Raw genomic sequence first — 56,970 nt, forward strand, 5'->3', positions numbered from 1 at the left:
ATGGTCTTCCAGAGCAAGGAGTTGACCCCGACCGGGTGTTGCAGGCTGGCACATGCCAAGGTCCAGGACTATGTGCTGAGGGGCACACTAAAGCTTGGGGCAGCTGCTGCCAAGGGGCAGTGGGGAAAGACCACTGTCTGGGGTCTTCCTCCTGAAGGTAAATGGGGGTCAATTCAGTTATCAGACCCTGTAGGTGCCTCAAATGTATTTAATATTTTTTCCTGCAGCAGTCGGAGGGTCTGTGTGGACTTGTTGGGCCAAATGGCCTGTTTCCATACTGTCGGGAATCTAATCTAATCTAATCAGTGAGAAATAACTTTGTTGTTGCAACTGCATCATTTGGGGTGTCAAATTCCAATCTGTCAGCTGTGTCTCTTCCCCCCCACCCCCCCCCCCTCTGCAAGAACTATACAAATGGACTGTGGACCCTTTGTAGGTATTCACAGATTTGTGAATACATTTTATTTTTCCAATCAAAAAGTGATTATAACAAAATGGAGCTTACTTAATTTATCAACTTGTATTCAATGTCATACAGTCATAGAGATGTACAGCACGGAAACAGACCCTTCGGTCCAACCCGTCCATGCCGACCAGATATCCCAACCCAATCCAGTCCCACCTGCCAGCACCCGGCCCATATCCCTCCAAACCCTTCCTATTCATATACCCATCCAGATGTCTTTTAAATGTTGCAATTGTACCAGCCTCCACCACTTCCTCTGGCAGCTCATTCCATACACATACTACCCTCTGCGTGAAAACCCTTAGGTCTCTTTTATATCTTTCCCCTCTCACCCTAAACCTATGCCCACTAGTTCTGGACTCCCTGACCCCAGAGAAAAGACTTTATCTATTTACCCTATCCATGCCCCTCATGATTTTTTAAACCTCTATAAGGTCATCCCTCAGCCTCCGTCGCTCCAGGGAAAACAGCCCCAGCCTGTTCAGCCTCTCCCTGAAGCTCAAATCCTCCAACCCTGGCAACATCCTTGTAAATCTTTTCTGAATCCTTTCAAGTTTCACAACATCTTTCCGAAAGGAAGGAGACCAGAATTGCACGCAGTATTCCAGCAGAGGCCTAACCAATGTCCTGGACAGCCACAACATGACCTGCTTTTAAAAAAATCTGAAGAGCTGTGGATGCTGCAAGTCAGAGACAAAAACAGACGTTGCTGGAAAAGCTCAGCAGGTCTGGCAGCATCTGTGGAGAGAAATCGGAGTTAACGTTTTGGGTCCGGCGACCTTTCCTCAGAACCTCACTAGACCCCAAAACGTTAGCTCTGATTTCCCTCCACAGAGGCTGCCAGACCTGCTGAGCTTTTCCTGCAACTTCTGTTTTTTTTGTGTGTGTGCGCTCACTGCTGGCCTGATTTCGTAGAAACCGCGTGTAACTTTCACAAAATACTGTACTGTCATATTTGGGGAGGCGTAATTCGAATTATTACTCACCGGAAAAGGCTTTAAAAGCTGTTCTGAACGTGCCCAGCTCACCCTGCAAGGCGATGTGTTAACGTTCAGGACTCGGGTAAGCTTTACACTTCCATGGGACCAATCTTCCTAATATACTTTTGGGTGGCTCGGTGTCAAAAAAAAAACCCTGAACTTTGCTGAAGTTCCTGTGGGATTATTTTCTGTGGGATTTAGCTGTCGAACTTTGATTCAGTGGTTAGCACTGCTGTCTCACGGCGCTAGGGACTCAGATTCGAGTCTAGCCTCGGGTGACAGTCTGTGTGGAGTTTGCACATTCTTCCGTGTGTCTGCGTGGGTTTCCTCCCACAGTCCAAAAAAACTGCCCATGTTCAATGAAGAGGCTGGGTGTCTTAGTCAGCGGTAAAAATAGGGTAGGGGTGTGGGCCTGGGTCTGTTTCCACTCACTGTCGGGATTCTGTGTATCACTGCTTTTTAGTTACGTGTGTGGCTATGTTTACAAGTTAGGATAATAACCGGCACCTTTCTTTTTTATATAAATGTTTGTTTTTTTTATTTTAATGCTAACAAAGACGTATTGAAGTGGTTAAGTAACCTCGCTGATGTGGAGCTTGAGTGAGTAATTGCTCAATATCTGTCAGTAAGCAGTCATTTAGCGGGAAGGTGGTTAACTTGTCACTTGTCACTTCTCACTTGCTCAATCGTTTGTTATAAAAGCCGCCGACAGCAAAAGGGTTCTTACGATTCACTGGCAATGTCCCTTGCTCTGTGCCAGGAGGCTCTTGGTTCAAGTTTCCACTTACTCCAGAGATGTAGCAGAGCATAAAGGATATTAAAGAACGGGACACTCAAACAGCTCTGCTACTCACCGTGGATTATTCATTGTGAAATTGAATGTTGAAATTTAACACTAAAACTTCACCAGCCTTTTGGAATCAGACTCGCACCGAGGCTTGAGGCTGACGGACCCCTTTTCACGACATGCCTGCTACTGCGGACTGGTAGCTGCCTCTCTCAGCAGTTCGGAGGTATCGCGAACCTGGCCTGCCTGACAGGATCAGAGTGTTTCCCTCACCAATCGGTGACATCCATCAGGCTGTGCTCTTTCCACTGCCCTCGATTTGCCCTTCTCCATGAGGCAGAAGTGGGTACTGCAGATGCTGGAGATTAATGTGGTGCTGGGAAAAGCACAGCAGGGTCAGGCAGCATCCGAGGAGCAGGAGAGTCGGCAAAATCAAGAGTTCCTGAAAGGTAGTCTTTCCTGCTCCTCGGATGCTGCCTGGCCCTGCTGTGCTTTTCCAGCACCACTCTAATCTTACCTCTTCCCGAAGAGGTTTCTATGTAGCATTTAAGCTCGGTTTGGGCTGGTCACATTTTGAGAAGTTACCAAGGAAAGAAAATAATTGTCACTTTTTCTCATGCCTCAAATTAAAGATTATTTCCTTTCATCGCTGACACTAAAATGAGCTCCCAAGCCAGTGGTTTCTGCTTAAGGACCCTGCCTTTACCAATCCTGGCATATCCTGTCAATTTCACTTCGACGCCCAATGAGGAATCTGACCCTGACTGACACCTTTCCCGTGATGGTATTCGCATCTGTCAGCTATTCGTTCGGAATTCTGTCTACAATGTTTGTTTTAAAATTCAATCGTGGAAGTTTCCATGTCTCCGGAATCGCTGCTTTGTGTTTCTCTGCAGTTATGTATTTTTATAATCAGGACATCTACCACCTCTCGGATGTTTCGACCACGTTGTAGCGGTTCACTACAACCGAAATGTCTCGACATTAGTCAGTTAGTTCTCAGTGGGTTGCTTTGCGATCACAAAATATTGAGTTTCTGTTCAGAAAACCTTGTTTTTTAATCGGATGGCTCAGACAGCAGGGATGAAATGTCAGTAACTTCTGTACCGATTTCTTCACCTCTTGCAACTGATGTAATTCAACTTTTCAAGCTAAATTGTTTCTTGGAGACAATGGCCTTTCCTTGCAGATCTTGGTCTTTGCTAATTAATTCTCAATATGCTCCGGGACTCTCCTGAAAGAATTTGGTCAGGAGAATTGTTGTAATTTATATAAATGATTTCGATGGGAGCATAAGAGGTATGGGTAGTAAGTTTGCAGATGACACCAGAATTGGAGGTGGAGTGAACAGCAAATAAGGTTACCTCAGATTACAACAGGATCTGGACCAGATGGGCCAATGGGCTGAGAAGTGGCAGATGGAGTTTAATTTAGATAAATGCGAGGTGCTGCATTTTGGGAAAGCAAATCTTAGCAAGACTTGTACACTTAATGGTAAAGTCCTAGGGAGTGTTGCTGAACAAAGAGACCTTGGAGTGCAGGTTCATAGCTCCTTGAAAGTGGAGTTGCAGGTAGATAGGATAGTGGAGAAGGCGTTTGGTATGCTTTCCTTTATTGGTCAGAGTATTGAGTCCAGGAGTTGGGAGGTCATATTGCAGCTGTACAGGCCATTGGTTAGGCCACTGTTGGAATATTGCATACAATTCTGGTCTCCTTCCTATCGGAAAGATGTTGTGAAACTTGAAAGGGTTCAGAAGATATTTACAAGGATGTTGCCAGGGTTGGAGGATTTGAGCTATAAGGAGAGGCTGAACAGTCTGAAACTGTTTTCCCTGGAGCGTCAGAGGCTGAGGGGTGACCTGATAGAGATTTACAAAATTATGAGGGGCATGGATAGGATAAGTAGACAAAGTCTTTTCCCTGGGGTGGGGAATCCAAAACTAGAGGGCATAGGTTTAAGGTGAGAGGGGAAAGATATAAAAGAGACCTAAGGGACAACTTTTTCACACAGAGGGTGGTACGTGTACGGAATGAACTGCCAGAGGAAGTGGTGGAGGCTGGTACAATTGCAACATTTAAGAGGCATTTGGATGGGTATATGAATAGGAAGGGTTTGGAGGGATATGGGCCGGGTGCTGGCAGGTGGGACTAGATTGGGTTGGGATATCTGGTTGGCATGGACGGGATGGACCGAAGGATCTGTTTCCATGCCTCTATGACTCTATAATTCAAACAAGAACTTATTTAATGCTGTCTAGAGTGACACAGAACCGGACAGCTTCTTCAGAGGGTACTTTGTAATCGGGCCTTGAGTTCTGAAATTTTACATTCAAAAGTATTGAGAAAGGATCTCTAATCAAAACACTTACAGCAAATTACCCAGAAAGCCGCAAGCTTCATTGAGAGGTTGAATAGAATTGAATTGAATTTATTGTCACGTGTACCGAGGCAGTGAAAAGCTTTGTCTTGTGAGCAATACAGGCAGATCACAGAGTTAGGTAGCATAGATAAATAAATAATAGGTAAACAGCGGCAAAAACAAAAACACAGGTACAGGCAGTGTTTGTGAATGCATTCAGTATTCTAACAACAATCACCCTCACTTTTTCTGTGACATTTATTGCAAAGCCTCTTCCAAGGATGCCTACCTTGAAGAAGTTCTCCTCTCTCTACAAGGATCACAGTGAGTCTTTCTCTCACTGCACCCCACAGGTATGGCGGTACACTTTGATTTCCCCTCCCACTCCGCTAAGGACATGCAGGTCCTGGGCATCCTCCATTGCCAAGCCCAAACCACCCAGCGCCTGGAGGAAAAATGCTCCATCTTCTGCCTTGGGACCCTGCAACCCTATGGGATCAATGTGGATTTCACCAGTTTCCTCATTTCCTCTCCCCCCATCTTATTCCAGTCCTAAGCCTCCAACTCAGCACCGCCCTCCTGACCTGTCCATTACCTTTCCCACTCCACCCTCCTCTCCAACCTATCGCTTTCACCCCCACCTTCCTCTACCTATTTCATTCTCAGCTATCTTCCCTCCCAGCCACACCCCCTCCCATTTGTCTCTCAACCCCTTGGGCCACCCCCTCATTCCTGATGAACAGCTTATGCCCAAAGCGTCGACTCTCCTTCTCCTCGGATGCTGCCTGACCTGTTGTGCTTTTCCAGCACCATATACTCAACCCTGCTTCCCCACCTTGTCATCTTTGGACTAAGGATTTAGAGATTGTATAAATAGTCTTTTACAGGTGTTTTAATTTCCTTCACAATCGGTACTTCCTTCCTGGTATTGTCAAAGCCTTGATCTACATAATGAGCCACACAGTGTTATTGCAACAAGTAATTGAGGGCATTCCTTTGAAATAGCAGAAGCTCCATCCGTAGAGAACATCTCCTATTTCCACACGTTCAGATTATTCCACATTCAAAAATCTTTGTCATCACCTGTGTAGCTGCTCATACATTTAAAACAATGTCTTGTGCACCATCTACGCTGCTTCTGAATTTAATGCAAATTCTAAGCCTCTTGCTCGCAGCAATACCAATTCTTTCACCATTACTAAGTGTCAGATAGAAAGGTAGGCAAACGTCCAATGCAAGTTCTGCATTCTCAAGTGTATTCAGTATATTACCAGGACCTGCAGATGCTGCATGTAGTCACGTCAGTTTCGCACAGTATTAGTGGAGATAATCACTTGTATTGCAAGTAGAGTATTGAAGGTTTCTTCTAGGTTTGAATACTAGCGAGTTTCGACAAGATTTGTAGCTCAGTTTGAGGTTCTGGATGTAGGTTTGCTCGCTGAGCTGGAAGGTACATTTTCAGATGTTTCGTCACAATACTAGGTAACATCTTCAGTGAGCCTACAGATGAAGCACTGCTGATAATTCCTGCTTCCTATTGATATGTTTGGGTCTCCTTGGGTCGGTGATGTCATTTCCTACGGTGATGTCATTTCCTGTTCCTTTTCTCAAGGGTTGGTAAATGGGGTCCAAGTCAATGTGGTTGTTGATAGAGTTCTGGTTGGAATACCATGCTCCTAGGAATTCTTGTGCATGCCTCTGAGTATTGCCTTTTCATATGTGGTAGTTTATATAAAATACTCCATGAATTAAACCACAGTGGGTAAGGATTTGTTCCGAAGAACATATGCAGCAGATTCTTGGCTTCATTGAGAAATGCCTGTTCATACAGTCCATTCCTCTTTTCATTGCTTGCCAGTTAGAGAGATTGCTGGAGCATCTAATTGAACACAAATTCTGCTGATTATGTCAACATACGAATTAGAAGCAGAGGTACTCAGGTCGGCTCTACTATTTAAGATGATTGCTGATCTAACTGATTTGATTCATTATTATTGCACAGTGAAAAGTTTTGTTTTGCATGCAGTACAGGCAGATCATACCATACGTTTGAAAAGTGAAATAACAATGTTTCCACTTGTGGGGCGACAAAATTGGAAGTCATAAATCAAATATAATCAACAAATCTTGTCAGAGCTTGGGGGACAATTCATTACCCAATAGTGTCAATACAGTTAAGACATCTAAAGGAGAATAGGAGATTGTGATTGGATAAGGTAAAGACCTTATGCAACTTAAGGGTTGGAGTCCAGAGTGAATTTTATTAGTGGTCCTGCAATCACTGAGACAGACACGCTGGTCTCCACCTCCATTAGAACCAGGTGACTATTTAATCAGATACTCACTTTGACTGCTTCTGATTTGATGCTGCTGAGCAGTTTCACTGTTCCAAGCTCGTGGGCTTTCAAGGATGGGCACTCTTCTGGATACCAACGTATGTGTTCTGACTCAATTCAGGACTCGTAGGACTTGCTTGCTGTCTCAAGTCCACATAGTGGCAGCAACTATAATGGCTTGCCAGCCCCGATCCTGAAGATGTTAATCACTTGGCTTTGCTTTGGGCTGACCTAGAATCCCTCTGTTCAGGATATGTCCTGAGTGAGACTGTGCAACTGTCTTTACTTTAGTGGTGTCACCCAAGCTCAGTCTTCCATTGACATAGCCTGCAACTCATCTATGCTCCACTCGCTGCATTTTCTAATGATAAAGCCAGTTGTGGCGCCTGAATCCAGTTGGGATTCAGCTCGTCTGTGCTTTTGCATAGTCACATCACTAATCCACCATGTTCTCTCAACATCTCATTCAGGCTTAATACAAAATCACATGTCTGTCAGTCATGTTAACCTCATCAAAAATACTGCCACAGATTTCTCATGTTCTTGGAAAGCTGATTAGAACCGATAGTGTCTCTGAATTAGAGGAGGCTTGGGGTCACAATATTCCTTAAAAATAGGTTAGCTGTCAAAAGGTTTGCGTCTGGTGCCTCAGGCAATGTTAAGCTCCGAATAACCGATAAAACTGTGGATCCACAAGTTGTCAGTTGACAAGTTGTTGCTTTTCATCTGCCCCAGTGTAATTTGCCCAGGAAAACATGGTGCAATCATTCCACATACTGGGCCTAGTCTTCAATGGCAGGATAAAACAAATCAAGCTTCCCAATTAATGACACTGCCAGAAATGCTTGTCCCAACATAAAGATGTCTGAGCGAATTTCTTCAGGTCTGTATTTTCTTTTCACTCATTGTTACTGAAATAACTGCACAGGGGCCGGTATCCCATCACTCTTTGTTTACAGAACCTCTGCCACTCTTGTTTACATCTGTCAGCCAGGGCTCCCTCATGGGACCAGGTTAACAGCCCCAATCAGGGAACTCGTATTCTATGGGGTCCAGTTGGCTGACCTCATTACAGGACAGGGGGGAGGTAGTCGCATCATTTTGGTGTGAGGGCTTCTGGGAAACAAATCAACATAAAAATACAGATGGGAACAAAGATGTCAGGTGGAGTCATCTTTCTTTCAATCTAATTGTGGTATTAGGTGTGGAAGTGGCAGTTCTAGTCATAAAGGAGTTGGGATACATTGCTGTCACCCCTCCGCCTCCCAATTAAATCCTTCTGAACTCGTTTCATAAGCATGCTCCAGAAGATGCAGGACAAAGGGGCAGCAGGTTCTCATCCCCACTGGGATCTCCCTGGAGTCGAGGTTCCTGTAGTTAAAAGGCAGGAGAGGTGGCCTTCACTTTGTGCAAACCTGCAGCATCAGCCAGCCAGCTCTGCTCAGCCGCATAGCTTGGGTTCACTGCATTTTGTTGGGGGAGCTGCTCTCCACAGTTCTCAAACTGTGCCCAGGACACCCCTAATCCCTGCCCTCTGGAAAGCTGTGCCAGCCCGGGGCATATATCACTCTCCTGTAGTCGAGTCTAAAGGCGGGTCTGAGCAGTGTTAAACCCCCTCCCTCCCCACAAACCTGGGGCAAACTGCAGTGTCTGCTCCCTCAGTGACCACCATGATTGGAGACACACTGGAATTCACTAATAAACAGGGGGACAGCGCAGGAGGATTGGGTGAACACGTGAACTGTTTGTGGACTGATCCTTTGGGTGAGTTCGAATTTGATGAAGCCCATTTTGTGAAGTTAGGGACCCTCCACAGGCTCAAGTTGTTGTTGTTGACACTCACTGGAGAATCACTGACATGACAGCGTGTGGAACCAGTATATCATCTGGAAAAACATATGTTTCAATCTTTAAACAGAACAAGTGTTTCTTGAGAATGACATTCATTCACTCTGGTCCTTTAATCACTACAGATTATTGTTTATTGAAATGTTTGAGTGATTGATGAATAATGATTTAATTCTTTATCAGTTCTCTGCTGACTGCACAATGAAATAACACATTCAATGATTCAGAGATAAAAATAAAATCCAGTTTAGAACATCAAAGTGGAAGTATCATTTCATGAAAGCCTTTCGAAAGCTTCTATCACTCTCTTAATGTTAGATCTCTGTTTTTGATTGACATGATTTGGTGTTGGACTGGGATGGACAAAGTTAAAAATCACACAACACCAGTTATAGTCCAACAGATTTAATTGGAAGCACACTAGCTTTCAGAGCGCTGCTCCTTCATCAGGTGTTTGTGGAGAATAAGATTGTAAGACACAGAATTTATAGCAAAAGTGTGATGTAACTGAAATTATATATTGAAAAAGACCCGGATTGTTTGTTAAGTCTCTCATCTTTTAGAATGACCGTGTTGTTTTCAGTTCTTTCGTATGTAAATCGTAAAACATTTTTTAAAAAGTTACAATGAAATCACATTGCACCACCTGCCATGATCCAAATCCCCAAGTTACTCGTGAGTTCCTGCAGTGTTTCCTGTGGGCAGTGGAATTATTGAGGGCTGGTGATGGGTGAGAACACGTTGAATTCATTTTTTAATTCTGTTCAAACCAAATTCTGTTGGTAAAGAAAACCTTTGAAGCAGTTTAATTTACTTTGAGAATGATAACTGGGAAATCCCCGAGATAACCCCAGCAAACTCAGCCGCACTTTTACAGAACCTTGGTGATTTTTCTTTTGTTTGAACAATATATGGGGAACAAACAAACCCAAGACACTTCATACTTAAACCACATACTGAGGCACCAGGAGGGTCCGATAACTCAACGGACCCCATTTACCTTCAGCAGCAAGACCCCAGACTGTGGTCTTTCCCCACTGCCCTTTGGCAGCAGCTGCCCCAGGCTTTAGTGCATCCCTCAGCATGTAGTCCTGGACCTTGGAATGTGCCAGTCTGCAACACTTGGTCTGGGTCAATTCCTTGCTCTAGAAGACCAACACGTTTTGGGCAGACCAAAGAGTGACTTTCACTGAGTTGATGGTCCTCCAGGTGCAGCTGTAGTTTGTCTCAGTGTGCGTCCCAGGTAGAGCACAGACTCATGGAGCTGCTCAGGATGACACAAACCACTACATCTCTCCGCCCCCACCCCCTCTCCGGCCTATCACCCTCACCTTAACCACCTTCCACCTATCGCATTCCCAACGTCCCTCCCCCAAGTCCCACCTCCCCACCTTTTATCTTAGCCTGCTTGGCACACCTTCCTCATTCCTGAAGAAGGGCTTATGCCCAAAACGTCGATTCTCCTGCTCCTTGGATGCTGCCTGACCTGCTTCATTTTTCCAGCAACACATTTTTAAGCTGCGTTTCCCTCCAGACTTTCTTTTACAAAGGAACCTTCCAGAGGGAGATGTGTGACAGTCTGTATCCCCATGCTGCCACTTCGAGAGCAGCGTGCGGTAGTGCAGGACGAATGGGCATACATGAAGGATCTGACGGGCAGTGCCCTTCTCACCACCAGCCGAGCGATGTCTTGGTGCTTGTTGGAAAGTTCTGGCGATGGGACATTCTGCTGAATGACTTTGACAGTCTGCTCAGGGAACCACGCAGCTGCATCCACACTCTCTTTATCCCTCAGGGTCTCGGGGACACTACGTGCAGACCACTCCCTGATGGACCGGTGGGTAAGGGTCATTTTCTTTGTAAATTTCTCCACGAGGGACAGGAGATACGGAACGGTCCAACTACTCGGAGAGTTCTGCAGCAGCGAGGCCAGTCCCATCCTTCCCGAACCCGGGACAGGTCGAACCTCAGTACGTACTGACACTTGGTGTTTATGTATCGAGGGTTTACACACAGCTTGATGCAGCCACACACAGAGATGGCCATCAGGGTGAGGGTAGCATTCTGCTCATGCTCCCCCCCCCCACCCCAACTTTATCCAGAGCCTTGTACATTGTGTCCCTGTGGATAGGGTTCAGGTGAGGTGTGGCTGAGACAGCGCAGTTTAGGGGAATGGGCCAGACATGTCCCAGGTACAACAATAGAAGTGCCTCAGACCTGATGACCAGGATTTTACCCATAATGCAGAGGGAGTGGTGCTCCCAACAAACCAGTTTCTTCCTCACGTTGGTATTATGCATGTCCCAGCTCCTCTGAACTGTATTCCCAACACTTTCAGGTAATCTGTCCAGATAGTAAAGGATATAAAGGATTTGGTTGGCCCAGTCCCCAAAGAACAAGGCCTCGCTCTTGCCTCGGATTACCTTGGCTCCTGAGGCCAGTTCGAACTGGTCATAGATGCTCAGGAGTCCGTGCACTGACAGCCAATCTGAGCAGAAAACGACAACATCATCCATGTACAGGGAGGCTTTGACCTGCTGGCTCCCACTGCCTGGAATAATCTCCCCTCTCAGGCTCACATCCTTCCTGATGGACTCAGCAAAAGACTCTATACAACACACACACACACACACCAGGAGAGAGTGGGCAGCCCTGCCTGACTCCGGATCTGATCGGGAAGCTTTCATTGATTGAGACTGCACTAACGATCTTGGTGTAGAGCAGTCAGATCCAATTGCAGATTCCCTCGCCAGTGCCCATTCAGGAGAGCATGTAGGTGTGCGAGATCCTGCCAAAGGTCTTCTCCTGGTACAGGCTGATGAGGCAGGTGTCCCCCTGTCCTGCACATAGGCTCTCAGATCATCCTACCCAGTACAGCACAGACTCAAAGACTGTGGTGCTGGAAAAGCACAGCCAGTCAGGCAGCATCCCAGGAGCAGAAGAATCACATTTTGAGCAAGAGCCCTTCGTCAGGAATGAGGCTTGTGGGCCAAGGGGGCTGAAAGATAAATGGTAGGGGCTGTTGCTGGGAGAAGGCAGCTGGGAATGCAATAGGCAGATGAAGGTGGGGGAGAAGATGATAGGTCAGAAGAGGGTGGAGTAGATAGGTGGGAAGGAAGATAGACAGGTGGGACTGTTCAAGAGGGTGGGTGCTGAGTAGGAATGTTGGGACTGGGATAAGGTCAGGGGAGAGGAAATGGTGGAACTGGTGAAATCCACATTCATCTCGTGTGGTTGGAGGGTCCCAAGGCAGAAGATGAGGCATTCTTCCTCCAGGCATCAGGTGGTTAGGGTTTGGAGATGGAGGAAGCCCAGGACCTTCATGTCCTTGGCGGAGTGGAAGGGGGAAGCACAGGATTGGTTGGGGTGAATCACCAATCCCAGAGCAGACCAGACCTGGTTAGCGATGACCTTTAGATAGGATTGTGTAATCTGCTTTTAGCAAAGAAATAGCCGTGCATTCAGCACCAGTTTTCAGTGTGCCCAGGATACCACAAACCCCACCTCCTCCCAACCTCTCCAAACCCCCCTTGCCCTCTGGAAACTTGGGCCAGTCTAGAGCAACTGTCACTTCTCTTCCACTTCAGTCTCAAGGTGGATCTGAGCAATGTTAAATCCCTGTCCACACACATTGGGGGCAAACTCCAGGAGAGACACTGGAAATAAATAAGAACAAGCCGGGAGACACTGCAGGCTCTGGGAGACAGACGCAGGGGGATCAGACAAGTTCAGGAACTAATTGGTGCACTTAATTGTGTCCATTTCTTTTCTGGAGCAGTGTAAGTCTTTTTGAGGAGGTGTCCAGTGACATCTCATTGTGCTAAATGAGCCACAGGCAGTCAGGGATGTTGTGAAACTTAAAAGGGTTCAGAAAAGATTCGCAAGGATGTTGCCAGGGTTGGAGGATTGGAGCTACAGGGAGAGGCTGAACAGGCTGGGGCTGTTTTCCCTGGAGCGTCAGAGGCTGAGGGGTGACCTTATAGAAGTTTATAAAATCATGAGGGGCATGGATAGAGTAAATAGACAAGGTGTTTTCCCTTGGGTAGGGGGATCCAGAACTAGAGGGCATAGGTTTAAGGTGAGTGGGGAAAGATATAAAAGGGATCTAAGGGTCAACTTTTTCACGCAGAGTGTAGTGTATGCATGGAATGAGCTGCCAGAGGGTGGTACAATTGCAGCATTTTAAAGGCATCTGGATGGGTCTAACAATAGGAAGGGTTTGGAGGGATATGGGCCAAGTGCTGGCAAATTGGGCTAGATTAGGTTGGGATAATTGGTCAGCATGGATGAATTGGACCGAAGGGTCTGTTTATGTGCTCTACATCTCTAAGACTCTACTGTTTGAAAGCTGCTGGGCAAGTTCTTGATAGCACAGGAAGAAGTGGGTGTGACTCCTTTACACATCTTGAAATGTTACAGTACACCTGTTTATTCAAGTTTCTAATACTGGCTGTGGTTAATTTGTTTGTGTGGGTGCTTTTTAAGAAGTTTATCGATGAAGAAATGGAATAAGTAATTTACAAGAAAATCAGTTCTGATTTCAACTTTACAGTGAAACACCAACCACAAAATCGAATTGAAAGTCTTGTGTGACTTTCAATTTCAGCTGTGTTTGGGGTTCTCCTCTGAACCAGTAATTCTAGCACCCTTGGCAAATATGGGAGCATTAGTTCAGACCATAAGACATGGGAACAAAAGTAGTCCTAACGAAGGGCTCATGCCCAAAATATCAACTCTCCTGCACCTCTGATGCTGCCTGAGCTGCTGTGCTTTTCACACATGTGGGAAGGGACACTGCAACGATGGAAGAAGGAGGCCATCTGGGACTTTCTGGGGTGGAATTTGTCATCGTGGGAACAGGTGCGGCGGAGGCAGAGGAATTGGGAATAACGGATGGAGTTTTTACAGGAGGTAGAGTGGCAGGAGGCGTAGTTTGGGTAGCTGTGGGAGTCGGTGGGTTTGTAGTATATGTCTATGGTTACTCGGATGGTGATGGAGAGGTCCCGGAAGGGGAGGAAGGTTTCCGAGATGGTCCAGGTGAACTTGAGGTCGGAATAGAAGGTGCTGGCCTCCTTCTTCCATGACTGTAACTTCCCTTCCCACCTGACTGACGGTGCCCTCCAGCACATCTCCTCCACTTCACGCCCTTGAACACCACCCCTCCCAACGCAGTAAGGACAGAATCCCCTGGCCCTCACCTTCCACCCCACCAACCTTCGCATATAGTGCATCATCCTCCGCCACCTCCAAACGGACCCCACCATCAGAGATATAGTTCCCTCCCCACCCCATCAGCGTTCCAAAGAGACCATTCCCTCTGCCACTCCCTCGTCAGGTCCACACCCTCCGCCATCGGCCCACACCCCACTCCCGGCACCTTTTCCTGCCCCTGCAGGAAGTGCAAAACCTGCACTCACACCATGTCCCTCACCTCCAAGGCCCCAAGGGATCCTGCCACATCTCTCAGAAATTCATCTATACATTGGTTAGGCCACTTTTGGAATATTGCGTGCAATTCTGGTCTCCTTCCTATTGGAAAGATGTTGTGAAAGCTGAAAGGGTTCAGAAAAGATTTGCAAGGGTTTGGGCTATAGGCTAGGGCTGTTTTCCCTGGAGCGTCGGAGGCTGAGGGGTGACCTTATAGAGGTTTATAAAATCATGAAGGGCATGTTAAGGATAAAAGTCTTTTCCCTGGGGTGGGGGAGTCCAGAACTAGAGGGCATTGATTTAGGGTGAGAGGGGAAAGATATAAAAGAGACTTAAGGGACAACTATTTCACGCAGAGGGTGGTACATGTACGGAATGAGCTGCCTGAGGATGTGGTGGAGGCTGGTACAATTGCAATATTTAAAAGGCATCTGGATGGGTATATGAATAGGAATATGGGCCAGGTGTTGGCGGGTGGGACTAGATTAGTCTGGGATATCTGGTAGGCATGGATGGGTTGGACTGAAGGGTCTGTTTCTGTGCTGTACATCTCTATGACTCTATGACTCTGTGACCTCTACCAATGTCATCTATTGCATCCGTTGCACCCAGTATGCTCTCCGCTACATCGGGGAGACAGGATGCCTTCTTGCGGATTATTTCAGAGAACATCTCTGGGACACCCACACCCACCAACCCCAACCCCCGTGGCTGAACACTTCAACTCCCCCTCCCACTCCATCAAGGACATGCAGATCCTGGGCCTCCTCCACCACCAAACCCTTACCACCCGACACCTGGAGGAAGAATGCCTCATATTCCACCTCAGGACCCTATGACCACACAGGATCAATGTGGATTTCACCAGCTTCCTCATTTCCCCTCCCCCCCACCTTATGCCAGTCCCAAGCCTCCAACTTGGCACCGCCCTCCAGACCTGTCCATCACCCCTCCCTCTGACCTATCACCATCTCCTTCACCTTCATTCACCTATCACATACCCAGCTACCTTCCCCCAAATCCCACCCTCCTCCCATTTATGTCTCAGCATGGACCCACAGGCCTCATTCCTGACAGAGGGCTGATTATCCTGCTCCTTGGATGCTGCGGTTTTCCAGTGCCACACTCTAGTCGGGGATGTTATGACACGCGTCTGGAGCAAGTTGCCCTTGAACCCGGCTCTCCACAAAATGCCCTTAACTCAAAACCAGCTGTAAATAGAGCTGGGAGAAAGTGAGGACTGCAGATGCTGGAGGTCAGAGCTGAAAAATGTGTTGCTGGAAAAGCGCAGCAGGTCAGGCAGCATCAAAGGAGCAGGAGAATCGATGTTTCGGGCATAAGCCCTTCTTCAGGAATGAGGAGGGTCTGCCAAGCAGGCTAAGATAAAAGGTAGGGAGGAGGGACTTGGGGGAGGGGCGTTGGGAATGCGATTGGTGGAAGGAGATTAAGGTGAGGGTGATAAGCCGGAGAGGGGGTGGGGGGCGGAGAGGTCGGGAAAAAGATTGCAGGTTAGGAAGGCGGTGCTGAGCCGAGGGTTGGGACTGAGATAAGGTGGGGGGAAGGGAAATGAGGAAGCTGGAGAAATCTACATTCATCCCGTGTGGTTGGAGGGTTCCGAGGCGGAAGATGAGCCGCTCTTCCTCCAGGCGTCGTGTTGCCATGGTCTGGCGTTGAAGGAGGCCAAGGACCTGCATGTCCTTGGCAGAGTGGTAGGGGGAGCTAAAGTGTTCAGCCACGGGGTGGTTGGGTTTGTTGGTACGGGTGTCCCAGAGGTGTTCTCTGAAACATTCCGCAAGTAGGCGGCCTGTCTCCCCAATATAGAGGAGGCCACATCGGGTGCAGCGGATGCAGTAAATGATGTGTGTGGAGGTGCAGGTGAATTTCTGACCGATATGGAAGGATCCTTTGGGGCCTTGGGGGAAGGTCGGGGGGGGGGGGGGGGGGTGAGGCGTGGGCACAAGTTTTGCATTTCTTGAAGGGGAAGGTACCAGGAGTGGAGGTTGGGTTGGTTGGGGGCGGGGTGTGGACCTGACGAGGGAGGGAGTGGTCTTTCCGGAACGCTGATAGGGGAGGGGAGGGAAATAGAGCTGGGCAGGTTTAAAAGTTTCTCTCGTTCGTCAGCGCTGAGGGAACGGTAAAGCTGAAGCTAAATGTGGTTCCTTTTTAATTTAGAAAAGAGTACACCCGTTGTTCTGCGATCTCTGAAAACTTTATATTAAGTTGCTTGAACCAGTCTCCTGTGTAGTTTCATCTCACGGTTTCTTGGGGCGAGGTGATACGGGCAGAGGGTTGTTCGGGGTTCCTGTCACTGATCTCTCTCTCTCTCTCACACACACACACACACTGGAGAAGCGCCTCTGCAGTTTATTTCAGGCAGGAGGCTGCAAGAACACAGCAGCCAGGCTGCACCAGGAGGCGCAGAAGTCAACATTTAATGGGTTAACGTTACGGCTAACCCTTCTGTACAGACTTTTAGCTTCCGATCTGAGCCAGCCCCCCAGCGATAGCGGGCTTTTTGTGAATTACAAAACAAAAAGACATTGTAACTCAAGTCCCCAGAACTGCAGAGGAGCTCAGGGAGAGGCGGCTGGATAGACCGGCGGGTCACCGCACCTTCAAGTGAGCGGAGAGACTGAGAAGCTGAGGTCTGGTACTGCCGTTCTGCGTTGTGAAGGCTGAGAAATGATCACATTGGAGATGGACAACTGAAAAACTGAGAGCACCGCTCATGTGTGGAGTGAAATGGGGGAACGGCCAGGATACGTTGACTGGGGCTGTGTCAGGAGAATCTGCTTCGGGCAGTGAGTGAGTGACAATCGTTTCCTGGGCTATTTTGGGATTTTTCACGGTACCGGGAGGCTAACTGATCAGCAAGGCAACTCTAGTTACTTGGGGGGGGGGGGGGAAGGAGGGAGAAAAAAAACCCCAATCTGACTTCACGAAGGAAAACAGATTTTGGGGGGAAAAAGGAGTGATCTCGTTAGTTTGCTGAAAAGCACAGAAAGGTCATTACTGACATGGATTTCCAACAAGTGTTTTAACAAGAGTCTCAAAAGTTTGGCGAACAACATTTGTGGGTCGGAGCGAAGATGAAATGGGGTTCACGGAGAGAGAGACAGAGAGAGAGGTGTTAGATTCATTCGCAAAAGGAAATAGACGCGTCCGCGACAAGAAATTGCTCGAGAAACGCAGCAGGTCCGGCAGCTCCCGCGGGAAGAAAGCAGAGCCCATCTTTCCAGTCGGGTGACTCATCAGAACAGGGTAAAAAAAACAATGACTGCAGATGCTGGAAACCAGATTCTGGATTAGTGATGCTGGAAGAGCACAGCAATTAGAAACCAGAGAAGCTCAACTGGGGGAGGTGGAGACCCATCCCAGAGAGAGCTATGTGAAGGGCTAGGTAAAAGAGATGTGGATGGAGAGGCAGGCCGAGAGGGAGGAGAAGGAAAAATGTAGACAGTTTAAGAGCTGATGGCTCAGTGCTGCCTCACAGCACCAGGGTCCCAGGTTCGAGTCCAGCCTCGGGCGACTGTCTGGGTGGAGTTTGCACATTCTCCCCGTGTCTGTTCCGTGCTCTGGGTTCCTCCCACAGTCCGTGCTAAATTGCCCATAGTGTTAGCTGCATTAGTCAGAGAGAAATGGGTGTGGGTGGGTTACTCTTCAGAGGGCGGGTGTGGGCTGGTTGGGCCGAAGGGCCTGCCTCCACACTGTAGGGAATCTAATCTAATCTAACCAAGTGAGAAAATGGGAGAGCTGTGCTGTGGACACTCCATGCTGTAAGGGGAGCGAGTGTGGGAGATGGGTTTAAAACCAAGCATGGAGAGATGGAATCATTCTAGATTAGTGTGGTGCTGGAAAAGCACAGCAGGTCAGGCAGCATCCGAGGAGCAGGATGTTTTGGGCGAGAGCCCCACAGGCTGGGCACTGAGTCCTGGAGGCTGCAGGGTCCCCTGAGTGGAAGATAAGGTGTTGTTTCAGCTTGCTTTTACCCTGGCTGGAGCTCTGCAGCAGGCCTGACATGGGAATGTTGGTGTTCTGTCAAGCAGTCAGCCAGCCTGCTTCCCCAATGCAAAGGAGACCATATTGTGAGCGGTCAATACAAATAGACTGGAAGGTATATCTGGGATGGTCAAGTGTGGTGCTGGAAAAGCACAGTAGGTCAGGCAGCATCCAAGGAGCAGGAAAACCGACGTTTCGGGCATCAGGAGTGAGGCCTTGCATTGCATTGACTTTGTGCACTTTGACCCTTCAGGCAGAGCTTAAAGACCCTCTGTGCTCCTGTCCTGCCTACCTTTCAGTGTGGACAGAAAGCTGAATGGCCACGTCTCAGCCTGTGGAGAGTAGTCCTCAGTCAAGGGCTCCCAGTGCAGTAAGTTCAACGGTAGGGTTGACTTTCCATCCAGGGCCTGGATGGGGGTGGTCAGGGGAAACTGCATCACTACAGTCAGGGTTGTAGGCCATGACCAGTCCTGCTGGTCCAGTGCGACCAGATTGGGAAGTCGTAATGAGTCGGGTCAAGGGTCACTCAGGGCTGTCTGTCCAAGTCAGCCAGACGCATGGGTCATGAGGGTCAGCTCAGTGAAAGTCCGGGGTCATCGCTGTGGTGGGGAAGTCACCCTTTGGACACAGTGTGCTGACAGGTAGATGGAACAGTAACTAAGAACAATGGAAGCCCAACATGTCAATGAGGGAGGCAATAACACCTGGGATTACCACCAGAGTGAGGGGGGAGGGAGCAGTGCAACATGATGGTCGGCATGACTCAGCTTTAGGGCTGTAGCTCAGGGGGTGATGTTGGACGATGAAAGCACAGTTCAGAGGTGTGTTGAAGCTCAGTATTGCTGAGCTTGATTAGGAGCGCAGGAGGAAAGGAATGTGGAGCTGGGGGATGATCTTTTAAGAACAGCAGGCTGAGCCTGTGATGCTATGTGCTTGGTAAGTCATCAGACAGCTGTGACCCAGTTTCCATTTCCAAAGTGCTTGTCTCTTGATCATCTCTGAAGTGGATGGATTAATATTATTTTACTTATGAGCATAATGGACCCCTTCAAGAAGAAGTTGTAGCAATTAACCAGGCACATTCACATTGAAGTCATTTATAAAAATAGCACCCGACTGTGAAATGTGTGCAGATTTCAACTGTGTGGGATCCAAGTGCTGACCACACACAATCTTCACCATGTCGTTGGTCATTGCTATTCAATATAGTCATCTCTATGAAATAGAGATGTACAGCATGGACACAGACCCTTCGGCCCAACCCGTCCATGCCGACTAGATATCCCAACCCAATCTAGTCCCACCTGCCAGCCCCAGCCCATATCCCTCCAAACTCTTCCTATACATATACCCAGCCAGAAGCCTTTTAAATGTTGCAATTGTACCAGCCTCCACCACTTCCTCTGGCAGCTCATTCCATACATGTACCACCCTCTATGAAAAAGGTACCCCTTAGGTCTCTTTTATATTTTTCCCCTCTCACCCTAAACCTATACCCTCTAGTTCTGGACTATCCATGCCCCTCATGGTTTTATAAGCCCCTATAAGGTCACCCCTCAGCCTCTGATGCTTCAGGGAAAACAGCCCCAGCCTGTTCAGCCTCCTTATAGCTCAAATCCTCCAACCCTGGCATAATCTTTGTAAATCTTTTCTGAACCCTTTCAACTTTCACAACATCCTTCCGATTGGAAGGAAACCAGAATTGATAATGCAGGAAACATTTTAAAAATGACACTTTCAGGCAATTCACAGGCAATCAAGACCTCACTAGGCTGCACAAGAGAACGGAACTGTTACCCTCTGTCAGAGAAATTAGCCCAATAAGGCAGAGACCACACAAACCAAAAATTGACAAGCTGTTTATTACAAGCGATATCACTGGAAGAGAAATTGACTAGGCTGACACAGAACTGACAGTCTGTACAGGGAGATCAAGGGTTCTCTTCCTCGAGCTGAGGGTGAAGCCAGGTTTTATTAGAATCTTGTACAATAAAGTTAGTTTAAAACTGGGGAAAGATACAACTATGTGGAAATGGAATAACCTAGCTACAGTGATGATAATTGGAAAACAGTTATCGGGTTCGCAATACAGTGCAGCATCCTGACAGTACCATTGGGTCAGGAGATTCCAGCTCTCTTCGCAGGTAGGTGAGAATGTCTCTTGATTCCATTTCAAGATGCTTCCATTGTTCCTGTCCTGGGAGCAGGGTCATTTGGTGCCCCTCTGTCTGACCTTTCTTTTATGTAACTTTGGTATTGTTGAGTTATGAGACTGCCCTGGGGGCTTTGGGACAGCTGTGTTGATCTGGTATTGTTAGTGGGTGTTGGGAAGTGTATTTCCTTGTCTGAGAGCCTGTCTGGGAACTTGTCAGCCTGCTTGGTCCTTGCTGAGGCATTCTGGGTGTTTTTGGGATAATTTGGTCAACTTTGCTTTCCTATCTGGGCCTGTTATGGGTAGGCGGGGGTGGCAGATCTTTTTCCACACCCTCTCAGCTTGAATTTGCTTTTGTATGCAATGCTGCCTTTCTTGAGGGATGTTTGAGATCGAGCAACAACGTTTCAGTAATCATACACGCAGAATTGGAAAAGGCTCTTGTGGCAAAGCATTAGTGTCCATATCTCTGGCACAAGAGGCCCTGGTTCAAGTCCTACCTGCTCCAATGGTGCACCATCATCTGTCTGAACAGGTTGTGTCAGGAAAAATTCACACCCAGAGATGGGGTTCAAAGAGTTTGGGATATTTGCTCTTAAGGTGTGATTTAGTCAATGTGGCTGTTGTCAGATTGTGTCTTGACTCATTGTTTGCAAAACTCTCCCAACTCGTTGTTGGTGCAAGCCCTTGGATAATGAATAGAATGCCACAGGGTCAACTAGGAAAGAGTGGACTTCTGTCTACACTGCTGTCTAGCTCAACGCCCGACGGTCCACCTGATTTTATTCAACTTTTGTAAACCGTTCTATTCAACCACTGGCTTGCTTAGCTTTTTTAAAGAGGAATCCACGTTGTCATGGGTCTGGAGTCACCTCAGGCCCGATCAGGTCATGACAGTGGATTTCCTTCCCCGAAGGCAGGGGGTCTCAGTGGTTAGCACTGCTGTCTCCCAGCACAAGGGACCCGGATTCGATTTCAGCCTCTGGTTACTGTGTCAGCATGGAGTTTGCTCGTTCTCTTCGTGTCTGCGTGGGTTTCCTCCGGGTGCTCCAGCTTCCTCCCACAGTCCAAAGATGTGCAGGCTGGGTGGATTAGCTGTGGGAGATGCAGAGTTACCGGGATGAGGTGGATCTGGGTGAGATGCTTATCAAAGGGTCAGTGTGGACTTGATGGATCAATTGGCTTGCTTCCACACTGGGATTCTTTGAAGAGCGTTAATGAATAAAATGGCAATTCTTGAAGTAATTTCATGAAAATCATGTCCTGATGCTTTTTGTTATTTCAGATTTACGAACTAATTGAACATAAATTTCCTATCTATCATGGTGAAGTTTGAATTTGTATCTCTGGAGGATTAGTTCAGGCCTCTGCATTACTAATCTGGGTAACATCCCTAATGTTAATTGCAATCCTAGAGTAGAGAGACAGAGTAGAGTAACTTTTATTTGTCATTTCTGCCATCTACAAATGATACAGTAAAAATGAGACAGTGTTCCTTCAGGACCGAGGGTGCTACATAGACAGCACAACCTACACCCTCATACATGGCATAAAGTGCATAAGACATGCAAAACATGCAAGTTACAGTGTAACAGAAGAATGATGAACAATAGACATTTTTCTAGCAGCAATATGAAAGAATTCCAGATGGGAAACAGGCCGATTATACCGTGTTAAGGAGCCTGATGGCCTGGGGGAGGAAACTGTCGCAGAGTCTGGCTGTGAGAGACTGTATGCACCATTATCTTCTGCCAGATAGCAGGAGGAAGAAGGGTTTGAGTGAGGGGTGTGTGGGCTCTTAGCCTTTTGGAAGCAGCATGTGCTGTAAATCTCTGTAATGGAGGGGAGAGAGACCCCGATGATCTTCTCAGCTGTCCTCACTGTCTGTTGTAAGGTCTGAAGATCCAAGACGGTGCAATTCCTGAACCAGGCAGTGATGCAGCAGCTCAGGGTACTCTCAATGAACTCTCTGTAGAATGTGGTGAGGTTGGGAGGTGGGCTTTCCTCAACCTACACAGAAGGTAGAGATACTGCTGGGCTTTCTTGGATATGGAGCTGGTGTTGAGGGTCCAGGTGAGATTCTCTGCCAGGTGTATGCTGAGAAATTTGGTGCTCTTCACTATCTCCACTGGGGAGTCATTAATGTCCAGTGGAGAGGAGTCACTCTGTGCCCTCCTGAAGTCAACAACCATCTCTTTCATCCTAAGGGCGGGATGGTGGGTCAGTGGTTAGCTACTGCTGCCTCACAGCACCAGGGTCCCAGGTTCGATTCCAGCCTCGGGCAACTATCTGTGTGGAGTTTGCATGTTCTCCCTGTGTCTACATGGGTTTCCTCCGGGTGCTCCGGTTTCCTCCCACAGTCTAAAGATGTGCAGGTCAGGTGAATTGGCCATGCTAAATTGCCCGTAGTGTTAGGTGCATTAGTCAGAGGGAAATGGGTCTGGGTGGGTTACTCTTCGGAGGGGTCGGTGTGGACTGGTTGGGCCGAAAGGAATAATTATTTCTCCTCAGTCTTCATGATGGAAGACATGAATAATATCCCAAGAGTGAGTGGGCAGAGCTGAGGATGGTAGCTATCACTGTAAGGAATCTCGTCATCTTGTCCATGTTGAGACAAGTAGTGGTTCTGTGGTACCAAGGGCCCTGAATCTATGAATGTTCTCTGCTTCTGTGCAAAAATTATTAAGCAAATGACTGACTGATTAAACATAGCACATGTTAAAACTCAATGTAAAAACATCAGTGTTTAATGCTCTTTGGAACATTGATTACTTGTTGTGACTGCTTAATATGAAATTGCAAGATTGTGCTGAATCCTGTGAGCATTTGTACAATCATTTGATTGTACTTTAGATCAGTGAACATAATATGATTAAATTTACTCCGCAATTTGAGAAGGAGAAGATAGAGAGTCAGAGGTAACAGTATTACAACTGAATAAAGACAATTACAGAGGCATGAGGAAGGAGCTGGGTAGAACTGACTGGGGTGGGTGGGGGAAGCGGGGAGATGGTAAGAGCCTGGCAGGGAACACAGTGGAACATCAATGGCAGGAGTTTCTGGGAGTAATTCAGGAGACACAGCAGAGATTCATCCCGAGGGAAAAGAAGCATGGTAAAGGGAAGATTAACCAACCATGGCTGACGAGGGAAGTCAGGGATAGGATAACACGAAAAGAGAAAACACATAATGTGGCATAGGACAGTGGGAACCAGAGGATTGGGAAGCTTACAAAGACCAACAGAGGGCCAAAAAATATATATAATGAGGGAGAAGAGTAAATATGAGGGTAGGCTAGCCAGTAATATAAAAGGAAACTAAGTTTCTTTTTAGATATATAAAGGGCAAAATTAGACATTGGGCTGCAGACTTGGTAGTGGGGAACAAGGAAATGACTGATGAATGATGGAAGACATGAATAATATCCCAAAACTTTTAAGAGTGAGTGGGCAGAGCTAAGGATGGTAGCTATCACTAAGGAGAAGGTGCTCAAAGGACTGAATGACCTGAAAGTGGACAAGTCATCTGGACCAGATAGACTACACCCTTGAGTTCCAAAGGAGATAGTGGATGTGTTAGTGGTGATCTTTCAGGAATTGCTAGAATCAGGGAGGGCCCCAGAGGGCTGGAAAACTGCGAATGTGACACCCCTGTTTAAAAAAGGAGTAAGGCAAAAGATGGAAAATTACAGACTGATTAGCCTAACCTCAGTCGTGAGCAAGATTCTGGAACCATTGTGAAGGATGAGATTTCTGAATACTTGGAAGGGTATCGTAAAATAGGGCAAAGTCAGCATGGTTTCATCAAGGAGAGGTCATGCCTGACAAATCTTCCTAGAGTTCTTTGAGGAAGTAATGAGCAGGTTAGACCAATGAGAGCCCATGGATGTGCTCTACATGGACTTTAAGAAGGCTTTTGACAAAGTGCTGTACAGGAGACTACTGAGTAAGACAAGGGCTCATGGTATCAAAGCCAAGATGCTAACATGGATAGAAGCTTAACTGTCTGGCAGAAAGCAGAGAGTGGGATAAAAGGGTCTTTTTCAGGATGGCAGCTGGTGACTAGTGCTGTATGGTGTTGTGACCATAACTTTTCACTTTATACATTAACGATCTAGATGAAAGTACTGATGGTGCTCTGGCTAGGTTTGTAAGACCATACAAAGATAAGTAGAGGGATAGGTTGCAGAGATGGGGAGGCTGCAGAAGAATTTTGACAGGTAAGGAGATTGGGCAAAGAAGTGGCAGATGGATTACAAGGTGGGAAAGTGTGAGGTCATGCACTTTGGTCGGGAGAATAGAGGCTTGGACTATTTTCTAAATGGGGAGAAAATTCCAAAATCTGAAATGCAAAGAGACTTGGGAGTTCTAGCCCAGGGTTCTCGCAAGGTAAACTTGCAGTTAGGAAAGCAAATGCAATGATGGCATTTTAGATTAGATTAGATTACTTACAGTGTGGAAACAGGCCCTTCAACCTAACAAGTCCACACCGACCCTCCGAAGAGCAACCCACCCAGACCCATTCCCCTACATTTTCCCCTACATTTACCCCTTCACCTAAAACTATGGGAAATTTAGCATGCCCAATTCACCTAACCTGCACATTTTTGGGCTATGGGAGTAAACCGGAGCACCCGGAGGAAACCCACACAGACACAGAGAGAATGTGCAAACTCCACGCAGACAGATGCCTGAAGTGTGTATTGAACCCAGGTCTCTGGCGCTGTGAGGCAGCAGTGCTAACCACTGTGTCACCGTGCCTCCCATTTATGAACTTGAATATAAAAACAGGAATGTACTTCTGAGGCTTTATAAGGCTCTAGTCAGACTCCCCTTTGGAGTTATGTGCACAGTTTTGGGCCCCATATCTCAGGAAGGATGGACTGGCCCTGGAGTGTGTTCAGAGGGGGTTCACAAAAATGGTCCCAGGAATGAGAAGCTTAACATCTGAGGAATGCTTGAGGACTCTGGGTCGATACTCACTGGAGCTTAGAAGGATGAGGGGGAAGTCTAACTGAAACGTACAGAATACTGAATGGCCTGGACAGAGTAGACGTTGGGGAGATGTTTACATTTAGGTTAAAAAATCAAAGCAGTGATGATGGCGTATTACTCTGTTGGAAGTTCTGTTATTTAAATAAGCTGTTTTTCCTTTCCCATAGACAAAAGGGACCTAGCACCACTGTTTGTTTTGAAAAAGAACTGGGATGTTCTGAGATCTTAATCAATATTTATCTCTCAATCAAAAAGGTTATCTAATCGTTATGATTTTGTTTTGCTTATGGTAGCTTGGCTCTCATGCTTTCTACATTGAAACAGTGACCACACTTGTAACACACTTCAGTTGGTGTAAAAATCATTGGGACATCCTGGAGTCACAAGTCTCTAATACATTTTAACTCCTAACTTTTACAGACAGTTGAATTACTGAGCAAGAAGTCCTCCATTTTGACTGACGTTGCCTCCCAGCCAAAATGTGTGTCTTGTTTCGAATGTCACTTTTACTGGGTTACTTCCTATACTGGACTATAGGTAAGTGGGAATGTGAATGCTTTCAAAGTTCTTTAGTCCTCTATAGTTTAATTGTCCAAAATGTGCTGAGTCAGTATATGTTCATTTAATAATACTCCAAGCATTTTATAAATTGAATCGCTATGTGTTATTGGCAAAGCTAACACTAATGTGTCCTAGATAAGTATGTACCTGTCAGGCAGAGAGGAAGATATAGAATGGTGAGCCGTGGTTTACTAAGGAAGTGGAATCCCTGGTCAAGAAGAAGAAGAAGGCTGATGTTAGGACAAAATGTGAAAACTCAGTTAGGGCGCTTGAGGGTTACAAGGAAGTCAGGAAAGACCTAAAAAGAGAGCTCAGAAGAGTCAGGAGGAGACATGAGAAGTTGTTGGCGGATAGGATCAGGGTTAACCCTAAAGCTTTCCATAGGTATGTCAGGAATAAAAGAATGATGAGAGTTAAAATAGGGCCAATCAAGGATAATAGTGGGAAGTTGTGTGTGGAGTCAGAGGAGATAGGGGAAGCACTAAATAAATATTTTTCGACAGTGTTCACTACAGAAAATGAAAATGTTGGTGAGAAAGATACAGAGATACTTGCATCTAGACTAGAAGAGATTGAGGTTCACAAGGAAGAGGTATTAGAAATACTGCAGAGTGTGAAAATAGACAAGTCCCCTGGGCCAGATGGGATCTATCCAAGGATCCTCTGGGAAGCAAGGGAAGAGATTGCCGAGCCTTGGCATTGATCTTCAAATCATCATTGTCCACAGGAATAGTGCCTGAGGACTGGAGGGTAGCAAATGTGGTTCCCTTGTTCAAAAAGGGTAGTAGAGATATCCCTGGTAATTACAGACCAGTGAGTCTCACTTCAGTTGTTGGTAAAGTGTTGGAAAAGATTATAAGAGATAAGATTTATAACCATCTAACAAAGAATAATCTGATCAGGGACAGTCAGCACGGTTTTATGAAGGGTAGGTCGTACCTAACAAAACTTATTGACTTTTTTGACAAAGTGACCAAACAGGTAGATGAGAGTAAACAGGTTGATGTGGTGTATATGGATGTCAGCAAGGCATTCGATGAACTTCCCCATAGTAGGCTATTATACAAAATGCGGAGGAATGGGATTGTGGGAGACATAGCAGTTTGGATCAGTAATTGGCTTGCTGAAAGAAAACAGAGGGTTGTAGTTGATGGAGCATGTTCATCTTGGTGTCCAGTTATTAGCGGCGTACCGCAAGGGTCGGTGTTGGGTCCACTGCTGTTCGTCATTTTCATAAATGACCTGGATGAGGGCTTAGAAGGGTGGGTTAGTAAATTTGCGGACGACACTAAGGTCGGTGGAGTTGTGGATAGTGACGAAGGATGTAGTAGGTTGCAGAGAGACATAGATAGGATGCAGAGCTGGGCTGAGAGCTGGCAAATGGAGTTTACTGTGGACAAGTGTGAGGTGATACACTTTGGATGGAGTAATCGGAATGCAAAGTACTGAGCTAATGGTAAGATTCTTGGGAGTGCAGATGAGCAGAGAGATCTCAGTGTCCATGTATAAAGATCCCTGAAAGTTGCCACCCAGATTGACAGGGTTGTTAAGAAGGCATACAGTGTTTTAGCTTTTATTAATAGAGGGATTGAGTTCCGGAGCCAGGAGGTTATGCTGCAGCTGTACAAAGCTCTGGTACGGCCACACTTGGTGTATTGTGTACAGTTCTGGTCACCGCATTATAAGGAGGATGTGGAAGCTTTGGAAAGATTGCAGAGGAGATTTACTAGGATGCTGCCTGGTATGGAGGGAATGTCTTACGAGGAAAGGCGAAGGGCCTTGAGGCTGTTCTCGTTAGAGAGAAGAAGATTGAGAGGTGACTTAATAGAGACATACAAGATAATCAGAGGGTTAGATAGGGTGGACAGGGAGAGCCTTTTTCCAAGTGATGGGGATGGCAATCATGAGGGAACACAACTTTAAAGTGAGGGGAGATAGGTATAATACAGACGTTAGAGGTAGTTTCTTTACTCAGAGAGTAGTAAGGGTATGGAATGCTTTGCCTGCAACTGCAGTAGATTCGCCAAATTTAAGTGCATTTAAGTCGTCATTGGACAGGCGTATGGACGTACATGGAATAGTGTAGGTGGGATGGGCTTCAGATTGGTATGACAGGGCGGCACAACATCGAGTGCTGAAGGGCCTGTACTGCGCGGTAATGGTCTATGTTCTATGTTCTATAATTACATATCATTCACTGTCCTTGAGAAGGTAACAGTGACCCTCACTTCTTGGCTGCCTGTAATCTTGGTGGTGTTCCCACAGTGCAATTAATGAAGATAAGATCCAGGCTTTTGATTCAGGGATGACTCAGGAATGGTGATGTATATCTAGGTTCAGAAAGGCGTGTGACTTGGAGGGAATTGTCTTCCTGAGCATCTGCTCCATTTGTCCTTCTAGGTGGTGAAAGACTCAGGAATTGGAGGCTCTACCAATGGAGCAGGTTACTGCAGGGGCATCTCGGTATACATTCATGTTCGTGGTGGAAGGCATTTAAGAGAAACCATTTCAGTTACAAATGTGATGTCACTAGCCAGGCCAGCACTTGTGTTTGCATGGGTGTCCTCCGGGTGCTCCGGTTTCCTCCGACAGTCCAAGGATGTGCAGGCCAGGTGAATTGGCTATGCTGAACTCACCACTGTTATTTCTTGGGTGGCACAGTGGTTAGCACTGTTGCCTCACAGCGCCAGAGACCTGGGATCAATTCCCGCCTCAGGCGACTCGCTGTGTGGAGTTTGCACATTCTCCCCGTGTCTGCGTGGGTTTCCTCCGGGTGCTCCCGTTTCCTCCCACAATCCAAAAATGTGCAGGTTAGGTGAATTTGGAAATGCTAAATTGCCGGTAGTATTAGGTGAAGGGGTAAACGTAGGGGAATGGGTCTGGTTGGGTTGTACTTTGGCGGGTCGGTGTGGACTTGTTGGGCCGAAGGGCCTGTTTCCACACTGTAGGGAATCTAAGCTAATTGTCTTTAAGAAGTGGTGGTGTGCTGCTTTTTTGCACTGGTGTGGTGTGGGTACTGTGTTACAGAGGGCATTCTGTTTTTGACACAACAGCAGAGTTCCTAGTCAAGATGGACAGTGTCTTGGAGGGATCTTACTGGTAGTCACATTGCCATGCATCTGCTAACCATGAGTTCCTGGGTGGTAGGGGTCACTGCTTTGAAATGCGCTGTCAAGGGAGACTTCTCAAGTAGCTGAAGTGTGCATTTATATTATGGTGCCCACTGCTGCTGGGTTCAGGGAGGGAATGCTTAAGCTGGGAGTTAAGATGGGATTCCAATCAAGTGCGCTGTTGTGTCTTGGGTGTCCTCGAATGTGCACGATCTGTACTTGTCCAGGTAAGGGTGCTGGCAGGTGGGACTAGATTGGGTTGGGATATCTGGTCGGCATGGACAGGTTGGACCGAAGGGTCTGTTTCCATGCTGTACATCTCTATGACTCTATAAGTGGACAGTATTCCATCGCACCCCTGACTTGTACCTTGTAGATGGTGGAGATCCTTTGGGGAGTTTGTACAGAATTTCCAACCAGCCACTGGATTTATTTGCCTGTTAAGTTGCTGATTGATGGTATTCCCCAGGACGTTGGTAGTGGAGGATTCAGCAATACCAACTAGAGACAGTTAGATTCTTCCTCTGTTGGTGGTAGTCATTGCCAGGCACAAATGTCAACTTACCAGCCCAAGCCTGAATGTTGTCCAGGTCTGTTGAAAATGGACATGGATGGCACAGTTGTTAGCACTGCTGCCTCACAGTGCCAGGGACCCAGGTTCGATTCTAACCTGTCTGTCTGTGTGGAGTTTGCACATTCTCTCCCCGTGTCTGCATGGGTTTCCTTCGAGTGCTCCAGTTTCCTGCACAATCCAAAGACGTGCAGGTCAGGTGAACTAAACTGTCCCACAGTGTTCAGGGATGTGTCCGTTAGTCAAGGGGAAATGTAGGGGGATGGGTGGGTTACTGTTCGGAAGATCGGTGTGGACTTGTTGGGCTGAAGGGCATGTTTCTACACTGTAGGTTTTCAATGTAATATATAGGACTGCTTCATTATCCATTGATGGAGGGAAGGTTCTGTCTGAAATGTGGTTGGAACTAATATTCTCGTGATCAAATGTTTAAAACGGTGGTTGGGTATAAATCAACCAGACACCTGATAACTTGATAGTGTGAGATTTTTGTGTTGCTGGACTGCAAATGTATAGTAATTAATTACATCCCTCCATTGGCATTGGAATGGGTTACTTTGTGTTTAACATTACTTTGTCTGTGAAAGAAAATACCATGGCATTTGGGTCAGTGTGGGATACACACATTTAAATTCCTATCAACATTTTTGCTGTTTTTTTGTGGGGATAGGTCAACTAGAGTATAACACAGAAACAGGTCCTTTGGTCTAATTCGTCCATGCTGATCAGAGATCCAAAATTAATCTAGTCCCATTTGCCAGCACTTGGCCCATATCCCTGTAAACCCTTCCTATTCATACACCCATCCAAATGCCTTTTGAAATGCTGTAATTGAACTCCTCCATTTCCTCTGGCAGCTCATTCCATACATCCACCACCCTCTGCATGAAATTGTTGCACCTTAGGTTCCTTTTAATCTTTCTCCTCTCACCCTGAACCTATGCCGTCGAGATCTGGGCTCCCCAACACCAGGAAAAACACCTGGTCTATTTATCCTATCCATGCCCCTCATGATTTTGCAAACCTCTATAAGGTCACCCCTCAGCCTCCGACGCTCCAGGGAAAACAGCCCCAGCCTGTTCAGCCTCTCCCTGTAGCTCAAATCCTCCAACCCTGGCAACATCCTTGAAAATCTTTTCTGAACCCTTTCAAGTTTCACAACATCCTCCCCATGGGAGGGAGACCAAGATTGCGCGCAATATTTCAAAAGTGGTTTAACCAACGTCCTGTACAGCCACAACATGACATCCCAATTCTCAAAGCTTGTATTGGAACAGAAAGTGGGAGGGTGTGCCGAATCCTCAAAAGTTGGCAGAATATTCTGAGAGAGCAGTCAGCAAAAATATGATAGACATCGGGCTTTACCAATAGAAATATTGTGTACAAACAACAAAACATGTTACCTTGTGGTTAAGCCACAGTTGGAGTTTGCGTTCAGTTCTGATCATTGCATTTGAGGAAGTTTGCAAGAAAGGATGCAGAGATTTTCCAGAGTGATTTCCGAGAGGAGGAATTCTAGTGCAAGATTAAGTTTGCGAAGCTGGGATTGTTGTCCTCCGAATGAAGGAGGTTGAGGTGAAATTTCATGAAGGTGGTTCCAAATTATTACAGGGTTAGAGAAGGTAAAGAAATGCTGCCTTTGTTAGCTGATATTGCAAGAACTAAACCATGCAGTTAAATGCTTTGGGTAAGAGATGCAGGGAGACGTGAAGTGGAACATTTATTTTTGCACAGTCAGTGTTAGTGAACGTGCGCCCACTGCCTACGGAAGCAGAGGTCAATCAAAAAGCAAAGTGGGTTGGAACTTGAAGGAAATAGTCTGGCAGAGCTCATGGGGAGAGGCGGTGGCGGCGGGGGGAAATGGGCTGAGGCGATCGCTCTGCAGTTAACTGGTATGAACTAAATGGATCGAATGGCCTCCCTCTGTGCCGTTGTGACACTTTGGGTTGGGGCTTCACTCCTGAGCTGAGAGCTGCTGAGATCGGAGATTTTCCAACTGCACAAACCTGACTTGGGTGAAAGTGTTCCAGACAGGCAAACGTTAGTCTTTTTTTAAGAAAAACACTAATCTAGTTGACTAATGTCCTTTTCATGCCAAGCAGAGTTGACTCCCACAGCATTAAAGAATAGACCATGGTTGCTGGTCTCATCAGCAATGCTCATACCCTGAGAAAGAAGTAAGTCATTGAAGAGGTTGCAGACAATGGGTAAACGAAGAACAGGAGGGAGATGAGGAGACATTTGAAACTTGAAAGGGTTCAGAAAAGATCTACAAGGATGTTACCAGGGTTGGAGGGTTTGAGCTATAGGGAGAAGCTGAACAGGCTGGGGCTGTTTTCCCTGGAGTGTTAGAGGCTGAGGGGTGACTTTATAGAAGTTCACAAAATTGAGGGGCATGGATAGGGTAAATAGGCAAAGTCTTTTCCCTGGGGCCTGGGAGTCCAGAGCTAGAGGGCATAGATTTAGGGTGAGAGGGGAAAGATATAAAAGGGACTTAAGGGGCAACTCTTTTCACGCAGAGGGTGGTATGTGAATGGAATGAGCTGCCAGAGGAAGTGGTGGAGGCTGGTACAATTGCAACATTTAAGAGGCATCTGGATGGGTGTATGACTAGGAAGGGTTTGGAGGGATATGGGCCGGGTGCTGGCAGGTGGGACTAGATTGGGTTGGGATATCTGGTCAGCATGGACGGGTTGGGCCGAAGGGTCTGTTTCCACGCTGTGCATCTCTATGACTCTATATTTACTTTTTGTGGTGCTGTGTGGTATCTTCTGGACAGAACTGCCTGAAAGATGGTGCGATCTAATTCCATAAGGGCGTGGGTGGGAAGGCGGGGAGGGTTAATACCCTGGAATAATAATTGTTCATTTCTTTTTTATTTTGTAGTTCAAGCTGAAACGCAAGTTTACCGAACTCCTGGAAGCTCTGTCTTCTTTCCCGGAGTGGATGAGGAGCAAAAGGACCAGGCTCAACACTTTCGATGGAAATTTTTCAATGGGAATGCAGAGGATGGGATCACTAAACCGGTGCTGCAGTTTAAAAGAGGGGATACGCGACCTTCCGTATTAAAAATGTACAGCGGTCGTTTTAATTTCTTCCGTATTAATGGATCATTGATCCTTCATCATTTAAATTTTTCAGATGAAGGTCTTTATACCCTTCAGATCAATCTGCAAAATGCCACAGCTCAAGCTATTTATCTTCGGGTGCTAGGTAAGTTTGCCTTATGTGTTCAAGTGGGAATGGTTTGTATTATGGCAAAGGACATGCACGTTAAAAAGCCTGGGACTGCAGCTGTGGAATTTCCCAAGCAGCCTTTCATGACCTGTTGGGAAAACCGAGGAAAATTCTGTTGTCAGAGTTTCCTGGGTTGCAAGGTCCAAACCAAACTGATTCCGAGCAAACTGGAAGGCACCTCGCTCTTTGACTTCAGTGTTCAGTTACATTCCAATTCTTGACCCCAACTGTAATAGCACAAGCTCAGAGGTGGGAAAAACCTACCCGCTCTTAATGCTTCGTAAGTGCACTTCACCATTTCACAAGTTAATATGTTGCAACATCAGTGAGAGTACTTGATGCCAGTTTAATCTTGTACGCTATATTTTTCTGTTAAAAGGCAGATTATTGATTTTGTTTGATCTTACTGATGCTAACTGGCCTGATGATTTCTTGCTTTCTGTCTCCCTCTCTTTTTAAATAAAGTCATAGAGATGTACAGCATAGAAACAGACCCTTCGGTCCAAGCCAACCAGATATCCCAACCCAATCTAGTCCCACTTGCCAACAACCAGCTCATATCCCTCCAAACCCTTCCTATTCATAACCTATCCAGATGTCTTTTAAATGTTGCAATTATATTAGTCTCCACACTTCCTCTGGCAGCTCATTCCATACACGTACCACCCTCTGAGTGAAAAGGTTGCCTCTTAAGTCTCTCTTATATCTTTCCCCTCTCACCCTAAACCTATGCCCTCTAGATCTGGACTCCCTGATTCCAGGGAAAAGACTTTGCCGATTTATCCTATCCATGCCTCTCAGATTTTGTAAACCTCCATAAGGTCACCCCTCTGCCTCTGATGCTCCAGGGAAAACAGCCCCAGCCTGTTCAGCCTCTCCTTTATAGCTCAAACTCTCCAACCCTGGAAACATCCTTGTAAATCTTTTCTGAATCCTTTCAAATTTCACAACATCTTTCCGATAGCCGCAGAATGAGCTGCCAACTCCTGTACTCAATACTCTGACCAATAAAGGAAAGCATACCAAATGCCTCCTTCACTATCCTATCTACCTGCGACTCCACTTTCAAGGAGCTGTGAACCTGCACTCCAAGGTCTCTCTGTTCAGCAACACTCCGAAGGACCTTACCATTAAGTGCATAAGTTCTGCTAATATTTGCTTTCCCAAAATGCAGCACCTCACATTTATCTGAATTAAACTCCATCTGCCACTTTTCAGCCCAGTGGCCCATCTGATCAAGATCCCATTGTAATTTGAGGTAACCTTCTTCACTGTCCACTACACCTCCAATTTTGGTGTCATTTGCAAACTTGCTAACTATACCTCATATGCTCACATCCAAATCATTTATATAAATGATGAAAAGTAGTGGACCCAGCACCAATCCACTGATCACATGCCTCCAGTCTGAAAAACAACCGTTCACCACCACCACCACCTTCTGACTTCTATCTTTGAGCCAGTTCTGTACCAAATGGCTATTTCTCCCTGTATTCCGTGAGATCTAACCTGGCTAACCAGTCTCCCATGGGGAACTTTGTCAACCGCCTTACTGAAGTCCATATAGATCACATCTAACACGCTGCCCTTATCAATCCTCTTTGTTACTTCTTCAAAAAACTGAATCAAGTTTGTGAGACCTGATTTCCCACACACAAAGCCATGTTGACTATCCTGAATGAATCCTTGCCTTTCCAAATACATGTACATTCTGTCCGTCAGGACTCCCTCCAAGCACTTGCCCACCAATACATGAGTTATATTTACTCCCTTCAATCTAATGTGACTGTCCCAAAATTAGGAGAGTCTTAGAAAATTAAAATTAATGCATCAACTACCTCACTTTCCATTTCTTCTTTGACTGCAAGGATCAAGTCCATCAGGACCCAGGCACAGGTTGGCCTGCAGCCCCACCAATTTACTCAGTACCACTTCTCTGAAGGTTGTGATCTTCCTCAGTCCCTTCCATTTTCTGAGGTATTGCTGTTTCTGGAATGTTACTTGTATGCTTAACAATGAAGGTGAATGCAAAATACTTATTCAATTCACCTATCGCATCTTGATTTTCCATTATTAATTCTCTAGTATTTTTCTAACTCACTCACTCACCTATTTCCTTTTTCTTTTTCTATTTATAGAAACTCTTACTATCTGTTTTAATATTTCTGGCCTGCTTTTCATGCGTTCTGATTTTTTTTTACGAGGTTAATTGGTTATTCTTTGCTTCTTTTTATATTCTATTTAATCTTCTGACCTACTTGGCTTTGCACAACTTTTTCTTAAGTTTGATGTGATACAATACACTACCTTAAAGTTCCCTTCCAAGGCAAATACTGTCTTGACTTGGAACTATATTGCCATTCCTTCACTGTCACAGGTTCAAAGTCCTGGACCTCTCTTTCAAATAGCACTGTGGGGGGATCTACACCAGGTGGACTGTATCTTTTCAAGTAAGCAGCTCTCCACCATTTACTCAATGATCATTAAGGCTGGGTATCATGTCATGCTGATGCCCACATCCTGTGGAAAATAAGAAATTGGAATAGAGGAACTGATTAAGGCAATGAGTTCCTACAAATCTCTCCCACCTTTCAATAATATCATGCCTGACCTGCAAGCTAAATGCATGTATTTGTCTTCATGCTGTATTTCTAATTCTATTTCTTAACAAAAATGGACCAATATCAGATTTTAAACTTTAGAGTTGATGTAACTCTAAAGTTCTCAATCTTTGTATGTAGAGGTGTTGTCCTGAAGTGTAAGACTTCCAACTTGTTGAAATAATGTACACTCTCACTGGCCAGTCCATGTGTTTCCACTGACCTTTTTAACTTACTTCAATGACCTGCTTAACCTGTTAAGATGCAAAAGATTAACCTTTTTTTTTAAATGAGTAAATGATGAAAGTGCAAACAGATTAGCTCAAAGGACTGGGCACTTTGTGCTGTAGTATTAGTCTGGGAAGTGCATCCCACACTTTACAAAGTACAGAAAAGTCTAGTTTTGTCGACTGTCTTCTAACTCATTTTAAAATGCATTATGAGACAGGGCTGTGGACAAATTTGCAACTGTGTCAGTCACCTAAGTATTGTATGTTTAAATGTGAATGTGAAATAACTGAAGTGCTTTCAATGTAATGAAGTGCTGCATAATGCTTTCGAAAACATTTCCTACTAAGTTGTGCAGTCATTTTCTCTGCAAATGGAGATTTCAATATCACAAGTTCTTTTACCTCCTTCCCCTTTCAGATGAGCTACCACAACCCTCGATATTCAGCAACTCCAGCAGCCTCCATTCCACCATCATGCTGATCTGTGTTGTTTCCGGCCAGCCTCAGGAGTATCAATGGCAGAAAGATGGAGGGAACATCTCTGAAAATCACTTGCTAGTAGATGGGAACAGACGCCTAATCATCCCGAATGCTCAGAAGAATACCTGTGGGGTGTATACGTGCGTTGTAATCAATCCCGTCAGCTCTCGCCAGGCTGATTACATAGTAACTATTTATGGTAAGAAAATAAACTATAAGGGAATTCTGGCAAGAAATGTGAAAATTGACAGTAAGAGCTTCTTTAAATACGCAACACGGAAGACTTCAAGTGAACATAGGCTATTCAGAAAATGAATCTGGGGAGACTGTTATGGGGAAAAGAAAATGGCAGAGGAGTTAACAGATTTTTCATCCATTTTTATCATGAAAGATACTTTGAACCAATCCAAAGATGTTCAGGTTAGGTGAATTGACCATGCTAAATTGTTTATGTTCAGGGATGTGTAGATTAGGTGCATGGGTCAGGGGTAAATATACAGTAAAGAGGATGGATCTGGGGATTAGTCTTCGGAGGGTCAGAATGGACTTGTTGGGCCGAAGGGCCTGTTTCCACACTGCAGGGATTCCATGATCTGCCACTTCGATGATCTGTAGGAATTCTATGATCTTGAACTATCTGTGTTGTAGCTTTCTTCAGTCTTTCTCAATTTAAATATTCAACTCCTCTCCTTCCTGCCAAAGAATAAAGTCACATTTTTCTACATTGTATTCCATCTGCCAAGCGTTTGCCCGCTGTCCATATCTGCAGATTGTGTTGTCCACAAGCTCTAGTTGGAGTACATCAACTAGCCTCATCTAAGTGATTAATATGTATTGTAACAGACGTTAGCAAGAATTGGGCCTACAGGGGATTCCATGGCAACAATATCTATCAGTCTGTACTTAGTGTCACAGAAACTCAGCTTAATGGTACGGGTTGCTCAGTTCAGGAGTTTGAGCACAGACTCAGACACAGAAGGTACATTAGATTGCTACAGTATAATTACATGGTGCAAATATTAATGGCTACTTTGGGTGGTCTGTTGATAAACAAGCTGGCAGTGTTCAAAGATCACATAGATGTGCTATTGCTCTTTCTATGTATGGTCTTGGTGAACATGAAGGTATCTGTCATTCTATCTGTGCCAAACCCATTTCAAATTTGTTGTAGCAGCTCACGCAGTCACTTGGCAAATTCATGTTACGCAGAGTTAGTCACAGACTGAGTGGAGTGTAAAGGGACGTTGTGTGTCTTGGGTAGCCCATAACAGGTGGACATAGTGAGCCACAAGGACAAAATCTGTTGTCTAGATCATCAGGCAGGTCACCACCATTACACAAGTTCGACAAGAGTCTCAGTAACTTACCCTTGAGTGTGGTTGTCAAGTCATGTGGACTGACTGGTCCTATAGCTCCACGTTCAGAATAATCAGTGGGCAGAGTGTGTATTTTGTTGATCTAATCATGTTCATTTGAGCAGCACTACTCCAGTCCCTCATGTGACAGTAAAGTCTTTACTTTCAGAGGGAACATTACTGTTTAGCAGTATCCTTAATTGTAATTGCTTCAGTTTAACTTTATAGAGTGGCTGTTTTTCAAGTGAATATTCTTTCCAGTACAGTTGTTTGTGGAGGCAATAGAGCAGGGTAGGTGGATTAAATCAAAGATATTGGTACACTTCAGACCAAGTGTGGTGTAGATCATTTTGCTATCAGTCTGTTCCATCTTGTCCTTTCAATTGAGACTGTGTGTGTCATTTTAGCGCTGACAAAATTCTTGGAAATTAACGCAGGTCGGATCCTGAGCCTACTGAAATTTTGGAGCAATTGAATAGACAGTTTGTTGCTCTTAATTCTTGTGAGATTATCGATATTGTTGCTTTGGTTTTGCCATGCAATTGTCTCATGTAAAGCAGTAGTTTATTTGCAGAAAGCAATTAGAAGTTGAAGCTAAACACATGGTTCTCCTGGAACTAGGGCCAGAGTTTGAAAAACCTCTCGTATGTGTTTGTCCAAATGAAGCCATCTGATGTTGTGAAGGGTACTATATGAATACAAGTTACCTATTTTCTCTTTAGCTAACTGCAATGATGAACTTCTCAAGTTCAAATTAATTGTCTTTTTCTTAATTTGTAAAAATGACACCAGTTCTTATTTGCACTGACAATTCAGTTTTTTTAAGGAACATTAGAGTCAATTCTATTGGGTGTGAAGCTGCCTATAGATCAGACCTGGGTCGAGGTGGCAGATTCCCATCGCTCAAGGCTTTCTGTAACAGTGTGATAATTGACTGCCTTCATGTCATTTTACTTCTAGTTCCATGTGTTCTGTTCTGTTAATTGTCAAATTTTTATTTGTAGGCATTGCATCAGAGCAATACATAATTATTGCTGCAGCCATCGTAGGATTGGTACTCTCTGCGGTCTCTCTTGTTAGATTAATGCTGCAGTGCTGTTTGAATGAACAACTCAGTAAACAAGGTATCTGTCAGTAAATCTGAACCTGCATTCAATATTTAAGTTATTTTTGACTACTCTTGTGCTTTTAACCAAAATGAGTTACTTATGTCAAGAGACTGATCAATGTCCCACTATCCCTTTGCCCTGTCAGTGTGATTATCATCCATGTTTACTTTGTTCACCTTGTATTTACAGTGAAGCCTCAGATTAATTCCAGTATCTCTCCTGAGCCCAAAGGGGAGGACTGGGAGGGAACACCCAGTGAGTGGGCAGTTTCAATTCCCTTGTGTCCACAAGTACATGCAGTCAGAATCCAGAGAATTGCCAAGTGGATCACGGTCTCCTTTGATCTTTCTCCTGGCTGGTGATGGCAGGGAATTCCAAGGATCCCAGGTTCGGCAGGAGTCTCCCTTGAACCGGGGGCAGACTTCTCCATTGCACCCATGGGGTGGGAGCAGTTTCTCTTGGACCTGGCGTCAGAGGTTTGTTTGAAGTTAGCTCAGGGTTCGAGTTAAAACAGAAAATACAGGGCAGGCTTAGCAGCTCTGACCATATCCGTGGAGACGGAAACAGAGTTAAATGGGTGGAAGTTTCTTTTAATAATTCACTTCAGGATTTGGGGCAGCTTTCTGCGTCTCAACTCCACGTAATTCTGCATTCTGGTCTGACCCTCCAGGAAACTGCTTTTAATTTCCGTCTCTGCCAATCAATCAAGGGCAGTGGCAGGGGTGTGGAAACTGTTCGAGTTTCTTTTCCCTGGATGACCACTCCTGGTACTTTGTGGTATTTTCCACTCTGGCTGTGTGTGTGGTACTGGATAAGGGTCATGTGAGGTAGTTTGGTGCCTCTTTAATCTGCCTTGAACCCAGATCATCATGATGACCCTCAAACCCTCTTGTAGTGAAGACCAACATAACATCAGCCTTCCTCATTGTTTGCTGCACGAGTGTGCTTGCTTTCAGCGATCCCTGCACAACGATACCCATGTGCCTTTTGTACTTCAGCATTCCCCAATCTATCACCATTTCAATCTGTTTTTCCTGCCGAACATAAGAATGAGGAGCAGGAGTAGGAAATTGAGCCCCTCAAGCCTGCTTCACTATTCAATGGCTGATCTCATCACAACCTCCACTCCCCTTTCCTGCTTACTCTCCATAGAAGACAATTTCACACTTACCCACAATACACTGCGCCTGCCATATCCTTGCCCTCTGACTCAACTTGTCTGAATCGCCCTGAAATCTTATGTCCTGTTTTCCACTCCACTCCCACCTAGGCTTGTGTCATCAAGAAACTTGGAATTGTTCTGGAGTCTGATTCCGATCTCAGTGTGTTGGATGGTGAAATTTCACCATCTATTAAAATGCTGCGAGTAAAACTAGCCTAATGCCAACCACGTAACTACTGCTGATTGTTGTTAAAGCTAAATTGGTTCACTAACCTCCTTTAGGGGAAGGAAAGCTGTAATTCTGACCTGATACTGGCCTCCATGTGACTACAAATCCACGGTGATGTTGGCGATTCTTAACTGACCTTTGGACAGTAAATGCCCACTTCACCAGTAAAGCCCATGCTCTTCAAAAACAAAACAAAAACCTTTCGTTTAGGACTTTGTCAAAAGCTTTCTGAAAATCCAAATACTGTACACCACGTCATCGCTTGTCTATTCAACTAATATTCTCAAAAAAACACCAGAAACTTATCAAATCTGATTACTGTTTCAGAAATCTTTATTGTTAGCGAGTTTTGAGAAGACTTGTAGCTCAGGTTGAGGTTCTGGATGTAGGTTTGCTGCTGAGCTGGGAGGTTCATTTCGAGACATTTCATCACCCTAGTAGGTAACATCTTCAGTGGGCCTCAGGCGAAGCACCGCTGAAAGCTCCTGCTTTCTATTTACATGTTTGGGTTTCTTTGGGTTGGTGCTGTCATTTCCTGTGGTGAAGTCACTTCCTGTTCCTTTTCTCAGGGGGTGGTAGATGGGATCTATTGTCTTTGTCTAATCTTGTTAGTGCTTTCTAAGTGTCCTGTTATCGTACTCTTTGTAACTCAATACTTTTATAATCCAGCATTTTCCCTGCTATTAATTAGGCTAACCAGTCAGTAATTGCTGGCTATCTCCATCTCTCCTTTTTTTAAATAGTGAGGTTATGTTTGCCATGCTGGGACTGTTCTAGTCTCCATAATTTTGGGACATAGTAACAGCTGTATCTGCAGTTTCCATTGTCCCTTCCTTGGATTATCTGGGCCCTGGGGATTAGAGGATCTTCAATTATCTGAACGACATGGATGGGAAGTATTTTATTGGATAATTGAATGTCTGATAACACAGTTTAGCCAAACATTGGGATCTTGGGATTTTGTTCGGATAATCAGAAATTCGGATAATTGAATGTCTGATAATCAAGGTTCCTCTATAATCAGCTTTCAATCCCAATAATTTCTCCAGCGCTATTTTTCTTTACTATTACTGATTTTCTTTAATTCTTCCATCACAGTAGATCAAAGCTTCCCAACATTTCTAGGGAGTTATTAATGTTTTCTTCTGTAAGGATTGAGGTTATGTTCTATTTACAGAAATTACAGTTCTGTCATATCACTTTAAAGACAGAGTAGACCATTTCCTTGGTCTCTATTATCAATTCTCCCCTTTCAAGCTGTAAGGGGCTTACATTTGACCACTAATCATTTTCTTTTTTACATATAGTCCTTAAAGAAATGTTTGTGTCTCTTACAAATTTGTTCTCATAGTCTAGTCTATTGTTCCTCTCTAAATCCATCTTTTGGTTATTTAGCTAAATTCTAGTCTGCTGCAGTCCTCAGGCTTCCAACTTTTTTGAGTAATTGTGACTCCATGTGGATCTAATGCTATCTTGAACTTTTGCTTGCCACTTCAGTAAGTGGAGGCACCATAGGGAGCTATAAACAGCAGGAACTCCTGGAAGCAATTTGAGCCATTGTTTGAGGTGAACCACTAATGGAACTCTTCACCTGACTGTTGAAATGGTGGGTAACCAACCAGAGCTTCCCATACACATGGCCAATGGTTGAGGCTCCATTATGACACTGGCTGTTGTAAAGTCAGTCCTGGATGTAGGTTTGCTCACTGAGCTGGGAAGTTCATTTCCAGATGTTTTGTCACCCTACGAGGTAACATCTTCAGTGGGCCTCAGGCGTTTACATGATTCCTACTTTCTATTTATGTTTCTTTGGGTTGGTGATGTCATTTCCTGTGGTGATGTCGTTTCCTGTTCTTTTTTGTCCGGGAATGGTAGATGGGATCTAACTCAATGTGTTTGTTGATAGAGTTAGTCCTGTTATATCACTTGAAGGATCTCAAGACATGAAATTTATTTTGTCATTAATAATCTGAGGCGAGTGTCCACAGATTCTGTGTAACTGTACGCGGTTTCGATGTTTCTTATCCCAAGTGAGAGTGAGCTAATTGAACTTTCTCACTCTCCTATCCTGGGCTGTGGTTGTTAACAAGTGTTTGGTTTTCCCAATGACAGCCCAGTATCACCTGCTATCTGTCAAACTGAGAGATCATCATTGTTCCCAGTTACACTCTGTGTCTATTAATATACGTGTCATTCACCCTCCCAATGGTAGACCTGTTGTAAAGTGAACTTCAAATATCACTAATGTTCTATTTCTTTTCCCATAGCACAACTGAAGTTTTTCCTGGTCTTATTTGCTGGTAATAATATTTCTCTTATTGCCATTCTCATTGCCCTCATTTCCTGGCTTTGTATTCAAGGTAGGTCTGTGTAAAATATTCAAAATGTTATTCAGTAATCCACAACTTGAGTATGGCTGGGAAAAAATGCATTTTGTCAAAGCTTTCAGTTTTCACCCGTACAAGACCTCCCAGTGAAGAGGAAAGCCAACATTTCTGATACTTAAATGATCAGAGTGCAGTATTTGAACCTGCAACTGCATGTCAGATTTCTCGCTGTCTCACTGGGGTCATTCCTGCATCAAATTTACGTTTGCATCGGAACAGTTTTGGTTTCCTTAATATATTTGAGTAAAGAAATCGGCGTGGGGCAAACTTTATGTCACATGTCAGCTGACCTATTGGGAATCCTGCGGTTTCTCGCGCTGTAAGATTGGCCTGAACAATGCAGTCAGAGGCACCTTTTCACTGTGTAAGCTGGATGCTGAGCTAAGGTGCATTCAAAACCACCCTGCAGAATAACGGCTGCCCCAATCAGATTATTTCTCACGATATGTCACACAAACTCATGTAAATCATAAAGGTGATCATTCTGGGCCTTAAAGTGCCTTGTCTACCACAAATGACCCTGGAGGTATCTCAAACCTATCAGCAACAGGCAAAGCTAGCTGTTTCACGGGGCTAATATGCAGAAAAACACAACTGATGTTTACCACCAACAGGATGCTGCCATCAAACCAATGAGACATTCTGCTTACCATACATGAGTAATGTGGTCTCTGAATTTTAGTGCTGGTGTGATGGCAACTAGAGGCTGTATGTCAGATACTGGGGGTCATGTCAAACAGCTTCTCCTTTCGGCTGTTCATGACAAGTGAGGTACTGACTCTACCCAACAGCTCATGTTTCCAAAACTCTCAACACCGTGTCTGATGTTAGATGTGATTCTGAAACTGGACAAAGTTCACTGGATAATCCTGAGTGCTTGAAGAATTACATTGGCAACCAAGTTATGATTTTCAGACTGGCTCACTGTGTGGAGTACTTGATGTATTAGAAGTTTCATATAGGAATGCTTAGAGTCCTTTTCTTTGCAGACCTAAAGACCCTGTACATGCACAGCACCTGTTTTAACTCCACCAAATAGGTGACAGCCAGTGACTGGCTATTTTCCCAGCACAGTTGTCTGATCACTCACAGTCAATCATTCTGGCTTACAATATAAAGAGAGCCTGGCAGTTAACAATCATCATAAACTGCTGCATTGTCCATGGCAGCATGGCTCCCACTCAGAATCAACATGCAAGCAATCAGAACCTTCCTCTTGTATAGGACAACTATTGGTTTGGTGGTGTTCTTGCAAATTGCTGAGTACAAGATAAAAAAATTCAGGTCAGTATGTACTCACGAGTAACATTGACATCTTCCTGACAGCATACAATGTCAGATTTACTTGCAGCTGTCAAATGATTACATCAGTGGTCTATATAAAGCAATTTAGTTAATCTATGCCTATAACTTATTTCACTGACATGGAGGGACCAGAGGGAGTATTCCCACTGTTTTTATAATGTCACTTACAGAGAAAGAGACCAGACAAAATCTTCATGGGGTTATACAGCATGGAAATAGATCCTTCAGTCCAATGAATCCACACCAACCATGTTCCCAAACTAAACTAGTCCCGCCTGCCTGCATTTGACCCATATCCCTCCAATTCTTTCTTTCATGTATTAACTCTGTTTATAGCAAAGTTATAACTTCACTCCTTAGTCTTTTACAGAATACTCTGGTGAATTTTGCTGCACCTCATCTTAATTGATTGATTATTTTTCTGTCAATAAAGATCATCATTTATCATTGAAAAATGTCACACTTTGTTGACCAACATGTATCTTTCTCAAGACGAGTGAAACTGAGAAATAATTGCAACTATGCTAATGCAGCCCCAGAAGACTTATGTGGCCCAGTGTAGGTTAACACAGTGTGTGTCTGACTTGTTTAATATGGTGGTTTGAATGAGATGTTTGTCCATAACCGTAACCATTTGGATCATTGCTGTAGGTGTTACGATTGTGCCTCTAGCGACATTACTGTTTGTTTCCATCGTTTTGGTGTTTGCTGTGATTGCCACGATCAATGTTTGGAAAATGGACTGTCTGTGCATGAAGACATTCCTACACAACGCTGGTAATGTATGATTTCTTTATGGTAAAATCTTTCTAGTATTAAAAACAAACACCGCCTAATTCATCATGACATCTATATTTCACAGGTTTTCGAGGTTTACTTGATGGAAGTCCCCCCCTGATTTCTTTAACTGTGATTGTCATCTCAATCACCATCCTGGTGGAGGAGATTCGTCAGAACAGTGAGTTTACTGTCAGCTCTTCATTACTGTTCAGAATATTTCAGAGAGATTGACTCCTGCCATTGGTCTGTCCGGATTCGGGAGAATAAGATTGGCTGGATTCCCATTGCTGATGGCCAATCACTGACCTTCTGAGGAGACTATGTTAATATCACCAGCACTGCAGCCAATGGAGAGCAGCCTTACGCAGGTTATCAATCTGACCTTTCACCCAATCCCAGGGGTTTCCCATCCATTGGATTGGGCTGTTCTCCCTCACTGCGTGGACATGAAGTGAGAATGGGGTAGGGGAGTGGGATTCTGAGACACTGGACTGGACCTTACCTGTATGTGGCTGAGTGAGGGTCCTGTTGGGATTTTCACTACGAGGTGTAATGAGACCTTACCAAACTCACCTCATTAACTCCCCAGCCCGGCCCCTGTTGCATACCTTCCACCCACTTTCTGTCCCCTTTGACCACTCACTGCTCCCAGAGCAAATCAGTTACACAGTAATTCCAGAGTATCCTCCCCAGACATTCTTTAACAGGCTATAGTGCACCCACACAGGTTTGGCATTGTGGCACTGCACCCTCACTGGCATAGCTGCCATTAAGCCCATGGCACAGCTGGTATGGCTGGCTCTCCCTTATACTCCCAGTTGCTCATCCTTGTTACTGTTTGACCACACTGCCCACACTAGACCTCCCCTCAGCTATTTCCAGTCTAAGCCCCCTCTCAGGGTCACCGCAGCTCTGTGCCCAGTGTCCACTGGAGACTAGAGCTTCACATTGCTTGTCTAAGTGATGATCCCTGACTGTACAATCAGACATTTCCAAATATGAGCTTTCATTTACAGCCGGCTAATCCGAGCGCAGTAAAAATGACCCAGGGCTGCACTCGCCCGACAGTGCCACTAAAATGCTAGCATTACCACCCTGCACTCTCCCCACAGCGCCATCACCACCAAACACTGGCATCATCACCAACCTCATCTCCATGATGCTCTGTTGTACCCAGCTCTCATCGACAGGAACTGTGGGTCAGACAGGTCCTGTCAGGCCTATAGTGTCCCATGCACCTGTGCTCTCTCTTTTATGGCCAAGGAGAGCCCCCCAACTCTCACCGTGTCACCTCTGCCTTACCCAGAGTCCTTGTTTTCCTTCCCCATCCCCATTGTCCCTGCCTCCCTTCCCTGAAGACTGCTCCCGTACTCACAGGTCCTCAGCTCCCAACATCCCAGTATGGTGTGCTCTCATTGGTTAGCACCTGGAGACAGTGCAACACACTCTGTACAAACTGTAGCAGAGGACTGTTTCCACTTCAGCAGCTCCATCGTCTGCTCCAACAGCCCCATTTCCAGACATTTCCCACCTCCTGCATTCCAGTCTAATCCAGAAACTGGGCGCATGTCCCTGCACATATTGTCCTTGCTGCAGACTTTCCATGCAGTTGCCGGTGCTGTGTAAATGCCCATTGGATAAGTGGTGATTAGTGTGAACTAACTCGATGTGTTCACTGTTGTACACTTTCAGATCAAGGTTGCAGTGTTACCTCATTAACATGGAGCATGGTGGGCCCAATATTGGGCATCGGTCTTCTCATCTTTGCGGTTTATATCGCAATGTGGTGCTGTAAGTATGAACTGTACCCAAGTATTCATTGGTCTGCCCACTTTCTAAGGCGTGCAGTGAGAGGGAAAACCCAGAGGTTCCTGCCACCACGTTAATGTTTAAACTGGGAAGAGGGACAAGGAAATCTCACCACTACATGAACCATCCCATCCCATCCCTTGATGTTCACACAACATCACTGTGTGGGAGCTAAGGGCACAAAGTTCTGACCTGATGGTGGTGGTGTGTGCAGAACCTGAAGAAGAAATAGCAGAGAGGGGACCTCATGGAAGTGAAAGAGATACTTTGTTTGTTCCACAACTCTCAACCATGGCAGGGGGTATCGCACTGCAGTGTCTGGGACTGGTCTAGACCAGCAGGTAGAGACTGACACGGTGGTGAGTCTGTAATGCCATTGGATCGTAGCACTGACCGCACAGTAGGAGGTGATTCAGATAGAGCTTAATCTATATTTATAAATACTTATGTTCCAAGCAGCAAACCTGCGGCAGGGATTTAAGATATGGGTTCCGGGGTGTGAAGGGAAGATTTAGAAAACAAATATCAGGAAGTATTTCAGACCCAGCCAGTTGGGATCATTATGAAGGTCACATAGGTGGGTCTGAGCAGGAAGCTGGGTATTGGGGGAAACAGAAAGCAGGATGTGACAATGGGGAAGCAATTGGGATGGGGAATTATGATAGACTGAGGTCAACAACAGGCATGCAATGTTATTCTGTATCCAGTGACTGGGAATGACAAATGATCTTTGTTTTATTACAGACCCAAATCAGGAGATAAACAGAAAACCAACACCTAATGATGCACAGCAGGTATTTTATTATTAACACAAATCTCGATTTCTACATGGTTTTCGATTGATATACTATGCCTGTTCAGCAGTTATTATTCTGTAGAAATACACAGGCAGCCTCTCTCTTTTTCTTTTCAGTACATCTAATTTATGTGTATAAGGTCATATAATTAATTGTATTTTTTTTGTCATAGGATGAATGTGTGGAACTACAATCTCGAAATTCCAGTGAGCAAGTTCGCTAATTAAAACTCCCTTGAAATGAATGTCTTTGCAGAAATTTCCTGATATCGGGGTAGAGGGGGTGGAGGGGGTGGGAGGGGTAGAGTGGGTGGGGATGTGGGGATGAGGGGTGGAGGGGATGAGGATGGGGAGGTGGGGATGAGGGGGTGGGGATGGGGAGGTGGGGATGAGGGGGGTGGGGTTGGGGAGGTGGGGTTGGGGAGGTGGGGATGAGGGAGGTGGGGATGAGGGGGGTGGGGATGAGGGGGGTGGGGATGAGGGGGGTGGGGATGAGGGGGGTGGGGATGAGGGGGTGGGGATGAGGGGGTGGGGGTGGGGATGGGGAGGTGGGGATGAGGGGGTGGGGATGGGGAGGTGGGGATGAGGGGGTGGGGATGGGGAGGTGGGGATGAGGGGGTGGGGATGGGGAGGTGCGGATGAGGGGGTGGGGATGGGGAGGTGCGGATGAGGGGGTGGGGATGAGGTGTGGAGGAGGTGGGAGGGGAGGTGGGGATGAGGGGTGGAGGGGGTTGGAGGGGGGCGTGAGAATGAGGTGTGGAGGGGGTGGGAGGGGGGTGGGGATGAGGGGTGGAGGGGTGGGAGGGGGGTGGGGATGAGGGGTGGAGGGGTGGGAGGGGGGTGGGGATGAGGGGTGGAGGGGTGGGAGGGGGGTGGGGATGAGGGGTGGAGGGGTGGGAGGGGGGTGGGGATGAGGGGTGGAGGGGGTGGGAGGGGGGGTGGGGATGAGGGGTGGAGGGGGTGGGAGGGGATGGAGATGAGGGGTGGAGGGGGTGGGAGGGGATGGAGATGAGGGGTGGAGGGGGTGGGAGGGGGGTTTGAGGGGGTGGGGGAGTGGGTGAGGGGATGAGGTGTGGAGGGGATGAGGGATGGAGGGTGGGGATGAGGTGTGGAGGGGATGAGGGATGAGGTGTGGAGGGGATGAGGGATGAGGTGTGGAGGGGATGAGGGATTGAGGGTGGGGATGAGGTTGGAGGGGATGAGGGATGCAGGGTGGGAATGAGGGGTGGAGGGGGGTGGGATGGGGGTGGAGAGGAGTGGGGAGGGGGTTGGAGGGGGGTGGGGATGGGGGGGTGGAGAGGGGTGGGGAGGGGGGGTGGAGAGGGGTGGGGAGGGGGGGTGGGAATGGGGGGGAGGAGGGTGGGGAGGGGGTTGGAGAGGGGTGGGGAGTGGGAGGGGTGGGAGTGGGAGGGGTGTGGGTGGGGGTGGAGGAGGGTGGGGAGGGGTGGGGAGTTGGAGGGGGTGGGGATTGGGATGGGGTGGGGAGGTTTGGAGGGGGGTGGAGATGGGGGTGGGGAGGGGTGGGGTGGGGGGTTGAAGGGGTGGGGATGGGGGGTGGGTGTGGGGGTGGGGAGGGATGGGGTGGGTGGGGGGCTGGGGAGGGGTAGGGGGGTTGGGGGGGAGTGGGAATGGGGGGTGGGGGGAGTGGAGATGGGGGGGTGGGGGGTTGAGGGGGTGGGGATGGGGTGTTGAGGGGGGTGGGGATGGGGGGTGGGGAGGGGGGTGGGGATGGGGGGTGGGGAGGGGTGGGGGTGCGAATGGGGTGTGGGGGGGTGTGGGGATAGGGGGTGTGGGGGGGTGTGGGGATAGGGGGTGTGGGGGGGTGTGGGGATAGGGGGTGTGGGGGGGTGTGGGGATAGGGGGTGGAGGGGGGTGTGGGGATAGGGGGTGGAGGGGGGTGTGGGGATAGGGGGTGGAGGGGGGTGTGGGGATAGGGGGTGGAGGGGGGTGGGGATAGGGGGTGGAGGGGGGTGGGGATAGGGGGTGGAGGGGGTGGGGATAGGGGGTGGCAGGAGGTTGGGGATAGGGGGTGGGAGGGGGTGGAGTTGGGTGGGGGGTGTGGGTGGGGATGGGGAGTGGAGGGGGGTGGGGATGGGGGTTGGGGATGGTGGGTGGGGATGGGGGTGTGGAGGGGGGAGGGGGATGGGAATGGGGACGGGGTGGAGGGGGGTGGGGGCGGTGGTGGAGGGAGGTGGGGATGGGGATGAGGGGGGTGGAGAGGATTGGGGTTGGGGATGGGGATGAGGGGGGTGGAGAGGATTGGGGGTGGGGATGGGGGGTGTGGAGGGGTGTGGGGATGGGGGGTGGAGGGGTGTGGGGATGCGGGGTGGAGGGGGTGGATGGGGGGGTGGTGGTGTGTGGGGTGGGGATGGGGTGTGGAGTGGGGTGTGGAGTGGGGTGGGGATGGGGTGTGGAGTGGGGTGGGGATGGGGTATGGAGTGGGGTGGGGATGGGGTGTGGAGGGGGGTGGGGATGGGAGGTGGAGGGGGTTGGGGGTGGGAATGATGGGGTGGGTATGGTGCATGGAGGTGGTTGGGGGTGGGGATGGGGGGGTGGGTGTGGGGATGGGGGGTGGGAGTGGGGGTGGGGGGTGGAGGGGGGTGGGGGTGGGGGGTGGAGGGGGGTGGGGATGGGGGGGTGGAGGGGGTTGGGGATGAGGGGTGGAGGGGGATGGGGATGGTGATGGGGATTGGTGGGTGGAGGGGGATGGGGGTGGGGATGGGGGGGTGGAGGGGGTTGGGGATGAGGGGTGGAGGGGGATGGGGATGGAGATGGGGATTGGTGGGTGGAGGGGGGTGGGGATGGGGGGTGGAGGGGGTTGGGGATGGGGATGGGTGGATGGTTGGGGATGGGGATGGGTGGATGGAGGGGGGTGGGGATGGGTGGATGGAGGGGGGTGGGGATGGGGATGGGTGGGTGGAGGGGGTGGGGATGGGGTGGTGGGGATGGGGGGGTGGTGGGGATGAGGGGTGGAGGGGAGTGGGGATGGGGGGAGGGTGGTGGGGATGGGGGGAGGGTGGTGGGGATGGGGGAGTGGAGGGGGTGGGGATGGGGGAGTGGAGGGGGGTGGGGATGGGGAGAGGGGGGTGGGTGTGGGGGAGTGGAGAGGGGTGGGGATGGGGGGTGGAGAGGATTGGGGGTGGGGATGGGGGTGGAGGCGTGTGGGGATGGGGGAGGCGTGTGGGGATGGGGGGTGGATGGGGGGGTGAAGGTGTGTGGAGGGGGGTGGGGATGGGAGGTGGAGGGTGAGGAGATGGGGCGTGGAGGGGGGTGGGGATGGGACGTGGAGGGGGTTGGGGTGGGGATGGGGGGTGGAGGGGGTTGGGGGTGGGGATGAGTGGGTGGAGGGGGTTGGGGATGGGGAGGGGGGTGGGGATGGGAGGTGGAGGGTGAGGAGATGGGGCGTGGAGGGGGGTGGGGATGGGAGGTGGAGGGGGTTGGGGTGGAGATGGGGGGTGGAGGGGGTTGGGTGTGGGGGTGTGGAGGGGGGTGGGGATGGGGATGGTGGGTGGAGGGGGTTGGGGAGGGGGATGGGGATGGTGGGTGGAGGGGGGTGGGGAGGGGGGTGGGGATGGGGATGGTGGGTGGAGGGGGGTGGGGAGGGGGGGTGGGGATGGGGGTGGAGAGGGGTGGGGATGGGGGGTGGAGAGAGGGGGTGGGGTGTGGGGATGGGGGTGGGGGTGGAGATGGGTGGGGATGGGGGGGTGGAGAGAGGGGGTGGGGTGTGGGGATGGGGATGGGGGTGGAGAGGGGTGGGGATGGGGTGTGGAGAGAGGGGGTGGGGTGTGGGGATGGGGGTGGAGGGGGGTGGGGATGAGGGTTGGAGGGGGTGGGGATGAGGGGTGGAGGGGGTGGGGATGGGGGTAGGGGGGTGGGGATGAGGGGTGGAGGGGGTGGAGGGGATGTGGAGTGGGTGAGAGGGGGGGATGTGGAGGGGGGTGGGAGGGGGTATGAGGAGGGGGGTGGGGCATGGGAGGTGTGGAGGGGTGTGGGGGGTGGGAATGAGTGGTTGGAGGGGGGAAGGGTGGAGGGGTGTGGGGGTGTGGGGATGAGGGGGTGGAGGGGTATGGGCGGATGGGGATGAGGGGTTGGATGGGGGTGGGGATAGAGGGTATGTGAGAGGTGTGGAGAGGGTGGGAGGGGGTGGGGATGAGGGATGCAGGGAGAGAGGGGGGAGAGGGGGTGGGGGGAGTTGGGGTGGTGGTTTGGGGGGAGGTGGGGTGGTGGTTTGGGGGCAGGTGGGGTGGTGGTGGTTTGGGGAGAGGGGTTTGGGGGCAGGTGGGGTGGGGGTTTGGGGGGAGTGGGGTGGGGGTTTGGGGGGAGTGGGGTGGGCTTGGCCTGGTCCATAAGAGAATATGTATGCGATACTTGCATTTATTAGCTGAGACATAGAGTTTACATTCAGGAATGTTACACTGGAGCTATATAATACAAGACAGTATTATATCCAATTTGGGAATCCACATTATAGGTGGGATAGGATTGCATGGGAGAAGGTGCAGAGGGGATTTACCAAGATGTTACCTCTGCTGGAGAGTTTGTTATGAAAAACGATTGGGCAGATTAGGATTGTTTCCCTCAGGGCAGAGGAGATTGAGCGGGGAGATGACGGAGATACAGAAAGTCATAGATCAGGTAGACTGAGAGGAACGTTTCCCCTTGTCAGAGCGATCAATGACCAGGGAGAATCATGGATTTAAGGAATGGGATAGAAGGTTTAGAGAGGATATGAGGGAAACCTTTGTTTCACCCAAAGGATAGTGGGAATCTGGAACTTGCTGCCTGTAAGGATGGTAGAGGCAGAAACCATCATAACATTTGCGAAGTATTGAGATACCAAAGCTATGGACCAAGAACATTGGTATTAGAATGGTCAAGTGCTTGTTTAGGACTGGCACAGACTCAATGGGCTGAAGGGCATTTTTCTGTCCTGTTGCCCCACAGAACTCTAAGACTTCAACATATTGAGATAAACCAATGGAAGACACTGAAGTATCTAAAGCCATTGTGGCAGCCAGTCAAACTGTGAAATGGAAGGCACTGTGCTGTGGTCATGGATCCTTGTGGAATAAGTGGATGCTGCACTCATCCTGCAATTTAATAACCAGGAAAATGTGGGAACCTTTTGAGAATCAGACCTATATACCTCAGCAAAATCAAGCCGTGCTGGATGAACTCTACGGTTTAAATGACCAGCTGCTTCCATAATCTCAACCCAACTCCATTCCCAAATCCTCAAAATGGGAAATGGGAGGTGAAACTCTGGATTTCTGAGGATTACCACTATTTTTGCTGCTTTGGTAAATGATAATGCAAGGATCCTTTCATAAAGTTGAATCTTAGACCAAAGCTGGAATACAGATGAGACTTGAATTACAGAGAACTGTAACGCAGTTTAGGCTTGATCGAATTAAAAAGGTCGAAGTGAATTTCAGTCGGTCTGTATAATTTTAAAATATTCTTGGTACTTTGTTTACTTGCCTTTGTATCTGCAATAAATTATTTTTTAAAAAAGGAAATCTTATGGCAAAGTTCTTTTCAGTCAATTACTGAGGTTTGGAATGAATCTTTAAATATTAATCGTCTCGAACAGGTACATCCAGATTCCTCCTTCCCACAATTCTCTGCAGTCTCTCTGAAATAGTATTCTGTTGTTTTCTGCTTTCTCCTGCCAATCCACACAACCTTGCTTTCCCACATTGTACACCATCTGCCAAATCTTTGACCATTCCTTCATGTGACAGTTACAGTTTGAACAGTAGCCATTTGGCCCATCGAGTTGCTTGGAGCACTTCAATATGATGACCATGGATTATCCAACTCCATTCCCTGTTTTCCCCCACCATACCTTTTTATCCCTTTAGCCCAGAGTACTACATTTAACTCCTTCAAAACATTCAATGTTTTGGCCTGGATCACTTCCTATGGCAGAAAGTCCTCAGATGCATCAACTGAGTGAGGAAATTTCTCATCCCGGTCTGAAGTGCCCTACCCTACATCCTTAGACTGTGATCCTTAGTTCTGGATTTCCCTGTCATTGGGAACATCCTTTCCATGTTTACCTTGTCTCGTCCTGTCAGAGTTTTATACATCAGATCCTCCCTCATTCTCTGAACTCCGGTGAATATAGTTCTAGCCAATCCAATCTCTCTTTATATGTCAATCTTACCAACTCAGGAGTCAGTCTGCTGAACCAAAACTGCTCTAGCTGTGGTCTCACCAAGGTTCTGTACTCCAATCCTCTCACTATGAAAGCCAACATACCAACTATCTTCTTCACTGCCTGTTGCACATACATGCTTGCTAAATACATTACTCAATGATTTTTTTTAATCTGTGTAGTAAGCTTTTTATGAATGCCTTTGAAAATCCAGATACATTACATTTACTGATTCTGCAATTTCCACCTCGCTTGTTATATCCTCAAAGAATTTTAATACATTTGTCGAACGCAAGTTTCTTTTTAAAAACAGCTTTCATTCTGTTCAATGCTATTTTTCTTTCTAAAGAATCTGCTATTCCGATTGTCATAATGAATGTTAGTATTTTCCCAAGTCAGCCAATCCTCTATCCATGCCACTGATGCCATGGGCTCTTATCTTATTTCACAGCCTCCTGTCTCTCACCTTGTCAAAGGCCTTCTGGAAATCCAAGTAGATCACGTCCACTGACTCTCCTTTGTCTAAATTGTTGTTTACCTTCTCAAACAATTTTAACAGATGTGTCCTGATCCAGATGCCAATGTTTCAGTCGAATCGACATACAGGCACTGGCACCCAAGAGAACTCACTGAAACAACTGGCTGTAAATTCTAAAAGGAATGTTACTTATTACCACTGCCTGAGGATAAGTAAGGACAGCAATAAACACATCCCGACTGGCATAGAGTCATAGAGATGTACAGCATGGAAACAGACCCTTCGGTCCAACCCGTCCATGCTGACCAGATAACCCAACCCAATCTAGTCCCACCTGCCAGCACCCCGCCCATATCCCTCCAAACCCCTCCTATTCACATACCCATCCAAACGCCTTTTAAATACTGCAATTGTACCAGCCTCCACCATTTCCTCAGGCAGCTCATTCCCTACATGTACCACCCTCTGCATGAAAAGTTGCCTCTTAGGTCTCTTTTATATCTTTCTCCTCTCCCCCTAAACCTATGCCCTTGAGTTCTGGACTCCCCAATCCCAGGGAAAAAACCTTGTTTATTTACCCTATCCGTGCCCCTCATGATTTTACAAACCTCTATCAGGTCACTCCTCAGCTTCCGACATTCCAGGGAAAACAGCCCCAGCCTGTTCAGCCTCTCCCTGTATCTCAAATCCTCCAACCCTGGCAGCGTCCTTGTAAATCTTTTCTGAAACCTTTCAAGTTTCACAACATCTTTCCGATAGGAAGGAGACCAGAATTGCACGCAATATTCCAACATTGGCCTAACCAATGTCCTGTACAGCCGCAACATGACCTTCCAACTCCTGTACTCAATACTCTGACCAATAAAGGGAAGCATGTGGACTTCAATAGTTTCCTCATTTCCCCTTCCCCCACCTCACCCTAGTTCCCAACTTCCAGCTCAGCACTGTCCCCATGACTTGTCCGGATTTGTCCTACCTGCCTATCTCCTTTTCCACCTATCCACTCCACCCTCTACTCCCTGACCTATCACCTTCATCCCCTCCCCCACTCACCCATTGTACTCTATGCTACTTTCTCCCCACCTCCACCCTCCCCTAGCTTATCTCTCCACGCTTCAGGCTCACTGCCTTTATTCCTGATGAAGGGCTTTTGCCCGAAACGTCGATTTCGAAGCTCCTTGGATGCTGCCTGAACTGCAGTGCTGTTCCAGCACCACTAATCCAGAATCTGGTTTCTAGCATCTGCAGTCATTGTTTTTACCTTCTTCACTATCCTATCCACCTGTGACTCGACTTTCAAGGTGCTATGAACCTGCACTCCAAGATCTCTTTGTTCAGCAACACTCCCCAGGACCTTAACTTTAAGTGTATAAGTCCTGCTAAGGTTTGCTTTCCTAAAATGCAGCACCTTGCATTTATCTGAATTAAACTCCATCTGCCACTCCTCAGCCAATTAGCCCATCTGATTACGATTCCATTGTAATCTGAGGTAACCTTATTCTCTGTCAACTACACTTCCAATTTTGGTGTCACCTTCAAACTTACTAACTCTACCTCTTAAGCTCACATCCAAATTATTTATATAAATGATGAAAGGTAGTGGGCCCAGCACTGATCCTTGTGGTACTCCACTGGTCACAGGCCTCCAGTCTGAAAAACAATCCTCCACCACCCTCTGTCTCCTACCTTTGAGCCAGTTCTGTATCCAAATGATTAGTTCTCACTGTATTTCATGAGATTATAACCTTGTAAACCAGTCTCCCATGGGGAACCTTGTCAAACACCTTACTGAAGTCCATATAGATCATGTCTACTGCTCTGTCCTCATCAATCCTCTTTGAGTTTTTTTGAAAAACTAACAATCATGTTTGTGAGACATGATTTCCCACGCACAAAGCCATGTTGGCTATCCCTAATCAGTCCTTCCCTTTCCAAATACATGTACATCCTGTTCCTCAGAATTCCCTCCAACAACTTGCCACCACCGAGATCAGGCTCACTGGTCTATAGTTCCCTGGCTTGTCTTTACCACCCTTCTTAAACAGTGGCACCATGTTTGCCAACCTCCAGTCTTCCGGCACCTCACCTGTGACTATCGATGATACAAATATCTCAGCAACAGGCCCAGCAATCACTTCCCTAGCTTCCCAAAGAACTCCAGGGTACACCTAATCAGGTCCTGGGGATGTATCCACCTTTATACATTTCAAGGCATCCAAAACGACGTCCTCTGTAAGATAGACATTTTACAAGATGTCACCATCTATTTCCCTATATTCTATATCTTCCATGTCCTTTTCCACGGTAAACACTGATACTGCAGCTCCACACAAAGGATTTTGAGGGGCCCTATTCTCTCCATAGTTACCCTTTTGTCCTTAATGTATTTGTAAAAACCCTTTGAATTCTCCTTAATTCTATTTGCCAAAGTTATCTTGTGTCCCCTTTTTGCCCTCCTGATTTCCCTCTTAAGTATACTCCTACTTTCTTTATACTCTTCTAAGGATTCCCTCGATCTATCCTGTCCATACCTGACATATGCTTCCTCCTTTTTCTTAACCAAACTCTCAATTTCTTTAGCCATCCAGCATTCCCTATACCTACCAGCCTTCCCTTTCACCCTGACAGGAATATACTTTCTCTGGATTCTTGTTATCTCATTTCTGAAGGCTTCCCATTTTCCAGCCGTCCCTTTACCTGCGAACATCTGACCCCAACCAGCTTTTCAAAGTTCTTGCCTAATACCATCAAATTTAACCTTTCTCCAATTTAGAACTTCAACTTTTAGATCTGGTCTATCCTTTTCCATTACTATTTTGAAACTAATAGAATTATGGTCATTGGCCCCAAAGTGCTCCCCCACTGACACCTCAGTCACCTGCTCTGCCTTACTTCCCAAGAGTAAGTCAGGTTTTGCACCTTCTCTAGTAGGTACATCCACATACTAAATCAGAAAATTTTCTTGTACACACTTAACAAATTCCTCTCCATCTAAACCCTTAACACTTTGGCAGTCCCAGTCTATGTTTGGAAAGTTAAAACCCCTACCATAATCACCCTATTATTCTTACAAATAACTGAGATCTTCTTACAAGTTTGTTTCTCAATTTACCTCTGACTATTGGGGGGTCTATAATACAACCCCAATAAGGTGATCATCCCTTTCTTATTTCTCAGTTCCACCAAAATATCTTCCCTGGATGTATTTCCAGGAATATCCTCCCTCAGTCCAGCTGTAATGCTATCCCTTATCAAAAATGCCA

The 56,970-nt window shown here is 46.9% G+C and overlaps 1 protein-coding gene across 5 annotated transcripts; it reads left to right on the plus strand.

The window, feature by feature from the left end:
- Positions 1-1,486: 1,486 nt before the first annotated feature.
- LOC122541375 (uncharacterized) lies at positions 1,487-52,578 on the plus strand. 5 transcript variants are annotated; one of them, XM_087979406.1, is made up of 13 exons: positions 16,330-17,008; positions 25,769-25,885; positions 32,477-32,803; positions 34,696-34,848; positions 36,076-36,336; positions 38,497-38,616; positions 42,260-42,352; positions 44,336-44,461; positions 44,547-44,642; positions 46,157-46,255; positions 47,018-47,067; positions 47,243-47,276; positions 52,014-52,578. In XM_087979406.1, exons 2-13 carry the CDS (start codon positions 25,828-25,830, stop codon positions 52,019-52,021), a joined length of 1,425 nt encoding a protein of 474 aa, XP_087835532.1. In that variant the 5' UTR covers positions 16,330-17,008; positions 25,769-25,827; the 3' UTR covers positions 52,022-52,578. The 5 variants fall into 5 exon arrangements, with proteins under 5 accessions (XP_087835531.1, XP_087835532.1, XP_087835530.1 ...); XM_087979405.1 differs by lacking the exons at positions 16,330-17,008; positions 52,014-52,578 and adding an exon at positions 1,487-1,528 and having other exon boundaries at positions 47,243-47,332; XM_087979404.1 differs by lacking the exon at positions 52,014-52,578 and having other exon boundaries at positions 47,243-47,332.
- Positions 52,579-56,970: the final 4,392 nt, after the last annotated feature.

Source organism: Chiloscyllium plagiosum, unplaced genomic scaffold (assembly GCF_037043375.1).
Source record: "Chiloscyllium plagiosum isolate Xiang-an unplaced genomic scaffold, Cpla_swu_hap1 HiC_scaffold_35, whole genome shotgun sequence".
Classification (NCBI taxonomy): domain Eukaryota; kingdom Metazoa; phylum Chordata; class Chondrichthyes; order Orectolobiformes; family Hemiscylliidae; genus Chiloscyllium; species Chiloscyllium plagiosum.

Bases quoted from the DNA above. Each gene is read 5' to 3' on its own strand.
- LOC122541375 (XM_087979405.1), top strand. From the start codon at position 25,828: ATGTGTGTCTTGTTTCGAATGTCACTTTTACTGGGTTACTTCCTATAC. The intron at 42,353-44,335 runs GTAGGTCTGTGT...TCATTGCTGTAG, and splicing joins TTCCTGGCTTTGTATTCAAG to GTGTTACGATTGTGCCTCTA. The intron at 46,256-47,017 runs GTAAGTATGAAC...GTTTTATTACAG, and splicing joins TTATATCGCAATGTGGTGCT to ACCCAAATCAGGAGATAAAC.